We start from the raw sequence: 69,483 nt of genomic DNA, 5'->3' as shown, positions 1-69,483 counted from the left end.
ACGTGCAGGGCTTTCAATCATAAAAGGCTAAGGTCGTGCAATTTGCAAAATACAAGCTGTTATATTCAGAGGGTGTTCTTCTTCGTCGTCGCCAATGCCAACTGAGGTCCTCTGGCAGTCGGTAGCGGGTTATGTAGCTTCAGCGTTGTGAAGTCAGAGCTGAATCCTTTGGCTTTCCATTGGAAGCGTTGGTATACACCTCCCGATTTTTGATGGCGTCTTTGTGTCGCTTGTTTTGCCACGTGCAGGGCTTTCAATCATAAAAGGCTAAGGTCGTGCAATTTGCAAAATACAAGCTGTATATTCAGACGATGTTCTTCTTCGTCGTCGCCAATGCCATGTGAGGGCCTCTGGCAGTCGGTAGAGGGTTATGTAGCTTGAGCGTTGTGAAGTCAGAGCTTAATCCTTTGGCTTTCCGTTGGAAGCGTTCGTATACACCTCCCGGTTTTTGATGGCGTCTTAACGCCGCTTCTTTTGGCACGTGCAGGGCTTTCAATTATAAAAGGCTAAGGTCGTCCAATTTGGAAAATACAAGCTTTATATTTAGAGGGTGTTCTTCTTCGTCGTCGCCAATGCCAAGTGAGGGCCTCCGGCAGTCGGTGGCGGGTTATTTAGCTTCAGCGTTGTGAAGTCAGAGCTGAATCCTTTGGCTTTCCATTGGAAGCGTTGGTATACACCTCGCGGTTTTTGATGGCGTCTTTACGTCGCTTGTTTCGGCACGTTCAGGGTTTTCAATCATAAAAGGCTAAGGTCGTGCAATTTGCAAAATACAAGCTGTATATTCAGACGATGTTCTTCTCCGTCGTCGCCAATGCCAAGTGAGGGCCTCTGGCAGTCGGTGGCGGGTTATGTAGCTTGAGCGTTGTGAAGTCAGAGCTGAATCCTTTGGCTTTCCGTTGGAAGCGTTGGTATACACCTCCCAGTTTTTGATGGCGTCTTTACGTCGCTTGTTTTCGCACGTGCAGGGCTTTCAATCATAAAACGCTAAGGTCGTGCAATTTGAAAAATACAAGCTGTATATTCAGAGGGTGTTCTTCTTCGTCGTCGCCAATGCCAAGTGAGGGCCTCTGGCAGTCGGTAGCGGGTTATGTAGCTTCAGCGTTGTGAAATCAGAGCTGAATCCTTTGGCTCTCCGTTGGGAGCGTTGGTATACTCCTCCCGGTTTTTGATGGCGTCTTAAGGTCGCTTGATTTGGCACGTGCAGGGCTTTCAATCATAAAAGACTAAGGTCGTGCAATTTGCAAAATACAAGCTGTATATTCAGACGATGTTCTTCTTCGTCGTCGCCAATGCCAAGTGAGGGCCTCTGGCAGTCGGTTTCGGGTTATGTAGCTTCAGCGTTGTGAAGTCAGAGCTGAATCCTTTGGCTTTCCGTTGGAAGCGTTAGTATACACCTCCCGATTTTTGATGGCGTCTTTGTGTCGCTTGTTTTGCCAAGTGCAGGGCTTTCAATCATAAAAGGCTAAGGTCGTGCAATTTGCAAAATACAAGCTGTATATTCAGACGATGTTCTTCTTCGTCGTCGCCAATGCCAAGTGAGGGCTTCTGGCAGTCGGTAGAGGGTTATGTAGCGTGAGCGTTGTGAAGTCAGAGCTTAATCCTTTGGCTTTTCGTTGGAAGCGTTCGTATACAGCTCCCGGTTTTTGATGGCGTCTTTACGCCGCTTTTTTTGGCACGTGCAGGGCTTTCAATTATAAAAGGCTAAGGTCGTCCAATTTGGAAAATACAAGCTGTATATTTAGAGGGTGTTCTTCTTCGTCGTCGCCAATGCCAAGTGAGGGCCTCTGGCAGTCGGTAGCGGGCTATGTAGCTTCAGCGTTGTGAAGTCAGAGCTGAATCCTTTGGCTTTCCGTTGGAAGCGTTGGTATACACCTCCCGGTTTTTGATGGCGTCTTTACGTCGCTTGTTTTGGCACGTGCAGGGCTTTCAATCACAAAAGGCTAAGGTCGTGCAATTTGCAAAATACAAGCTGTATATTCAGAGGGTGTTCTTCTTCGTCGTCGCCAATGCCAAGTTAGGGCCTCTGGCAGTCGGTGGCGGGTTATGTAGCTTCAGCGTTGTGAAGTCCGAGCTGAATCCTTTGGCTTTCCGTTGGAAGCGTTGGTATACACCTCCCGGTTTTTGATGGCGTCTTTACGTCGCTTGTTTTGGCACGTGCAGGGCTTTCAATCATAAAAGGCTAAGGTCGGGCAATTTGCAAAATACAAGCTGTATATTCAGAGGGTGTTGTTCTTCGTCGTCGCCAATGCCAAGTGAGGGCCTCTGGCAGTCGGTAGCGGGTTATGTAGCTTCAGCTTTGTGAAGTCAGAGCTGAATCCTTTGGCTTTCCGTTGGGAGCGTTGGTATACACCTCCCGGTTTTTGATGCCGTCTTTACGTCGCTTGTTTTGGCACGTGCCGGGCTTACAATCATAAAAGGCTAAGGTCGTGCAATTTGCAAAATACAAGCTGTATATTCAGACGTCGTTCTTCTTCGTCGTCGCCAATGCCAAGTGAGGGCCTCTGGCAGTCGGTAGCGGGTTAGGTAGCTTCAGCGTTGTGAAGTCAGAGCTGAATCCTTTGGCTTTCCGTTGGAAGCGTTGGTATACACCTCCCGGTTTTTGATGGCGTCCTTACGTCGCTTGTTTTGGCACGTGCAGGGCTTTCAATCATAAAAGGCTAAGGTCGTGCAATTTGCAAATTACAAGCTGTATATTCAGATGTTCTTCTTCGTCGTCGCCAATGCCAAGTGAGGGCCTCTGGCAGTCGGTGGCGGGTTATTTAGCTTCAGCGTTGTGAAGTCAGAGCTGAATCCTTTGGCTTTCCATTGGAAGCGTTGGTATACACCTCGCGGTTTTTGATGGCGTCTTTACGTCGCTTGTTTTGGCACGTGCAGGGCTTTCAATCATAAAAGGCTAAGGTCGTGCAATTTGCAAAATACAAGCTGTATATTCAGAGGGTGTTCTTCTTCGTCGTCGCCAATGCCAACTGAGGTCCTCTGGCAGTCAGTAGCGGGTTAGGTAGCTTCAGCGTTGTGAAGTCAGAGCTGAATCCTTTGGCTTTCCGTTGGAAGCGTTGGTATACACCTCCCGGTTTTTGATGGCGTCCTTACGTCGCTTGTTTTGGCACGTGAAGGGCTTTCAATCACAAAACGCTAAGGTCGTGCAATTTGCAAAATACAAGCTGTATATTCAGAGGGTGTTCTTCTTCGTCGTCGCCAATGCCAAGTGAGGGCCTCTGGCAGTCGGTAGCGGGTTATGTAGCTTCAGCGTTGTGAAGTCAGAGCTGAATCCTTTGGCTCTCCGTTGGGAGCGTTGGTATACACCTCCCGGTTTTTGATGGCGTCTTAAGGTCGCTTCTTTTGGCACGTGCAGGGCTTTCAATCATAAAAGGCTAAGGTTGTGCAATTTGCAAAATACAAGCTTTATATTCAGAGGGTGTTCTTCGTCGTCGCCAATGCCAACTGAGGTCCTCTGGCAGTCGGTAGCGGGTTATGTAGCTTCAGCGTTGTGAAGTCAGAGCTGAATCCTTTGGCTTTCCGTTGGAAGCGTTGGTATACACCTCCCAGTTTTTGATGGCGTCTTTACGTCGCTTGTTTTGGCACGTGCAGGGCTTTCAATCATAAAACGCTAAGGTCGTGCAATTTGCAAAATAGAAGCTGTATATTCAGAGGGTGTTCTTCTTCGTCGTCGCCAATGCCAAGTGAGGGCCTCTGGCAGTCGGTAGCGGGTTATGTAGCTTCAGCGTTGTGAAGTCAGAGCTGAATCCTTTGGCTCTCCGTTGGGAGCGTTGGTATACACCTCCCGGTTTTTGATGGCGTCTTAAGGTCGCTTGATTTGGCACGTGCAGGGCTTTCAATCACAAAAGACTAAGGTCGTGCAATTTGCAAAATACAAGCTGTATATTCAGACGATGTTCTTCTTCGTCGTCGCCAATGCCAAGTGAGGGCCTCTGGCAGTCGGTGGCGGGTTATGTAGCTTCAGCGTTGTGAAGTCAGAGCTGAAACCTTTGGCTTTCCGTTGGAAGCGTTGGTATACACCTCCCGATTTTGATGGCGTCTTTGCGTCGCTTGTTTTGGCACGTGCAGGGCTTTCAATCATAAAAGGCTAAGGTCGTGCAATTTGCAAAATACAAGCTGTATATTCAGAGGGTGTTCTTCTTCGTCGTCGCCAGTGCCAAGTGAGGGCCTCTGGCAGTCGGTAGCGGGTTATGTAGCTTCAGCGTTGTGAAGTCAGAGCTGAATCCTTTGGCTTTCCGTTGGAAGCGTTGGTATACACCTCCCGATTTCGATGGCGTCTTTGCGTCGCTTGTTTTGGCACGTGCAGGGCTTTCAATCATAAAAGGCTAAGGTCGTGCAATTTGCAAAATACAAGCTGTTATATTCAGAGGGTGTTCTTCTTCGTCGTCGCCAATGCCAACTGAGGTCCTCTGGCAGTCGGTAGCGGGTTATGTAGCTTCAGCGTTGTGAAGTCAGAGCTGAATCCTTTGGCTTTCCATTGGAAGCGTTGGTATACACCTCCCGATTTTTGATGGCGTCTTTGTGTCGCTTGTTTTGCCACGTGCAGGGCTTTCAATCATAAAAGGCTAAGGTCGTGCAATTTGCAAAATACAAGCTGTATATTCAGACGATGTTCTTCTTCGTCGTCGCCAATGCCATGTGAGGGCCTCTGGCAGTCGGTAGAGGGTTATGTAGCTTGAGCGTTGTGAAGTCAGAGCTTAATCCTTTGGCTTTCCGTTGGAAGCGTTCGTATACACCTCCCGGTTTTTGATGGCGTCTTAACGCCGCTTCTTTTGGCACGTGCAGGGCTTTCAATTATAAAAGGCTAAGGTCGTCCAATTTGGAAAATACAAGCTTTATATTTAGAGGGTGTTCTTCTTCGTCGTCGCCAATGCCAAGTGAGGGCCTCTGGCAGTCGGTAGCGGGCTATGTAGCTTCAGCGTTGTGAAGTCAGAGCTGAATCCTTTGGCTTTCCGTTGGAAGCGTTGGTATACACCTCCCGGTGTTTGATGGCGTCTTTACGTCGCGTGTTTTGGCAAGTGCAGGCCTTTCAATCACAAAAGGCTAAGGTCGTGCAATTTGCAAAACACAAGCTGTATATTCAGAGGGTGTTCTTCTTCGTCGTCGCCAATGCCAAGTGAGGGCCTCTGGCAGTCGGTGGCGGGTTATGTAGCTTCAGCGTTGTGAAGTCAGAGCTGAATCCTTTGCTTTTCCGTTGGAAGCGTTGGTATACACCTCCCGGTTTTTGATGGCGTCTTTACGTCGTCTGTTTTGGCACGTGCAGGGCTTTCAATCATAAAAGGCTAAGGTCGGGCAATTTGCAAAATACAAGCTGTATATTCAGAGGGTGTTCTTCTTCGTCGTCGCCAATGCCAAGTGAGGGCCTCTGGCAGTCGGTAGCGGGTTATGTAGCTTCAGCTTTGTGAAGTCAGAGCTGAATCCTTTGGCTTTCCGTTGGGAGCGTTGGTATACACCTCCCGGTTTTTGATGCCGTCTTTACGTCGCTTGTTTTGGCACGTGCCGGGCTTACAATCATAAAAGGCTAAGGTCGTGCAATTTGCAAAATACAAGCTGTATATTCAGACGTCGTTCTTCTTCGTCGTCGCCAATGCCAAGTGAGGGCCTCTGGCAGTCGGTAGCGGGTTATGTAGCTTCAGCTTTGTGAAGTCAGAGCTGAATCCTTTGGCTTTCCGTTGGGAGCGTTGGTATACACCTCCCGGTTTTTGATGCCGTCTTTACGTCGCTTGTTTTGGCACGTGCCGGGCTTACAATCATAAAAGGCTAAGGTCGTGCAATTTGCAAAATACAAGCTGTATATTCAGACGTCGTTCTTCTTCGTCGTCGCCAATGCCAAGTGAGGGCCTCTGGCAGTCGGTAGCGGGTTAGGTAGCTTCAGCGTTGTGAAGTCAGAGCTGAATCCTTTGGCTTTCCGTTGGAAGCGTTGGTATACACCTCCCGGTTTTTGATGGCGTCCTTACGTCGCTTGTTTTGGCACGTGCAGGGCTTTCAATCATAAAAGGCTAAGGTCGTGCAATTTGCAAATTACAAGCTGTATATTCAGATGTTCTTCTTCGTCGTCGCCAATGCCAAGTGAGGGCCTCTGGCAGTCGGTGGCGGGTTATTTAGCTTCAGCGTTGTGAAGTCAGAGCTGAATCCTTTGGCTTTCCATTGGAAGCGTTGGTATACACCTCGCGGTTTTTGATGGCGTCTTTACGTCGCTTGTTTTGGCACGTGCAGGGCTTTCAATCATAAAAGGCTAAGGTCGTGCAATTTGCAAAATACAAGCTGTATATTCAGAGGGTGTTCTTCTTCGTCGTCGCCAATGCCAACTGAGGTCCTCTGGCAGTCAGTAGCGGGTTAGGTAGCTTCAGCGTTGTGAAGTCAGAGCTGAATCCTTTGGCTTTCCGTTGGAAGCGTTGGTATACACCTCCCGGTTTTTGATGGCGTCCTTACGTCGCTTGTTTTGGCACGTGAAGGGCTTTCAATCACAAAACGCTAAGGTCGTGCAATTTGCAAAATACAAGCTGTATATTCAGAGGGTGTTCTTCTTCGTCGTCGCCAATGCCAAGTGAGGGCCTCTGGCAGTCGGTAGCGGGTTATGTAGCTTCAGCGTTGTGAAGTCAGAGCTGAATCCTTTGGCTCTCCGTTGGGAGCGTTGGTATACACCTCCCGGTTTTTGATGGCGTCTTAAGGTCGCTTCTTTTGGCACGTGCAGGGCTTTCAATCATAAAAGGCTAAGGTTGTGCAATTTGCAAAATACAAGCTTTATATTCAGAGGGTGTTCTTCGTCGTCGCCAATGCCAACTGAGGTCCTCTGGCAGTCGGTAGCGGGTTATGTAGCTTCAGCGTTGTGAAGTCAGAGCTGAATCCTTTGGCTTTCCGTTGGAAGCGTTGGTATACACCTCCCAGTTTTTGATGGCGTCTTTACGTCGCTTGTTTTGGCACGTGCAGGGCTTTCAATCATAAAACGCTAAGGTCGTGCAATTTGCAAAATAGAAGCTGTATATTCAGAGGGTGTTCTTCTTCGTCGTCGCCAATGCCAAGTGAGGGCCTCTGGCAGTCGGTAGCGGGTTATGTAGCTTCAGCGTTGTGAAGTCAGAGCTGAATCCTTTGGCTCTCCGTTGGGAGCGTTGGTATACACCTCCCGGTTTTTGATGGCGTCTTAAGGTCGCTTGATTTGGCACGTGCAGGGCTTTCAATCACAAAAGACTAAGGTCGTGCAATTTGCAAAATACAAGCTGTATATTCAGACGATGTTCTTCTTCGTCGTCGCCAATGCCAAGTGAGGGCCTCTGGCAGTCGGTGGCGGGTTATGTAGCTTCAGCGTTGTGAAGTCAGAGCTGAAACCTTTGGCTTTCCGTTGGAAGCGTTGGTATACACCTCCCGATTTTGATGGCGTCTTTGCGTCGCTTGTTTTGGCACGTGCAGGGCTTTCAATCATAAAAGGCTAAGGTCGTGCAATTTGCAAAATACAAGCTGTATATTCAGACGGTGTTCTTCTTCGTCGTCGCCAGTGCCAAGTGAGGGCCTCTGGCAGTCGGTAGCGGGTTATGTAGCTTCAGCGTTGTGAAGTCAGAGCTGAATCCTTTGGCTTTCCGTTGGAAGCGTTGGTATACACCTCCCGATTTCGATGGCGTCTTTGCGTCGCTTGTTTTGGCACGTGCAGGGCTTTCAATCATAAAAGGCTAAGGTCGTGCAATTTGCAAAATACAAGCTGTTATATTCAGAGGGTGTTCTTCTTCGTCGTCGCCAATGCCAACTGAGGTCCTCTGGCAGTCGGTAGCGGGTTATGTAGCTTCAGCGTTGTGAAGTCAGAGCTGAATCCTTTGGCTTTCCATTGGAAGCGTTGGTATACACCTCCCGATTTTTGATGGCGTCTTTGTGTCGCTTGTTTTGCCACGTGCAGGGCTTTCAATCATAAAAGGCTAAGGTCGTGCAATTTGCAAAATACAAGCTGTATATTCAGACGATGTTCTTCTTCGTCGTCGCCAATGCCATGTGAGGGCCTCTGGCAGTCGGTAGAGGGTTATGTAGCTTGAGCGTTGTGAAGTCAGAGCTTAATCCTTTGGCTTTCCGTTGGAAGCGTTCGTATACACCTCCCGGTTTTTGATGGCGTCTTAACGCCGCTTCTTTTGGCACGTGCAGGGCTTTCAATTATAAAAGGCTAAGGTCGTCCAATTTGGAAAATACAAGCTTTATATTTAGAGGGTGTTCTTCTTCGTCGTCGCCAATGCCAAGTGAGGGCCTCCGGCAGTCGGTGGCGGGTTATTTAGCTTCAGCGTTGTGAAGTCAGAGCTGAATCCTTTGGCTTTCCATTGGAAGCGTTGGTATACACCTCGCGGTTTTTGATGGCGTCTTTACGTCGCTTGTTTTGGCACGTTCAGGGTTTTCAATCATAAAAGGCTAAGGTCGTGCAATTTGCAAAATACAAGCTGTATATTCAGACGATGTTCTTCTCCGTCGTCGCCAATGCCAAGTGAGGGCCTCTGGCAGTCGGTGGCGGGTTATGTAGCTTGAGCGTTGTGAAGTCAGAGCTGAATCCTTTGGCTTTCCGTTGGAAGCGTTGGTATACACCTCCCAGTTTTTGATGGCGTCTTTACGTCGCTTGTTTTCGCACGTGCAGGGCTTTCAATCATAAAACGCTAAGGTCGTGCAATTTGAAAAATACAAGCTGTATATTCAGAGGGTGTTCTTCTTCGTCGTCGCCAATGCCAAGTGAGGGCCTCTGGCAGTCGGTAGCGGGTTATGTAGCTTCAGCGTTGTGAAATCAGAGCTGAATCCTTTGGCTCTCCGTTGGGAGCGTTGGTATACTCCTCCCGGTTTTTGATGGCGTCTTAAGGTCGCTTGATTTGGCACGTGCAGGGCTTTCAATCATAAAAGACTAAGGTCGTGCAATTTGCAAAATACAAGCTGTATATTCAGACGATGTTCTTCTTCGTCGTCGCCAATGCCAAGTGAGGGCCTCTGGCAGTCGGTTTCGGGTTATGTAGCTTCAGCGTTGTGAAGTCAGAGCTGAATCCTTTGGCTTTCCGTTGGAAGCGTTAGTATACACCTCCCGATTTTTGATGGCGTCTTTGTGTCGCTTGTTTTGCCAAGTGCAGGGCTTTCAATCATAAAAGGCTAAGGTCGTGCAATTTGCAAAATACAAGCTGTATATTCAGACGATGTTCTTCTTCGTCGTCGCCAATGCCAAGTGAGGGCTTCTGGCAGTCGGTAGAGGGTTATGTAGCTTGAGCGTTGTGAAGTCAGAGCTTAATCCTTTGGCTTTTCGTTGGAAGCGTTCGTATACAGCTCCCGGTTTTTGATGGCGTCTTTACGCCGCTTTTTTTGGCACGTGCAGGGCTTTCAATTATAAAAGGCTAAGGTCGTCCAATTTGGAAAATACAAGCTGTATATTTAGAGGGTGTTCTTCTTCGTCGTCGCCAATGCCAAGTGAGGGCCTCTGGCAGTCGGTAGCGGGCTATGTAGCTTCAGCGTTGTGAAGTCAGAGCTGAATCCTTTGGCTTTCCGTTGGAAGCGTTGGTATACACCTCCCGGTTTTTGATGGCGTCTTTACGTCGCTTGTTTTGGCACGTGCAGGGCTTTCAATCACAAAAGGCTAAGGTCGTGCAATTTGCAAAATACAAGCTGTATATTCAGAGGGTGTTCTTCTTCGTCGTCGCCAATGCCAAGTTAGGGCCTCTGGCAGTCGGTGGCGGGTTATGTAGCTTCAGCGTTGTGAAGTCCGAGCTGAATCCTTTGGCTTTCCGTTGGAAGCGTTGGTATACACCTCCCGGTTTTTGATGGCGTCTTTACGTCGCTTGTTTTGGCACGTGCAGGGCTTTCAATCATAAAAGGCTAAGGTCGGGCAATTTGCAAAATACAAGCTGTATATTCAGAGGGTGTTGTTCTTCGTCGTCGCCAATGCCAAGTGAGGGCCTCTGGCAGTCGGTAGCGGGTTATGTAGCTTCAGCTTTGTGAAGTCAGAGCTGAATTTTTTGGCTTTCCGTTGGGAGCGTTGGTATACACCTCCCGGTTTTTGATGCCGTCTTTACGTCGCTTGTTTTGGCACGTGCCGGGCTTACAATCATAAAAGGCTAAGGTCGTGCAATTTGCAAAATACAAGCTGTATATTCAGACGTCGTTCTTCTTCGTCGTCGCCAATGCCAAGTGAGGGCCTCTGGCAGTCGGTAGCGGGTTAGGTAGCTTCAGCGTTGTGAAGTCAGAGCTGAATCCTTTGGCTTTCCGTTGGAAGCGTTGGTATACACCTCCCGGTTTTTGATGGCGTCCTTACGTCGCTTGTTTTGGCACGTGCAGGGCTTTCAATCATAAAAGGCTAAGGTCGTGCAATTTGCAAATTACAAGCTGTATATTCAGATGTTCTTCTTCGTCGTCGCCAATGCCAAGTGAGGGCCTCTGGCAGTCGGTGGCGGGTTATTTAGCTTCAGCGTTGTGAAGTCAGAGCTGAATCCTTTGGCTTTCCATTGGAAGCGTTGGTATACACCTCGCGGTTTTTGATGGCGTCTTTACGTCGCTTGTTTTGGCACGTGCAGGGCTTTCAATCATAAAAGGCTAAGGTCGTGCAATTTGCAAAATACAAGCTGTATATTCAGAGGGTGTTCTTCTTCGTCGTCGCCAATGCCAACTGAGGTCCTCTGGCAGTCAGTAGCGGGTTAGGTAGCTTCAGCGTTGTGAAGTCAGAGCTGAATCCTTTGGCTTTCCGTTGGAAGCGTTGGTATACACCTCCCGGTTTTTGATGGCGTCCTTACGTCGCTTGTTTTGGCACGTGAAGGGCTTTCAATCACAAAACGCTAAGGTCGTGCAATTTGCAAAATACAAGCTGTATATTCAGAGGGTGTTCTTCTTCGTCGTCGCCAATGCCAAGTGAGGGCCTCTGGCAGTCGGTAGCGGGTTATGTAGCTTCAGCGTTGTGAAGTCAGAGCTGAATCCTTTGGCTCTCCGTTGGGAGCGTTGGTATACACCTCCCGGTTTTTGATGGCGTCTTAAGGTCGCTTCTTTTGGCACGTGCAGGGCTTTCAATCATAAAAGGCTAAGGTTGTGCAATTTGCAAAATACAAGCTTTATATTCAGAGGGTGTTCTTCGTCGTCGCCAATGCCAACTGAGGTCCTCTGGCAGTCGGTAGCGGGTTATGTAGCTTCAGCGTTGTGAAGTCAGAGCTGAATCCTTTGGCTTTCCGTTGGAAGCGTTGGTATACACCTCCCAGTTTTTGATGGCGTCTTTACGTCGCTTGTTTTGGCACGTGCAGGGCTTTCAATCATAAAACGCTAAGGTCGTGCAATTTGCAAAATAGAAGCTGTATATTCAGAGGGTGTTCTTCTTCGTCGTCGCCAATGCCAAGTGAGGGCCTCTGGCAGTCGGTAGCGGGTTATGTAGCTTCAGCGTTGTGAAGTCAGAGCTGAATCCTTTGGCTCTCCGTTGGGAGCGTTGGTATACACCTCCCGGTTTTTGATGGCGTCTTAAGGTCGCTTGATTTGGCACGTGCAGGGCTTTCAATCACAAAAGACTAAGGTCGTGCAATTTGCAAAATACAAGCTGTATATTCAGACGATGTTCTTCTTCGTCGTCGCCAATGCCAAGTGAGGGCCTCTGGCAGTCGGTGGCGGGTTATGTAGCTTCAGCGTTGTGAAGTCAGAGCTGAATCCTTTGGCTTTCCGTTGGAAGCGTTGGTATACACCTCCCGATTTCGATGGCGTCTTTGCGTCGCTTGTTTTGGCACGTGCAGGGCTTTCAATCATAAAAGGCTAAGGTCGTGCAATTTGCAAAATACAAGCTGTTATATTCAGAGGGTGTTCTTCTTCGTCGTCGCCAATGCCAACTGAGGTCCTCTGGCAGTCGGTAGCGGGTTATGTAGCTTCAGCGTTGTGAAGTCAGAGCTGAATCCTTTGGCTTTCCATTGGAAGCGTTGGTATACACCTCCCGATTTTTGATGGCGTCTTTGTGTCGCTTGTTTTGCCACGTGCAGGGCTTTCAATCATAAAAGGCTAAGGTCGTGCAATTTGCAAAATACAAGCTGTATATTCAGACGATGTTCTTCTTCGTCGTCGCCAATGCCATGTGAGGGCCTCTGGCAGTCGGTAGAGGGTTATGTAGCTTGAGCGTTGTGAAGTCAGAGCTTAATCCTTTGGCTTTCCGTTGGAAGCGTTCGTATACACCTCCCGGTTTTTGATGGCGTCTTAACGCCGCTTCTTTTGGCACGTGCAGGGCTTTCAATTATAAAAGGCTAAGGTCGTCCAATTTGGAAAATACAAGCTTTATATTTAGAGGGTGTTCTTCTTCGTCGTCGCCAATGCCAAGTGAGGGCCTCTGGCAGTCGGTAGCGGGCTATGTAGCTTCAGCGTTGTGAAGTCAGAGCTGAATCCTTTGGCTTTCCGTTGGAAGCGTTGGTATACACCTCCCGGTGTTTGATGGCGTCTTTACGTCGCGTGTTTTGGCAAGTGCAGGCCTTTCAATCACAAAAGGCTAAGGTCGTGCAATTTGCAAAACACAAGCTGTATATTCAGAGGGTGTTCTTCTTCGTCGTCGCCAATGCCAAGTGAGGGCCTCTGGCAGTCGGTGGCGGGTTATGTAGCTTCAGCGTTGTGAAGTCAGAGCTGAATCCTTTGCTTTTCCGTTGGAAGCGTTGGTATACACCTCCCGGTTTTTGATGGCGTCTTTACGTCGTCTGTTTTGGCACGTGCAGGGCTTTCAATCATAAAAGGCTAAGGTCGGGCAATTTGCAAAATACAAGCTGTATATTCAGAGGGTGTTCTTCTTCGTCGTCGCCAATGCCAAGTGAGGGCCTCTGGCAGTCGGTAGCGGGTTATGTAGCTTCAGCTTTGTGAAGTCAGAGCTGAATCCTTTGGCTTTCCGTTGGGAGCGTTGGTATACACCTCCCGGTTTTTGATGCCGTCTTTACGTCGCTTGTTTTGGCACGTGCCGGGCTTACAATCATAAAAGGCTAAGGTCGTGCAATTTGCAAAATACAAGCTGTATATTCAGACGTCGTTCTTCTTCGTCGTCGCCAATGCCAAGTGAGGGCCTCTGGCAGTCGGTAGCGGGTTATGTAGCTTCAGCTTTGTGAAGTCAGAGCTGAATCCTTTGGCTTTCCGTTGGGAGCGTTGGTATACACCTCCCGGTTTTTGATGCCGTCTTTACGTCGCTTGTTTTGGCACGTGCCGGGCTTACAATCATAAAAGGCTAAGGTCGTGCAATTTGCAAAATACAAGCTGTATATTCAGACGTCGTTCTTCTTCGTCGTCGCCAATGCCAAGTGAGGGCCTCTGGCAGTCGGTAGCGGGTTATGTAGCTTCAGCTTTGTGAAGTCAGAGCTGAATCCTTTGGCTTTCCGTTGGGAGCGTTGGTATACACCTCCCGGTTTTTGATGCCGTCTTTACGTCGCTTGTTTTGGCACGTGCCGGGCTTACAATCATAAAAGGCTAAGGTCGTGCAATTTGCAAAATACAAGCTGTATATTCAGACGTCGTTCTTCTTCGTCGTCGCCAATGCCAAGTGAGGGCCTCTGGCAGTCGGTAGCGGGTTAGGTAGCTTCAGCGTTGTGAAGTCAGAGCTGAATCCTTTGGCTTTCCGTTGGAAGCGTTGGTATACACCTCCCGGTTTTTGATGGCGTCCTTACGTCGCTTGTTTTGGCACGTGCAGGGCTTTCAATCATAAAAGGCTAAGGTCGTGCAATTTGCAAATTACAAGCTGTATATTCAGATGTTCTTCTTCGTCGTCGCCAATGCCAAGAGAGGGCCTCTGGCAGTCGGTGGCGGGTTATTTAGCTTCAGCGTTGTGAAGTCAGAGCTGAATCCTTTGGCTTTCCATTGGAAGCGTTGGTATACACCTCGCGGTTTTTGATGGCGTCTTTACGTCGCTTGTTTTGGCACGTGCAGGGCTTTCAATCATAAAAGGCTAAGGTCGTGCAATTTGCAAAATACAAGCTGTATATTCAGAGGGTGTTCTTCTTCGTCGTCGCCAATGCCAACTGAGGTCCTCTGGCAGTCGGTAGCGGGTTAGGTAGCTTCAGCGTTGTGAAGTCAGAGCTGAATCCTTTGGCTTTCCGTTGGAAGCGTTGGTATACACCTCCCGGTTTTTGATGGCGTCCTTACGTCGCTTGTTTTGGCACGTGAAGGGCTTTCAATCACAAAACGCTAAGGTCGTGCAATTTGCAAAATACAAGCTGTATATTCAGAGGGTGTTCTTCTTCGTCGTCGCCAATGCCAAGTGAGGGCCTCTGGCAGTCGGTAGCGGGTTATGTAGCTTCAGCGTTGTGAAGTCAGAGCTGAATCCTTTGGCTCTCCGTTGGGAGCGTTGGTATACACCTCCCGGTTTTTGATGGCGTCTTAAGGTCGCTTGATTTGGCACGTGCAGGGCTTTCAATCATAAAAGACTAAGGTCGTGCAATTTGCAAAATACAAGCTGTATATTCAGACGATGTTCTTCTTCGTCGTCGCCAATGCCAAGTGAGGGCCTCTGGCAGTCGGTGGCGGTTTATGTAGCTTGAGCGTTGTGAAGTCAGAGCTAAATCCTTTGGCTTTCCGTTGGAAGCGTTGGTATACACCTCCCGGTTTTTGATGGCGTCTTTACGTCGCTTCTTTTGGCACGTGCAGGGCTTTCAATCATAAAAGGCTAAGGTTGTGCAATTTGCAAAATACAAGCTTTATATTCAGAGGGTGTTCTTCGTCGTCGCCAATGCCAACTGAGGTCCTCTGGCAGTCGGTAGCGGGTTATGTAGCTTCAGCGTTGTGAAGTCAGAGCTGAATCCTTTGGCTTTCCGTTGGAAGCGTTGGTATACACTTCCCAGTTTTTGATGGCGTCTTTACGTCGCTTGTTTTGGCACGTGCAGGGCTTTCAATCATAAAACGCTAAGGTCGTGCAATTTGCAAAATACAAGCTGTATATTCAGAGGGTGTTCTTCTTCGTCGTCGCCAATGCCAAGTGAGGGCCTCTGGCAGTCGGTAGCGGGTTATGTAGCTTCAGCGTTGTGAAGTCAGAGCTGAATCCTTTGGCTCTCCGTTGGGAGCGTTGGTATACACCTCCCGGTTTTTGATGGCGTCTTAAGGTCGCTTGATTTGGCACGTGCAGGGCTTTCAATCACAAAAGACTAAGGTCGTGCAATTTGCAAAATACAAGCTGTATATTCAGACGATGTTCTTCTTCGTCGTCGCCAATGCCAAGTGAGGGCCTCTGGCAGTCGGTGGCGGGTTATGTAGCTTCAGCGTTGTGAAGTCAGAGCTGAAACCTTTGGCTTTCCGTTGGAAGCGTTGGTATACACCTCCCGATTTTGATGGCGTCTTTGCGTCGCTTGTTTTGGCACGTGCAGGGCTTTCAATCATAAAAGGCTAAGGTCGTGCAATTTGCAAAATACAAGCTGTATATTCAGAGGGTGTTCTTCTTCGTCGTCGCCAGTGCCAAGTGAGGGCCTCTGGCAGTCGGTAGCGGGTTATGTAGCTTCAGCGTTGTGAAGTCAGAGCTGAATCCTTTGGCTTTCCGTTGGAAGCGTTGGTATACACCTCCCGATTTCGATGGCGTCTTTGCGTCGCTTGTTTTGGCACGTGCAGGGCTTTCAATCATAAAAGGCTAAGGTCGTGCAATTTGCAAAATACAAGCTGTTATATGCAGAGGGTGTTCTTCTTCGTCGTCGCCAATGCCAACTGAGGTCCTCTGGCAGTCGGTAGCGGGTTATGTAGCTTCAGCGTTGTGAAGTCAGAGCTGAATCCTTTGGCTTTCCATTGGAAGCGTTGGTATACACCTCCCGATTTTTGATGGCGTCTTTGTGTCGCTTGTTTTGCCACGTGCAGGGCTTTCAATCATAAAAGGCTAAGGTCGTGCAATTTGCAGAATACAAGCTGTATATTCAGACGATGTTCTTCTTCGTCGTCGCCAATGCCATGTGAGGGCCTCTGGCAGTCGGTAGAGGGTTATGTAGCTTGAGCGTTGTGAAGTCAGAGCTTAATCCTTTGGCTTTCCGTTGGATGCGTTCGTATACACCTCCCGGTTTTTGATGGCGTCTTAACGCCGCTTCTTTTGGCACGTGCAGGGCTTTCAATTATAAAAGGCTAAGGTCGTCCAATTTGGAAAATACAAGCTTTATATTTAGAGGGTGTTCTTCTTCGTCGTCGCCAATGCCAAGTGAGGGCCTCTGGCAGTCGGTAGCGGGCTATGTAGCTTCAGCGTTGTGAAGTCAGAGCTGAATCCTTTGGCTTTCCGTTGGAAGCGTTGGTATACACCTCCCGGTGTTTGATGGCGTCTTTACGTCGCGTGTTTTGGCAAGTGCAGGCCTTTCAATCACAAAAGGCTAAGGTCGTGCAATTTGCAAAACACAAGCTGTATATTCAGAGGGTGTTCTTCTTCGTCGTCGCCAATGCCAAGTGAGGGCCTCTGGCAGTCGGTGGCGGGTTATGTAGCTTCAGCGTTGTGAAGTCAGAGCTGAATCCTTTGCTTTTCCGTTGGAAGCGTTGGTATACACCTCCCGGTTTTTGATGGCGTCTTCACGTCGTCTGTTTTGGCACGTGCAGGGCTTTCAATCATAAAAGGCTAAGGTCGGGCAATTTGCAAAATACAAGCTGTATATTCAGAGGGTGTTCTTCTTCGTCGTCGCCAATGCCAAGTGAGGGCCTCTGGCAGTCGGTAGCGGGTTATGTAGCTTCAGCTTTGTGAAGTCAGAGCTGAATCCTTTGGCTTTCCGTTGGGAGCGTTGGTATACACCTCCCGGTTTTTGATGCCGTCTTTACGTCGCTTGTTTTGGCACGTGCCGGGCTTACAATCATAAAAGGCTAAGGTCGTGCAATTTGCAAAATACAAGCTGTATATTCAGACGTCGTTCTTCTTCGTCGTCGCCAATGCCAAGTGAGGGCCTCTGGCAGTCGGTAGCGGGTTAGGTAGCTTCAGCGTTGTGAAGTCAGAGCTGAATCCTTTGGCTTTCCGTTGGAAGCGTTGGTATACACCTCCCGATTTTTGATGGCGTCCTTACGTCGCTTGTTTTGGCACGTGCAGGGCTTTCAATCATAAAAGGCTAAGGTCGTGCAATTTGCAAAATACAAGCTGTATATTCAGAGGGTGTTCTTCTTCGTCGTCGCCAATGCCAAGTGAGGGCCTCTGGCAGTCGGTAGCGGGTTATGTAGCTTCAGCGTTGTGAAGTCAGAGCTGAATCCTTTGGCTCTCCGTTGGGAGCGTTGGTATACACCTCCCGGTTTTTGATGGCGTCTTAAGGTCGCTTGATTTGGCACGTGCAGGGCTTTCAATCATAAAAGACTAAGGTCGTGCAATTTGCAAAATACAAGCTGTATATTCAGACGATGTTCTTCTTCGTCGTCGCCAATGCCAAGTGAGGGCCTCTGGCAGTCGGTGGCGGTTTATGTAGCTTGAGCGTTGTGAAGTCAGAGCTAAATCCTTTGGCTTTCCGTTGGAAGCGTTGGTATACACCTCCCGGTTTTTGATGGCGTCTTTACGTCGCTTCTTTTGGCACGTGCAGGGCTTTCAATCATAAAAGGCTAAGGTTGTGCAATTTGCAAAATACAAGCTTTATATTCAGAGGGTGTTCTTCGTCGTCGCCAATGCCAACTGAGGTCCTCTGGCAGTCGGTAGCGGGTTATGTAGCTTCAGCGTTGTGAAGTCAGAGCTGAATCCTTTGGCTTTCCGTTGGAAGCGTTGGTATACACTTCCCAGTTTTTGATGGCGTCTTTACGTCGCTTGTTTTGGCACGTGCAGGGCTTTCAATCATAAAAGGCTAAGGTCGTGCAATTTGCAAAATACAAGCTGTATATTCAGAGGGTGTTCTTCTTCGTCGTCGCCAATGCCAACTGAGGTCCTCTGGCAGTCGGTAGCGGGTTATGTAGCTTCAGCGTTGTGAAGTCAGAGCTGAATCCTTTGGCTTTCCGTTGGGAGCGTTGGTATACACCTCCCGGTTTTTGATGCCGTCTTTACGTCGCTTGTTCTGGCACGTGCCGGGCTTACAATCATAAAAGGCTAAGGTCGTGCAATTTGCAAAATACAAGCTGTATATTCAGACGTCGTTCTTCTTCGTCGTCGCCAATGCCAAGTGAAAGCCTCTGGCAGTCGGTAGCGGGCTATGTAGCTTCAGCGTTGTGAAGTCAGAGCTGAATCCTTTGGCTTTCCGTTGGAAGCGTTGGTATACACCTCCCGGTTTTTGATGGCGTCTTTACGTCGCTTGTTTTGGCACGTGCAGGGCTTTCAATGACAAAAGGCTAAGGTCGTGCAATTTGCAAAATACAAGCTGTATATCCAGAGGGTGTTCTTCTTCGTTGTCGCCAATGCCAAGTTAGGGCCTCTGGCCGTCTGTGGCGGGTTATGTAGATTCAGCGTTGTGAAGTCAGAGCTGAGTCCTCTGGCTTTCCGTTGGAAGCGTTGGTATACACCTCCCGGCTTTTGATGGCGTCTTTAGGTCGCTTGATTTCGCACGTGCAGGGCTTTAAATCATAAAAGGCTAAGGTCGTGCAATTTGCTAAATACGAGCTGTATATTCAGACGATGTTCTTCTTCGTCGTCGCCAATGCCAAGTGAGGGCCTCTGGCAGTCGGTGGCGGTTTATGTAGCTTGAGCGTTGTGAAGTCAGAGCTAAATCCTTTGGCTTTCCGTTGGAAGCGTTGGTATACACCTCCCGGTTTTTGATGGCGTCTTTACGTCGCTTCTTTTGGCACGTGCAGGGCTTTCAATCATAAAAGGCTAAGGTTGTGCAATTTGCAAAATACAAGCTTTATATTCAGAGGGTGTTCTTCGTCGTCGCCAATGCCAACTGAGGTCCTCTGGCAGTCGGTAGCGGGTTATGTAGCTTCAGCGTTGTGAAGTCAGAGCTGAATCCTTTGGCTTTCCGTTGGAAGCGTTGGTATACACTTCCCAGTTTTTGATGGCGTCTTTACGTCGCTTGTTTTGGCACGTGCAGGGCTTTCAATCATAAAACGCTAAGGTCGTGCAATTTGCAAAATACAAGCTGTATATTCAGAGGGTGTTCTTCTTCGTCGTCGCCAATGCCAAGTGAGGGCCTCTGGCAGTCGGTAGCGGGTTATGTAGCTTCAGCGTTGTGAAGTCAGAGCTGAATCCTTTGGCTCTCCGTTGGGAGCGTTGGTATACACCTCCCGGTTTTTGATGGCGTCTTAAGGTCGCTTGATTTGGCACGTGCAGGGCTTTCAATCACAAAAGACTAAGGTCGTGCAATTTGCAAAATACAAGCTGTATATTCAGACGATGTTCTTCTTCGTCGTCGCCAATGCCAAGTGAGGGCCTCTGGCAGTCGGTGGCGGGTTATGTAGCTTCAGCGTTGTGAAGTCAGAGCTGAAACCTTTGGCTTTCCGTTGGAAGCGTTGGTATACACCTCCCGATTTTGATGGCGTCTTTGCGTCGCTTGTTTTGGCACGTGCAGGGCTTTCAATCATAAAAGGCTAAGGTCGTGCAATTTGCAAAATACAAGCTGTATATTCAGAGGGTGTTCTTCTTCGTCGTCGCCAGTGCCAAGTGAGGGCCTCTGGCAGTCGGTAGCGGGTTATGTAGCTTCAGCGTTGTGAAGTCAGAGCTGAATCCTTTGGCTTTCCGTTGGAAGCGTTGGTATACACCTCCCGATTTCGATGGCGTCTTTGCGTCGCTTGTTTTGGCACGTGCAGGGCTTTCAATCATAAAAGGCTAAGGTCGTGCAATTTGCAAAATACAAGCTGTTATATGCAGAGGGTGTTCTTCTTCGTCGTCGCCAATGCCAACTGAGGTCCTCTGGCAGTCGGTAGCGGGTTATGTAGCTTCAGCGTTGTGAAGTCAGAGCTGAATCCTTTGGCTTTCCATTGGAAGCGTTGGTATACACCTCCCGATTTTTGATGGCGTCTTTGTGTCGCTTGTTTTGCCACGTGCAGGGCTTTCAATCATAAAAGGCTAAGGTCGTGCAATTTGCAGAATACAAGCTGTATATTCAGACGATGTTCTTCTTCGTCGTCGCCAATGCCATGTGAGGGCCTCTGGCAGTCGGTAGAGGGTTATGTAGCTTGAGCGTTGTGAAGTCAGAGCTTAATCCTTTGGCTTTCCGTTGGATGCGTTCGTATACACCTCCCGGTTTTTGATGGCGTCTTAACGCCGCTTCTTTTGGCACGTGCAGGGCTTTCAATTATAAAAGGCTAAGGTCGTCCAATTTGGAAAATACAAGCTTTATATTTAGAGGGTGTTCTTCTTCGTCGTCGCCAATGCCAAGTGAGGGCCTCTGGCAGTCGGTAGCGGGCTATGTAGCTTCAGCGTTGTGAAGTCAGAGCTGAATCCTTTGGCTTTCCGTTGGAAGCGTTGGTATACACCTCCCGGTGTTTGATGGCGTCTTTACGTCGCGTGTTTTGGCAAGTGCAGGCCTTTCAATCACAAAAGGCTAAGGTCGTGCAATTTGCAAAACACAAGCTGTATATTCAGAGGGTGTTCTTCTTCGTCGTCGCCAATGCCAAGTGAGGGCCTCTGGCAGTCGGTGGCGGGTTATGTAGCTTCAGCGTTGTGAAGTCAGAGCTGAATCCTTTGCTTTTCCGTTGGAAGCGTTGGTATACACCTCCCGGTTTTTGATGGCGTCTTCACGTCGTCTGTTTTGGCACGTGCAGGGCTTTCAATCATAAAAGGCTAAGGTCGGGCAATTTGCAAAATACAAGCTGTATATTCAGAGGGTGTTCTTCTTCGTCGTCGCCAATGCCAAGTGAGGGCCTCTGGCAGTCGGTAGCGGGTTATGTAGCTTCAGCTTTGTGAAGTCAGAGCTGAATCCTTTGGCTTTCCGTTGGGAGCGTTGGTATACACCTCCCGGTTTTTGATGCCGTCTTTACGTCGCTTGTTTTGGCACGTGCCGGGCTTACAATCATAAAAGGCTAAGGTCGTGCAATTTGCAAAATACAAGCTGTATATTCAGACGTCGTTCTTCTTCGTCGTCGCCAATGCCAAGTGAGGGCCTCTGGCAGTCGGTAGCGGGTTAGGTAGCTTCAGCGTTGTGAAGTCAGAGCTGAATCCTTTGGCTTTCCGTTGGAAGCGTTGGTATACACCTCCCGATTTTTGATGGCGTCCTTACGTCGCTTGTTTTGGCACGTGCAGGGCTTTCAATCATAAAAGGCTAAGGTCGTGCAATTTGCAAAATACAAGCTGTATATTCAGAGGGTGTTCTTCTTCGTCGTCGCCAATGCCAAGTGAGGGCCTCTGGCAGTCGGTAGCGGGTTATGTAGCTTCAGCGTTGTGAAGTCAGAGCTGAATCCTTTGGCTCTCCGTTGGGAGCGTTGGTATACACCTCCCGGTTTTTGATGGCGTCTTAAGGTCGCTTGATTTGGCACGTGCAGGGCTTTCAATCATAAAAGACTAAGGTCGTGCAATTTGCAAAATACAAGCTGTATATTCAGACGATGTTCTTCTTCGTCGTCGCCAATGCCAAGTGAGGGCCTCTGGCAGTCGGTGGCGGTTTATGTAGCTTGAGCGTTGTGAAGTCAGAGCTAAATCCTTTGGCTTTCCGTTGGAAGCGTTGGTATACACCTCCCGGTTTTTGATGGCGTCTTTACGTCGCTTCTTTTGGCACGTGCAGGGCTTTCAATCATAAAAGGCTAAGGTTGTGCAATTTGCAAAATACAAGCTTTATATTCAGAGGGTGTTCTTCGTCGTCGCCAATGCCAACTGAGGTCCTCTGGCAGTCGGTAGCGGGTTATGTAGCTTCAGCGTTGTGAAGTCAGAGCTGAATCCTTTGGCTTTCCGTTGGAAGCGTTGGTATACACTTCCCAGTTTTTGATGGCGTCTTTACGTCGCTTGTTTTGGCACGTGCAGGGCTTTCAATCATAAAAGGCTAAGGTCGTGCAATTTGCAAAATACAAGCTGTATATTCAGAGGGTGTTCTTCTTCGTCGTCGCCAATGCCAACTGAGGTCCTCTGGCAGTCGGTAGCGGGTTATGTAGCTTCAGCGTTGTGAAGTCAGAGCTGAATCCTTTGGCTTTCCGTTGGGAGCGTTGGTATACACCTCCCGGTTTTTGATGCCGTCTTTACGTCGCTTGTTCTGGCACGTGCCGGGCTTACAATCATAAAAGGCTAAGGTCGTGCAATTTGCAAAATACAAGCTGTATATTCAGACGTCGTTCTTCTTCGTCGTCGCCAATGCCAAGTGAAAGCCTCTGGCAGTCGGTAGCGGGCTATGTAGCTTCAGCGTTGTGAAGTCAGAGCTGAATCCTTTGGCTTTCCGTTGGAAGCGTTGGTATACACCTCCCGGTTTTTGATGGCGTCTTTACGTCGCTTGTTTTGGCACGTGCAGGGCTTTCAATGACAAAAGGCTAAGGTCGTGCAATTTGCAAAATACAAGCTGTATATCCAGAGGGTGTTCTTCTTCGTTGTCGCCAATGCCAAGTTAGGGCCTCTGGCCGTCTGTGGCGGGTTATGTAGATTCAGCGTTGTGAAGTCAGAGCTGAGTCCTCTGGCTTTCCGTTGGAAGCGTTGGTATACACCTCCCGGCTTTTGATGGCGTCTTTAGGTCGCTTGATTTCGCACGTGCAGGGCTTTAAATCATAAAAGGCTAAGGTCGTGCAATTTGCTAAATACGAGCTGTATATTCAGACGATGTTCTTCTTCGTCGTCGCCAGTGCCAAGTCAGGGCCTCTGGCAGTCGGTGGCGGGTTATGTAGCTTCAGCGTTGCGAAGTCAGAGCTGAATCCTTTGGCTTTCCGTTGGAAGCGTTGCTATACACCTCCCGATTTTGATGGCGTCTTTGCGTCGCTTGTTTTGGCACGTGCAGGGCTTTCAATCATAAAAGGCTAAGGTCGTGCAATTTGCAAAATACAAGCTGTATATTCAGAGGGTGTTCTTCTTCGTCGTCGCCAATGCCAACTGAGGTCCTCTGGCAGTCGGTAGCGGGTTATGTAGCTTCAGCGTTGTGAAGTCAGAGCTGAATCCTTTGGCTTTCCGATGGAAGCGTTGGTATACACCTCCCGATTTTTGATGGCGTCTTTGCGTCGCTTGTTTTGGCACGTGCAGGGCTTTCAATCATAAAAGGCTAAGGTCGTGCAATTTGCAAAATACAAGCTGTATATTCAGACGATGTTCTTCTTCGTCGTCGCCAATGCCAAGTGAGGGCCTCTGGCAGTCGGTAGCGGGTTATGTAGCTTCAGCTTTGTGAAGTCAGAGCTGAATCCTTTGGCTTTCCGTTGGGAGCGTTGGTATACACCTCCCGGTTTTTGATGGCGTCTTTACGTCGCTTGTTTTGGCACGTGCCGGGCTTACAATCATAAAAGGCTAAGGTCGTGCAATTTGCAAAATACAAACTGTATATTCAGACGATGTTCTTCTTCGTCGTCGCCAATGCCAAGTGAGGGCCTCTGGCAGTCGGTGGCGGGTTATGTAGCTTCAGCGTTGTGAAGTCAGAGCTGAATCCTTTGGATTTCCGTTGGAAGCGTTCGTATACACCTCCCGGTTTTTGATGGCGTCTTTACGCCGCTTCTTTTGGCACGTGCAGGGCTTTCAATCATAAAAGGCTAAGGTCGGCCAATTTGGAAAATACAAGCTGTATATTTAGAGGGTGTTCTTCTTCGTCGTCGCCAATGCCAAGTGAGGGCCTCTGGCAGTCGGTAGCGGGCTATGTAGCTTCAGCGTTGTGAAGTCAGAGCTGAATCCTTTGGCTTTCCGTTGGAAGCATTGGTATACACCTCCCGGTTTTTGATGGCGTCTTTACGTCGCTTGTTTTGGCACGTGCAGGGCTTTCAATCACAAAAGGCTAAGGTCGTGCAATTTGCAAAATACAAGCTGTATATTCAGAGGGTGTTCTTCTTCGTCGTCGCCAATGCCAAATTAGGGCCTCTGGCCGTCTGTGGCGGGTTATGTAGATTCAGCGTTGTGAAGTCAGAGCTGAATCCTCTGGCTTTCCGTTGGAAGCGTTGGTATACACCTCCCGGTTTTGATGGCGTCTTTAGGTCGCTTGATTTGGCACGTGCAGGGCTTTCAATCATAAAAGGCTAAGGTCGTGCAATTTGCAAAATACAAGCTGTATATTCAGAGGGTGTTCTTCTTCGTCGTCGCCAATGCCAACTGAGGTCCTCTGGCAGTCGGTAGCGGGTTATGTAGCTTGAGCGTTGTGAAGTCAGAGCTTAATCCTTTGGCTTTCCGTTTTAAGCGTTCGTATACACCTCCCGGTTTTTGATGGCGTCTTAACGCCGCTTCTTTTGGCACGTGCAGGGCTTTCAATTATAAAAGGCTAAGGTCGTCCAATTTGGAAAATACAAGCTTTATATTTAGAGGGTGTTCTTCTTCGTCGTCGCCAATGCCAAGTGAGGGCCTCTGGCAGTCGGTAGCGGGCTATGTAGCTTCAGCGTTGTGAAGTCAGAGCTGAATCCTTTGGCTTTCCGTTGGAAGCGTTGGTATACACCTCCCGGTGTTTGATGGCGTCTTTACGTCGCGTGTTTTGGCAAGTGCAGGCCTTTCAATCACAAAAGGCTAAGGTCGTGCAATTTGCAAAACACAAGCTGTATATTCAGAGGGTGTTCTTCTTCGTCGTCGCCAATGCCAAGTGAGGGCCTCTGGCAGTCGGTGGCGGGTTATGTAGCTTCAGCGTTGTGAAGTCAGAGCTGAATCCTTTGCTTTTCCGTTGGAAGCGTTGGTATACACCTCCCGGTTTTTGATGGCGTCTTTACGTCGCCTGTTTTGGCACGTGCAGGGCTTTCAATCATAAAAGGCTAAGGTCGGGCAATTTGCAAAATACAAGCTGTATATTCAGAGGGTGTTCTTCTTCGTCGTCGCCAATGCCAAGTGAGGGCCTCTGGCAGTCGGTAGCGGGTTATGTAGCTTCAGCTTTGTGAAGTCAGAGCTGAATCCTTTGGCTTTCCGTTGGGAGCGTTGGTATACACCTCCCGGTTTTTGATGCCGTCTTTACGTCGCTTGTTTTGGCACGTGCCGGGCTTACAATCATAAAAGGCTAAGGTCGTGCAATTTGCAAAATACAAGCTGTATATTCAGACGTCGTTCTTCTTCGTCGTCGCCAATGCCAAGTGAGGGCCTCTGGCAGTCGGTAGCGGGTTAGGTAGCTTCAGCGTTGTGAAGTCAGAGCTGAATCCTTTGGCTTTCCGTTGGAAGCGTTGGTATACACCTCCCGATTTTTGATGGCGTCCTTACGTCGCTTGTTTTGGCACGTGCAGGGCTTTCAATCATAAAAGGCTAAGGTCGTGCAATTTGCAAATTACAAGCTGTATATTCAGAAGATGTTCTTCTTCGTCGTCGCCAATGTCAAGTGAGGGCCTCTGGCAGTCGGTGGCGGGTTATTTAGCTTCAGCGTTGTGAAGTCAGAGCAGAATCCTTTGGCTTTCCATTGGAAGCGTTGGTATACACCTCGCGGTTTTTGATGGCGTCTTTACGTCGCTTGTTTTGGCACGTGCAAGGCTTTCAATCATAAAAGGCTAAGGTCGTGCAATTTGCAAAATACAAGCTGTATATTCAGAGGGTGTTCTTCTTCGTCGTCGCCAATGCCAACTGAGGTCCTCTGGCAGTCGGTAGCGGGTTATGTAGCTTCAGCGCTGTGAAGTCAGAGCTGAATCCTTTGGCTTTCCGTTGGGAGCGTTGGTATACACCTCCCGGTTTTTGATGCCGTCTTTACGTCGCTTGTTCTGGCACGTGCCGGGCTTACAATCATAAAAGGCTAAGGTCGTGCAATTTGCAAAATACAAGCTGTATATTCAGACGTCGTTCTTCTTCGTCGTCGCCAATGCCAAGTGAGGGCCTCTGGCAGCCTTTAGCGGGCTATGTAGCTTCAGCGTTGTGAGGTCAGAGCTGAATCCTTTGGCTTTCCGTTGGAAGCGTTGGTATACACCTCCCGGTTTTTGATGGCGTCTTTACGTCGCTTGTTTTGGCACGTGCAGGGCTTTCAATGACAAAAGGCTAAGGTCGTGCAATTTGCAAAATACAAGCTGTATATCCAGAGGGTGTTCTTCTTCGTTGTCGCCAATGCCAAGGTAGGGCCTCTGGCCGTCTGTGGCGGGTTATGTAGATTCAGCGTTGTGAAGTCAGAGCTGAATCCTCTGGCTTTCCGTTGGAAGCGTTGGTATACACCTCCCGGCTTTTGATGGCGTCTTTAGGTCGCTTGATTTCGCACGTGCAGGGCTTTAAATCATAAAAGGCTAAGGTCGTGCAATTTGCAAAATACGAGCTGTATATTCAGACGATGTTCTTCTTCGTCGTCGCCAGTGCCAAGTCAGGGCCTCTGGCAGTCGGTGGCGGGTTATGTAGCTTCAGTGTTGCGAAGTCAGAGCTGAATCCTTTGGCTTTCCGTTGGAAGCGTTGGTATACACCTCCCGATTTTGATGGCGTCTTTGCGTCGCTTGTTTTGGCACGTGCAGGGCTTTCAATCATAAAAGGCTAAGGTCGTGCAATTTGCAAAATACAAGCTGTATATTCAGAGGGTGTTCTTCTTCGTCGTCGCCAATGCCAACTGAGGTCCTCTGGCAGTCGGTAGCGGGTTATGTAGCTTCAGCGTTGTGAAGTCAGAGCTGAATCCTTTGGCTTTCCGATGGAAGCGTTAGTATACACCTCCCGATTTTTGATGGCGTCTTTGCGTCGCTTGTTTTGGCACGTGCAGGGCTTTCAATCATAAAAGGCTAAGGTCGTGCAATTTGCAAAATACAAGCTGTATATTCAGACGATGTTCTTCTTCGTCGTCGCCAATGCCAAGTGAGGGCCTCTGGCAGTCGGTAGCGGTTTATGTAGCTTCAGCTTTGTGAAGTCAGAGCTGAATCCTTTGGCTTTCCGTTGGGAGCGTTGGTATACACCTCCCGGTTTTTGATGGCGTCTTTACGTCGCTTGTTTTGGCACGTGCCGGGCTTACAATCATAAAAGGCTAAGGTCGTGCAATTTGCAAAATACAAACTGTATATTCAGACGATGTTCTTCTTCGTCGTCGCCAATGCCAAGTGAGGGCCTCTGGCAGTCGGTGGCGGGTTATGTAGCTTCAGCGTTGTGAAGTCAGAGCTGAATCCTTTGGATTTCCGTTGGAAGCGTTCGTATACACCTCCCGGTTTTTGATGGCGTCTTTACGCCGCTTCTTTTGGCACGTGCAGGGCTTTCAATCATAAAAGGCTAAGGTCGCCCAATTTGGAAAATACAAGCTGTATATTTAGAGGGTGTTCTTCTTCGTCGTCGTCAATGCCAAGTGAGGGCCTCTGGCAGTCGGTAGCGGGCTATGTAGCTTCAGCGTTGTGAAGTCAGAGCTGAATCCTTTGGCTTTCCGTTGGAAGCATTGGTATACACCTCCCGGTTTTTGATGGCGTCTTTACGTCGCTTGTTTTGGCACGTGCAGGGCTTTCAATCACAAAAGGCTAAGGTCGTGCAATTTGCAAAATACAAGCTGTATATTCAGAGGGTGTTCTTCTTCGTCGTCGCCAATGCCAAATTAGGGCCTCTGGCCGTCTGTGGCGGGTTATGTAGATTCAGCGTTGTGAAGTCAGAGCTGAATCCTCTGGCTTTCCGTTGGAAGCGTTGGTATACACCTCCCGGTTTTTGATGGCGTCTTTAGGTCGCTTGATTTGGCACGTGCAGGGCTTTCAATCACAAAAGACTAAGGTCGTGCAATTTGCAAAATACAAGCTGTATATTCAGACGATGTTCTTCTTCGTCGTCGCCAATGCCAAGTGAGGGCCTCTGGCAGTCGGTGGCGGGTTATGTAGCTTCAGCGTTGTGAAGTCAGAGCTGAAACCTTTGGCTTTCCGTTGGAAGCGTTGGTATACACCTCCCGATTTTGATGGCGTCTTTGCGTCGCTTGTTTTGGCACGTGCAGGGCTTTCAATCATAAAAGGCTAAGGTCGTGCAATTTGCAAAATACAAGCTGTATATTCAGAGGGTGTTCTTCTTCGTCGTCGCCAGTGCCAAGTGAGGGCCTCTGGCAGTCGGTAGCGGGTTATGTAGCTTCAGCGTTGTGAAGTCAGAGCTGAATCCTTTGGCTTTCCGTTGGAAGCGTTGGTATACACCTCCCGATTTCGATGGCGTCTTTGCGTCGCTTGTTTTGGCACGTGCAGGGCTTTCAATCATAAAAGGCTAAGGTCGTGCAATTTGCAAAATACAAGCTGTTATATTCAGAGGGTGTTCTTCTTCGTCGTCGCCAATGCCAACTGAGGTCCTCTGGCAGTCGGTAGCGGGTTATGTAGCTTCAGCGTTGTGAAGTCAGAGCTGAATCCTTTGGCTTTCCATTGGAAGCGTTGGTATACACCTCCCGATTTTTGATGGCGTCTTTGTGTCGCTTGTTTTGCCACGTGCAGGGCTTTCAATCATAAAAGGCTAAGGTCGTGCAATTTGCAAAATACAAGCTGTATATTCAGACGATGTTCTTCTTCGTCGTCGCCAATGCCATGTGAGGGCCTCTGGCAGTCGGTAGAGGGTTATGTAGCTTGAGCGTTGTGAAGTCAGAGCTTAATCCTTTGGCTTTCCGTTGGAAGCGTTCGTATACACCTCCCGGTTTTTGATGGCGTCTTAACGCCGCTTCTTTTGGCACGTGCAGGGCTTTCAATTATAAAAGGCTAAGGTCGTCCAATTTGGAAAATACAAGCTTTATATTTAGAGGGTGTTCTTCTTCGTCGTCGCCAATGCCAAGTGAGGGCCTCTGGCAGTCGGTAGCGGGCTATGTAGCTTCAGCGTTGTGAAGTCAGAGCTGAATCCTTTGGCTTTCCGTTGGAAGCGTTGGTATACACCTCCCGGTGTTTGATGGCGTCTTTACGTCGCGTGTTTTGGCAAGTGCAGGCCTTTCAATCACAAAAGGCTAAGGTCGTGCAATTTGCAAAACACAAGCTGTATATTCAGAGGGTGTTCTTCTTCGTCGTCGCCAATGCCAAGTGAGGGCCTCTGGCAGTCGGTGGCGGGTTATGTAGCTTCAGCGTTGTGAAGTCAGAGCTGAATCCTTTGCTTTTCCGTTGGAAGCGTTGGTATACACCTCCCGGTTTTTGATGGCGTCTTTACGTCGTCTGTTTTGGCACGTGCAGGGCTTTCAATCATAAAAGGCTAAGGTCGGGCAATTTGCAAAATACAAGCTGTATATTCAGAGGGTGTTCTTCTTCGTCGTCGCCAATGCCAAGTGAGGGCCTCTGGCAGTCGGTAGCGGGTTATGTAGCTTCAGCTTTGTGAAGTCAGAGCTGAATCCTTTGGCTTTCCGTTGGGAGCGTTGGTATACACCTCCCGGTTTTTGATGCCGTCTTTACGTCGCTTGTTTTGGCACGTGCCGGGCTTACAATCATAAAAGGCTAAGGTCGTGCAATTTGCAAAATACAAGCTGTATATTCAGACGTCGTTCTTCTTCGTCGTCGCCAATGCCAAGTGAGGGCCTCTGGCAGTCGGTAGCGGGTTATGTAGCTTCAGCTTTGTGAAGTCAGAGCTGAATCCTTTGGCTTTCCGTTGGGAGCGTTGGTATACACCTCCCGGTTTTTGATGCCGTCTTTACGTCGCTTGTTTTGGCACGTGCCGGGCTTACAATCATAAAAGGCTAAGGTCGTGCAATTTGCAAAATACAAGCTGTATATTCAGACGTCGTTCTTCTTCGTCGTCGCCAATGCCAAGTGAGGGCCTCTGGCAGTCGGTAGCGGGTTAGGTAGCTTCAGCGTTGTGAAGTCAGAGCTGAATCCTTTGGCTTTCCGTTGGAAGCGTTGGTATACACCTCCCGGTTTTTGATGGCGTCCTTACGTCGCTTGTTTTGGCACGTGCAGGGCTTTCAATCATAAAAGGCTAAGGTCGTGCAATTTGCAAATTACAAGCTGTATATTCAGATGTTCTTCTTCGTCGTCGCCAATGCCAAGAGAGGGCCTCTGGCAGTCGGTGGCGGGTTATTTAGCTTCAGCGTTGTGAAGTCAGAGCTGAATCCTTTGGCTTTCCATTGGAAGCGTTGGTATACACCTCGCGGTTTTTGATGGCGTCTTTACGTCGCTTGTTTTGGCACGTGCAGGGCTTTCAATCATAAAAGGCTAAGGTCGTGCAATTTGCAAAATACAAGCTGTATATTCAGAGGGTGTTCTTCTTCGTCGTCGCCAATGCCAACTGAGGTCCTCTGGCAGTCGGTAGCGGGTTAGGTAGCTTCAGCGTTGTGAAGTCAGAGCTGAATCCTTTGGCTTTCCGTTGGAAGCGTTGGTATACACCTCCCGGTTTTTGATGGCGTCCTTACGTCGCTTGTTTTGGCACGTGAAGGGCTTTCAATCACAAAACGCTAAGGTCGTGCAATTTGCAAAATACAAGCTGTATATTCAGAGGGTGTTCTTCTTCGTCGTCGCCAATGCCAAGTGAGGGCCTCTGGCAGTCGGTAGCGGGTTATGTAGCTTCAGCGTTGTGAAGTCAGAGCTGAATCCTTTGGCTCTCCGTTGGGAGCGTTGGTATACACCTCCCGGTTTTTGATGGCGTCTTAAGGTCGCTTGATTTGGCACGTGCAGGGCTTTCAATCATAAAAGACTAAGGTCGTGCAATTTGCAAAATACAAGCTGTATATTCAGACGATGTTCTTCTTCGTCGTCGCCAATGCCAAGTGAGGGCCTCTGGCAGTCGGTGGCGGTTTATGTAGCTTGAGCGTTGTGAAGTCAGAGCTAAATCCTTTGGCTTTCCGTTGGAAGCGTTGGTATACACCTCCCGGTTTTTGATGGCGTCTTTACGTCGCTTCTTTTGGCACGTGCAGGGCTTTCAATCATAAAAGGCTAAGGTTGTGCAATTTGCAAAATACAAGCTTTATATTCAGAGGGTGTTCTTCGTCGTCGCCAATGCCAACTGAGGTCCTCTGGCAGTCGGTAGCGGGTTATGTAGCTTCAGCGTTGTGAAGTCAGAGCTGAATCCTTTGGCTTTCCGTTGGAAGCGTTGGTATACACTTCCCAGTTTTTGATGGCGTCTTTACGTCGCTTGTTTTGGCACGTGCAGGGCTTTCAATCATAAAACGCTAAGGTCGTGCAATTTGCAAAATACAAGCTGTATATTCAGAGGGTGTTCTTCTTCGTCGTCGCCAATGCCAAGTGAGGGCCTCTGGCAGTCGGTAGCGGGTTATGTAGCTTCAGCGTTGTGAAGTCAGAGCTGAATCCTTTGGCTCTCCGTTGGGAGCGTTGGTATACACCTCCCGGTTTTTGATGGCGTCTTAAGGTCGCTTGATTTGGCACGTGCAGGGCTTTCAATCACAAAAGACTAAGGTCGTGCAATTTGCAAAATACAAGCTGTATATTCAGACGATGTTCTTCTTCGTCGTCGCCAATGCCAAGTGAGGGCCTCTGGCAGTCGGTGGCGGGTTATGTAGCTTCAGCGTTGTGAAGTCAGAGCTGAAACCTTTGGCTTTCCGTTGGAAGCGTTGGTATACACCTCCCGATTTTGATGGCGTCTTTGCGTCGCTTGTTTTGGCACGTGCAGGGCTTTCAATCATAAAAGGCTAAGGTCGTGCAATTTGCAAAATACAAGCTGTATATTCAGAGGGTGTTCTTCTTCGTCGTCGCCAGTGCCAAGTGAGGGCCTCTGGCAGTCGGTAGCGGGTTATGTAGCTTCAGCGTTGTGAAGTCAGAGCTGAATCCTTTGGCTTTCCGTTGGAAGCGTTGGTATACACCTCCCGATTTCGATGGCGTCTTTGCGTCGCTTGTTTTGGCACGTGCAGGGCTTTCAATCATAAAAGGCTAAGGTCGTGCAATTTGCAAAATACAAGCTGTTATATGCAGAGGGTGTTCTTCTTCGTCGTCGCCAATGCCAACTGAGGTCCTCTGGCAGTCGGTAGCGGGTTATGTAGCTTCAGCGTTGTGAAGTCAGAGCTGAATCCTTTGGCTTTCCATTGGAAGCGTTGGTATACACCTCCCGATTTTTGATGGCGTCTTTGTGTCGCTTGTTTTGCCACGTGCAGGGCTTTCAATCATAAAAGGCTAAGGTCGTGCAATTTGCAGAATACAAGCTGTATATTCAGACGATGTTCTTCTTCGTCGTCGCCAATGCCATGTGAGGGCCTCTGGCAGTCGGTAGAGGGTTATGTAGCTTGAGCGTTGTGAAGTCAGAGCTTAATCCTTTGGCTTTCCGTTGGAAGCGTTCGTATACACCTCCCGGTTTTTGATGGCGTCTTAACGCCGCTTCTTTTGGCACGTGCAGGGCTTTCAATTATAAAAGGCTAAGGTCGTCCAATTTGGAAAATACAAGCTTTATATTTAGAGGGTGTTCTTCTTCGTCGTCGCCAATGCCAAGTGAGGGCCTCTGGCAGTCGGTAGCGGGCTATGTAGCTTCAGCGTTGTGAAGTCAGAGCTGAATCCTTTGGCTTTCCGTTGGAAGCGTTGGTATACACCTCCCGGTGTTTGATGGCGTCTTTACGTCGCGTGTTTTGGCAAGTGCAGGCCTTTCAATCACAAAAGGCTAAGGTCGTGCAATTTGCAAAACACAAGCTGTATATTCAGAGGGTGTTCTTCTTCGTCGTCGCCAATGCCAAGTGAGGGCCTCTGGCAGTCGGTGGCGGGTTATGTAGCTTCAGCGTTGTGAAGTCAGAGCTGAATCCTTTGCTTTTCCGTTGGAAGCGTTGGTATACACCTCCCGGTTTTTGATGGCGTCTTCACGTCGTCTGTTTTGGCACGTGCAGGGCTTTCAATCATAAAAGGCTAAGGTCGGGCAATTTGCAAAATACAAGCTGTATATTCAGAGGGTGTTCTTCTTCGTCGTCGCCAATGCCAAGTGAGGGCCTCTGGCAGTCGGTAGCGGGTTATGTAGCTTCAGCTTTGTGAAGTCAGAGCTGAATCCTTTGGCTTTCCGTTGGGAGCGTTGGTATACACCTCCCGGTTTTTGATGCCGTCTTTACGTCGCTTGTTTTGGCACGTGCCGGGCTTACAATCATAAAAGGCTAAGGTCGTGCAATTTGCAAAATACAAGCTGTATATTCAGACGTCGTTCTTCTTCGTCGTCGCCAATGCCAAGTGAGGGCCTCTGGCAGTCGGTAGCGGGTTAGGTAGCTTCAGCGTTGTGAAGTCAGAGCTGAATCCTTTGGCTTTCCGTTGGAAGCGTTGGTATACACCTCCCGATTTTTGATGGCGTCCTTACGTCGCTTGTTTTGGCACGTGCAGGGCTTTCAATCATAAAAGGCTAAGGTCGTGCAATTTGCAAAATACAAGCTGTATATTCAGAGGGTGTTCTTCTTCGTCGTCGCCAATGCCAAGTGAGGGCCTCTGGCAGTCGGTAGCGGGTTATGTAGCTTCAGCGTTGTGAAGTCAGAGCTGAATCCTTTGGCTCTCCGTTGGGAGCGTTGGTATACACCTCCCGGTTTTTGATGGCGTCTTAAGGTCGCTTGATTTGGCACGTGCAGGGCTTTCAATCATAAAAGACTAAGGTCGTGCAATTTGCAAAATACAAGCTGTATATTCAGACGATGTTCTTCTTCGTCGTCGCCAATGCCAAGTGAGGGCCTCTGGCAGTCGGTGGCGGTTTATGTAGCTTGAGCGTTGTGAAGTCGGAGCTAAATCCTTTGGCTTTCCGTTGGAAGCGTTGGTATACACCTCCCGGTTTTTGATGGCGTCTTTACGTCGCTTCTTTTGGCACGTGCAGGGCTTTCAATCATAAAAGGCTAAGGTTGTGCAATTTGCAAAATACAAGCTTTATATTCAGAGGGTGTTCTTCGTCGTCGCCAATGCCAACTGAGGTCCTCTGGCAGTCGGTAGCGGGTTATGTAGCTTCAGCGTTGTGAAGTCAGAGCTGAATCCTTTGGCTTTCCGTTGGAAGCGTTGGTATACACTTCCCAGTTTTTGATGGCGTCTTTACGTCGCTTGTTTTGGCACGTGCAGGGCTTTCAATCATAAAAGGCTAAGGTCGTGCAATTTGCAAAATACAAGCTGTATATTCAGAGGGTGTTCTTCTTCGTCGTCGCCAATGCCAACTGAGGTCCTCTGGCAGTCGGTAGCGGGTTATGTAGCTTCAGCGTTGTGAAGTCAGAGCTGAATCCTTTGGCTTTCCGTTGGGAGCGTTGGTATACACCTCCCGGTTTTTGATGCCGTCTTTACGTCGCTTGTTCTGGCACGTGCCGGGCTTACAATCATAAAAGGCTAAGGTCGTGCAATTTGCAAAATACAAGCTGTATATTCAGACGTCATTCTTCTTCGTCGTCGCCAATGCCAAGTGAAAGCCTCTGGCAGTCGGTAGCGGGCTATGTAGCTTCAGCGTTGTGAAGTCAGAGCTGAATCCTTTGGCTTTCCGTTGGAAGCGTTGGTATACACCTCCCGGTTTTTGATGGCGTCTTTACGTCGCTTGTTTTGGCACGTGCAGGGCTTTCAATGACAAAAGGCTAAGGTCGTGCAATTTGCAAAATACAAGCTGTATATCCAGAGGGTGTTCTTCTTCGTTGTCGCCAATGCCAAGTTAGGGCCTCTGGCCGTCTGTGGCGGGTTATGTAGATTCAGCGTTGTGAAGTCAGAGCTGAGTCCTCTGGCTTTCCGTTGGAAGCGTTGGTATACACCTCCCGGCTTTTGATGGCGTCTTTAGGTCGCTTGATTTCGCACGTGCAGGGCTTTAAATCATAAAAGGCTAAGGTCGTGCAATTTGCTAAATACGAGCTGTATATTCAGACGATGTTCTTCTTCGTCGTCGCCAGTGCCAAGTCAGGGCCTCTGGCAGTCGGTGGCGGGTTATGTAGCTTCAGCGTTGCGAAGTCAGAGCTGAATCCTTTGGCTTTCCGTTGGAAGCGTTGCTATACACCTCCCGATTTTGATGGCGTCTTTGCGTCGCTTGTTTTGGCACGTGCAGGGCTTTCAATCATAAAAGGCTAAGGTCGTGCAATTTGCAAAATACAAGCTGTTATATGCAGAGGGTGTTCTTCTTCGTCGTCGCCAATGCCAACTGAGGTCCTCTGGCAGTCGGTAGCGGGTTATGTAGCTTCAGCGTTGTGAAGTCAGAGCTGAATCCTTTGGCTTTCCATTGGAAGCGTTGGTATACACCTCCCGATTTTTGATGGCGTCTTTGTGTCGCTTGTTTTGCCACGTGCAGGGCTTTCAATCATAAAAGGCTAAGGTCGTGCAATTTGCAGAATACAAGCTGTATATTCAGACGATGTTCTTCTTCGTCGTCGCCAATGCCATGTGAGGGCCTCTGGCAGTCGGTAGAGGGTTATGTAGCTTGAGCGTTGTGAAGTCAGAGCTTAATCCTTTGGCTTTCCGTTGGAAGCGTTCGTATACACCTCCCGGTTTTTGATGGCGTCTTAACGCCGCTTCTTTTGGCACGTGCAGGGCTTTCAATCATAAAAGGCTAAGGTCGTGCAATTTGCAAAATACAAGCTGTATATTCAGAGGGTGTTCTTCTTCGTCGTCGCCAATGCCAAGTGAGGGCCTCTGGCAGTCGGTAGCGGGTTATGTAGCTTCAGCGTTGTGAAGTCAGAGCTGAATCCTTTGGCTCTCCGTTGGGAGCGTTGGTATACACCTCCCGGTTTTTGATGGCGTCTTAAGGTCGCTTGATTTGGCACGTGCAGGGCTTTCAATCATAAAAGACTAAGGTCGTGCAATTTGCAAAATACAAGCTGTATATTCAGACGATGTTCTTCTTCGTCGTCGCCAATGCCAAGTGAGGGCCTCTGGCAGTCGGTGGCGGTTTATGTAGCTTGAGCGTTGTGAAGTCGGAGCTAAATCCTTTGGCTTTCCGTTGGAAGCGTTGGTATACACCTCCCGGTTTTTGATGGCGTCTTTACGTCGCTTCTTTTGGCACGTGCAGGGCTTTCAATCATAAAAGGCTAAGGTTGTGCAATTTGCAAAATACAAGCTTTATATTCAGAGGGTGTTCTTCGTCGTCGCCAATGCCAACTGAGGTCCTCTGGCAGTCGGTAGCGGGTTATGTAGCTTCAGCGTTGTGAAGTCAGAGCTGAATCCTTTGGCTTTCCGTTGGAAGCGTTGGTATACACTTCCCAGTTTTTGATGGCGTCTTTACGTCGCTTGTTTTGGCACGTGCAGGGCTTTCAATCATAAAAGGCTAAGGTCGTGCAATTTGCAAAATACAAGCTGTATATTCAGAGGGTGTTCTTCTTCGTCGTCGCCAATGCCAACTGAGGTCCTCTGGCAGTCGGTAGCGGGTTATGTAGCTTCAGCGTTGTGAAGTCAGAGCTGAATCCTTTGGCTTTCCGTTGGGAGCGTTGGTATACACCTCCCGGTTTTTGATGCCGTCTTTACGTCGCTTGTTCTGGCACGTGCCGGGCTTACAATCATAAAAGGCTAAGGTCGTGCAATTTGCAAAATACAAGCTGTATATTCAGACGTCATTCTTCTTCGTCGTCGCCAATGCCAAGTGAAAGCCTCTGGCAGTCGGTAGCGGGCTATGTAGCTTCAGCGTTGTGAAGTCAGAGCTGAATCCTTTGGCTTTCCGTTGGAAGCGTTGGTATACACCTCCCGGTTTTTGATGGCGTCTTTACGTCGCTTGTTTTGGCACGTGCAGGGCTTTCAATGACAAAAGGCTAAGGTCGTGCAATTTGCAAAATACAAGCTGTATATCCAGAGGGTGTTCTTCTTCGTTGTCGCCAATGCCAAGTTAGGGCCTCTGGCCGTCTGTGGCGGGTTATGTAGATTCAGCGTTGTGAAGTCAGAGCTGAGTCCTCTGGCTTTCCGTTGGAAGCGTTGGTATACACCTCCCGGCTTTTGATGGCGTCTTTAGGTCGCTTGATTTCGCACGTGCAGGGCTTTAAATCATAAAAGGCTAAGGTCGTGCAATTTGCTAAATACGAGCTGTATATTCAGACGATGTTCTTCTTCGTCGTCGCCAGTGCCAAGTCAGGGCCTCTGGCAGTCGGTGGCGGGTTATGTAGCTTCAGCGTTGCGAAGTCAGAGCTGAATCCTTTGGCTTTCCGTTGGAAGCGTTGCTATACACCTCCCGATTTTGATGGCGTCTTTGCGTCGCTTGTTTTGGCACGTGCAGGGCTTTCAATCATAAAAGGCTAAGGTCGTGCAATTTGCAAAATACAAGCTGTATATTCAGAGGGTGTTCTTCTTCGTCGTCGCCAATGCCAACTGAGGTCCTCTGGCAGTCGGTAGCGGGTTATGTAGCTTCAGCGTTGTGAAGTCAGAGCTGAATCCTTTGGCTTTCCGATGGAAGCGTTGGTATACACCTCCCGATTTTTGATGGCGTCTTTGCGTCGCTTGTTTTGGCACGTGCAGGGCTTTCAATCATAAAAGGCTAAGGTCGTGCAATTTGCAAAATACAAGCTGTATATTCAGACGATGTTCTTCTTCGTCGTCGCCAATGCCAAGTGAGGGCCTCTGGCAGTCGGTAGCGGGTTATGTAGCTTCAGCTTTGTGAAGTCAGAGCTGAATCCTTTGGCTTTCCGTTGGGAGCGTTGGTATACACCTCCCGGTTTTTGATGGCGTCTTTACGTCGCTTGTTTTGGCACGTGCCGGGCTTACAATCATAAAAGGCTAAGGTCGTGCAATTTGCAAAATACAAACTGTATATTCAGACGATGTTCTTCTTCGTCGTCGCCAATGCCAAGTGAGGGCCTCTGGCAGTCGGTGGCGGGTTATGTAGCTTCAGCGTTGTGAAGTCAGAGCTGAATCCTTTGGATTTCCGTTGGAAGCGTTCGTATACACCTCCCGGTTTTTGATGGCGTCTTTACGCCGCTTCTTTTGGCACGTGCAGGGCTTTCAATCATAAAAGGCTAAGGTCGGCCAATTTGGAAAATACAAGCTGTATATTTAGAGGGTGTTCTTCTTCGTCGTCGCCAATGCCAAGTGAGGGCCTCTGGCAGTCGGTAGCGGGCTATGTAGCTTCAGCGTTGTGAAGTCAGAGCTGAATCCTTTGGCTTTCCGTTGGAAGCATTGGTATACACCTCCCGGTTTTTGATGGCGTCTTTACGTCGCTTGTTTTGGCACGTGCAGGGCTTTCAATCACAAAAGGCTAAGGTCGTGCAATTTGCAAAATACAAGCTGTATATTCAGAGGGTGTTCTTCTTCGTCGTCGCCAATGCCAAATTAGGGCCTCTGGCCGTCTGTGGCGGGTTATGTAGATTCAGCGTTGTGAAGTCAGAGCTGAATCCTCTGGCTTTCCGTTGGAAGCGTTGGTATACACCTCCCGGTTTTTGATGGCGTCTTTAGGTCGCTTGATTTGGCACGTGCAGGGCTTTCAATCATAAAAGGCTAAGGTCGTGCAATTTGCAAAATACAAGCTGTATATTCAGAGGGTGTTCTTCTTCGTCGTCGCCAATGCCAACTGAGGTCCTCTGGCAGTCGGTAGCGGGTTATGTAGCTTGAGCGTTGTGAAGTCAGAGCTTAATCCTTTGGCTTTCCGTTTTAAGCGTTCGTATACACCTCCCGGTTTTTGATGGCGTCTTAACGCCGCTTCTTTTGGCACGTGCAGGGCTTTCAATTATAAAAGGCTAAGGTCGTCCAATTTGGAAAATACAAGCTTTATATTTAGAGGGTGTTCTTCTTCGTCGTCGCCAATGCCAAGTGAGGGCCTCTGGCAGTCGGTAGTGGGCTATGTAGCTTCAGCGTTGTGAAGTCAGAGCTGAATCCTTTGGCTTTCCGTTGGAAGCGTTGGTATACACCTCCCGGTGTTTGATGGCGTCTTTACGTCGCGTGTTTTGGCAAGTGCAGGCCTTTCAATCACAAAAGGCTAAGGTCGTGCAATTTGCAAAACACAAGCTGTATATTCAGAGGGTGTTCTTCTTCGTCGTCGCCAATGCCAAGTGAGGGCCTCTGGCAGTCGGTGGCGGGTTATGTAGCTTCAGCGTTGTGAAGTCAGAGCTGAATCCTTTGCTTTTCCGTTGGAAGCGTTGGTATACACCTCCCGGTTTTTGATGGCGTTTTTACGTCGCCTGTTTTGGCACGTGCAGGGCTTTCAATCATAAAAGGCTAAGGTCGGGCAATTTGCAAAATACAAGCTGTATATTCAGAGGGTGTTCTTCTTCGTCGTCGCCAATGCCAAGTGAGGGCCTCTGGCAGTCGGTAGCGGGTTATGTAGCTTCAGCTTTGTGAAGTCAGAGCTGAATCCTTTGGCTTTCCGTTGGGAGCGTTGGTATACACCTCCCGGTTTTTGATGCCGTCTTTACGTCGCTTGTTTTGGCACGTGCCGGGCTTACAATCATAAAAGGCTAAGGTCGTGCAATTTGCAAAATACAAGCTGTATATTCAGACGTCGTTCTTCTTCGTCGTCGCCAATGCCAAGTGAGGGCCTCTGGCAGTCGGTAGCGGGTTAGGTAGCTTCAGCGTTGTGAAGTCAGAGCTGAATCCTTTGGCTTTCCGTTGGAAGCGTTGGTATACACCTCCCGATTTTTGATGGCGTCCTTACGTCGCTTGTTTTGGCACGTGCAGGGCTTTCAATCATAAAAGGCTAAGGTCGTGCAATTTGCAAATTACAAGCTGTATATTCAGAAGATGTTCTTCTTCGTCGTCGCCAATGTCAAGTGAGGGCCTCTGGCAGTCGGTGGCGGGTTATTTAGCTTCAGCGTTGTGAAGTCAGAGCAGAATCCTTTGGCTTTCCATTGGAAGCGTTGGTATACACCTCGCGGTTTTTGATGGCGTCTTTACGTCGCTTGTTTTGGCACGTGCAGGGCTTTCAATCATAAAAGGCTAAGGTCGTGCAATTTGCAAAATACAAGCTGTATATTCAGAGGGTGTTCTTCTTCGTCGTCGCCAATGCCAACTGAGGTCCTCTGGCAGTCGGTAGCGGGTTATGTAGCTTCAGCGTTGTGAAGTCAGAGCTGAATCCTTTGGCTTTCCGTTGGGAGCGTTGGTATACACCTCCCGGTTTTTGATGCCGTCTTTACGTCGCTTGTTCTGGCACGTGCCGGGCTTACAATCATAAAAGGCTAAGGTCGTGCAATTTGCAAAATACAAGCTGTATATTCAGACGTCGTTCTTTCTTCTTCGTCGTCGCCAATGCCAAGTGAGGGCCTCTGGCAGTCTTTAGCGGGCTATGTAGCTTCAGCGTTGTGAAGTCAGAGCTGAATCCTTTGGCTTTCCGTTGGAAGCGTTGGTATACACCTCCGGTTTTTGATGGCGTCTTTACGTCGCTTGTTTTGGCACGTGCAGGGCTTTCAATGACAAAAGGCTAAGGTCGTGCAATTTGCAAATACAAGCTGTATATCCAGAGGGTGTTCTTCTTCGTTGTCGCCAATGCCAAGGTAGGGCCTCTGGCCGTCTGTGGCGGGTTATGTAGATTCAGCGTTGTGAAGTCAGAGCTGAATCCTCTGGCTTTCCGTTGGAAGCGTTGGTATACACCTCCCGGCTTTTGATGGCGTCTTTAGGTCGCTTGATTTCGCACGTGCAGGGCTTTAAATCATAAAAGGCTAAGGTCGTGCAATTTGCAAAATACGAGCTGTATATTCAGACGATGTTCTTCTTCGTCGTCGCCAGTGCCAAGTCAGGGGCCTCTGGCAGTCGGTGGCGGGTTATGTAGCTTCAGTGTTGCGAAGTCAGAGCTGAATCCTTTGGCTTTCCGTTGGAAGCGTTGGTATACACCTCCCGATTTTGATGGCGTCTTTGCGTCGCTTGTTTTGGCACGTGCAGGGCTTTCAATCATAAAAGGCTAAGGTCGTGCAATTTGCAAAATACAAGCTGTATATTCAGAGGGTGTTCTTCTTCGTCGTCGCCAATGCCAACTGAGGTCCTCTGGCAGTCGGTAGCGGGTTATGTAGCTTCAGCGTTGTGAAGTCAGAGCTGAATCCTTTGGCTTTCCGATGGAAGCGTTAGTATACACCTCCCGATTTTTGATGGCGTCTTTGCGTCGCTTGTTTTGGCACGTGCAGGGCTTTCAATCATAAAAGGCTAAGGTCGTGCAATTTGCAAAATACAAGCTGTATATTCAGACGATGTTCTTCTTCGTCGTCGCCAATGCCAAGTGAGGGCCTCTGGCAGTCGGTAGCGGTTTATGTAGCTTCAGCTTTGTGAAGTCAGAGCTGAATCCTTTGGCTTTCCGTTGGGAGCGTTGGTATACACCTCCCGGTTTTTGATGGCGTCTTTACGTCGCTTGTTTTGGCACGTGCCGGGCTTACAATCATAAAAGGCTAAGGTCTTGCAATTTGCAAAATACAAACTGTATATTCAGACGATGTTCTTCTTCGTCGTCGCCAATGCCAAGTGAGGGCCTCTGGCAGTCGGTGGCGGGTTATGTAGCTTCAGCGTTGTGAAGTCAGAGCTGAATCCTTTGGATTTCCGTTGGAAGCGTTCGTATACACCTCCCGGTTTTTGATGGCGTCTTTACGCCGCTTCTTTTGGCACGTGCAGGGCTTTCAATCATAAAAGGCTAAGGTCGCCCAATTTGGAAAATACAAGCTGTATATTTAGAGGGTGTTCTTCTTCGTCGTCGTCAATGCCAAGTGAGGGCCTCTGGCAGTCGGTAGCGGGCTATGTAGCTTCAGCGTTGTGAAGTCAGAGCTGAATCCTTTGGCTTTCGTTGGAAGCATTGGTATACACCTCCCGGTTTTTGATGGCGTCTTTACGTCGCTTGTTTTGGCACGTGCAGGGCTTTCAATCACAAAAGGCTAAGGTCGTGCAATTTGCAAAATACAAGCTGTATATTCAGAGGGTGTTCTTCTTCGTCGTCGCCAATGCCAAATTAGGGCCTCTGGCCGTCTGTGGCGGGTTATGTAGATTCAGCGTTGTGAAGTCAGAGCTGAATCCTCTGGCTTTCCGTTGGAAGCGTTGGTATACACCTCCCGGTTTTTGATGGCGTCTTTAGGTCGCTTGATTTGGCACGCGCAGGGCTTTCAATCATAAAAGGCTAAGGTCGTGCAATTGCAAAATACAAGCTGTATATTCAGACGATGTTCTTCTTCGTCGTCGCCAATGCCAAGTGAGGGCCTCTGGCAGTCGGTAGCGGGCTATGTAGCTTCAGCGTTGTGAAGTCAGAGCTGAATCCTTTGGCCTTCCATTGGAAGCGTTTGGTACACACCTCCCAGTTTCGGATGGCGTCTTTCCGTCGCATGTTTTGGCACGTGCAGGGCTTTTATTCGTAAAAGGTTAAGGTCGTGCAAATGGTAAAATACAAACTGTATATTCAGACGATGTTCTTCTTCGTCGTCGCCAATGCCAAGTGAGGGCCTCTGGCAGTCGGTGGCGGGTTATGTAGCTTCAGCGTTGTGAAGTCAGAGCTGAATCCTTTGGCTTTCCGTTGGAAGCGTTGGTATACACCTTCCGGTTTTTGATGGCGTCTTTACGTCGCTTGTTTTGGCACGTGCAGGGCTTTCAATCATAAAAGGCTAAGGTCGGGCAATTTGCAAAATACAAGCTGTATATTCAGAGGGTGTTCTTCTTCGTCGTCGCCAATGCCAAGTGAGGGCCTCTGGCAGTCGGTAGCGGGTTATGTAGCTTCAGCTTTGTGAAGTCAGAGCTGAATCCTTTGGCTTTCCGTTGGGAGCGTTGGTATACACCTCCCGGTTTTTGATGGCGTCTCTACGTAGCTTGTTTTGGCACGTGCCGGGCTTACAATCATAAAAGGCTAAGGTCGTGCAATTTGCAAAATACAAGCTGTATATTCAGACGTCGTTCTTCTTCGTCGTCGCCAATGCCAAGTGAGGGCCTCTGGCAGTCGGTAGCGGGTTATGTAGCTTCAGCTTTGTGAAGTCAGAGCTGAATCCTTTGGCTTTCCGTTGGGAGCGTTGGTATACACCTCCCGGTTTTTGATGGCGTCTTTACGTCGCTTGTTTTGGCACGTGCCGGGCTTACAATCATAAAAGGCTAAGGTCGTGCAATTTGCAAAATACAAACTGTATATTCAGACGATGTTCTTCTTCGTCGTCGCCAATGCCAAGTGAGGGCCTCTGGCAGTCGGTGTCGGGTTATGTAGCTTCAGCGTTGTGAAGTCAGAGCTGAATCCTTTGGCTTTCCGTTGGAAGCGTTGGTATACACCTCCCGATTTTTGATGGCGTCTTTGCGTCGCTTGTTTTGGCACGTGCAGGGCTTTCAATCATAAAAGGCTAAGGTCGTGCAATTTGCAAAATACAAGCTGTATATTCAGACGATGTTCTTCTTCGTCGTCGCCAATGCCAAGTGAGGGCCTCTGGCAGTCGGTAGAGGGTTATGTAGATTGAGCGTTGTGAAGTCAGAGCTTAATCCTTTGGATTTCCGTTGGAAGCGTTCGTATACACCTCCCGGTTTTTGATGGCGTCTTTACGCCGCTTCTTTTGGCACGTGCAGGGCTTTCAATCATAAAAGGCTAAGGTCGGCCAATTTGGAAAATACAAGCTGTATATTTAGAGGGTGTTCTTCTTCGTCGTCGCCAATGCCAAGTGAGGGCCTCTGGCAGTCGGTAGCGGGCTATGTAGCTTCAGCGTTGTGAAGTCAGAGCTGAATCCTTTGGCTTTCCGTTGGAAGCATTGGTATACACATCCCGGTTTTTCATGGCGTCTTTACGTCGCTTGTTTTGGCACGTGCAGGGCTTTCAATCACAAAAGGCTAAGGTCGTGCAATTTGCAAAATACAAGCTGTATATTCAGAGGGTGTTCTTCTTCGTCGTCGCCAATGCCAAATTAGGGCCTCTGGCCGTCTGTGGCGGGTTATGTAGATTCAGCGTTGTGAAGTCAGAGCTGAATCCTCTGGCTTTCCGTTAGAAGCGTTGGTATACACCTCCCGGTTTTTGATGGCGTCTTTAGGTCGCTTGATTTGGCACGTGCAGGGCTTTCAATCATAAAAGGCTAAGGTCGTGCAATTTGCAAAATACAAGCTGTATATTCAGAGGGTGTTCTTCTTCGTCGTCGGCAATGCCAACTGAGGTCCTCTGGCAGTCGGTAGCGGGTTATGTAGCTTCAGCGTTGTCAAGTCAGAGCTGAATCCTTTGGCTTTCCGATGGAAGCGTTGGTATACACCTTCCGATTTTTTATGCCGTCTTTGCGTCGCTTGTTTTGGCACGTGCAGGGCTTTCAATCATAAAAGGCTAAGGTCGTGCAATTTGCAAAATACAAGCTGTATATTCAGACGATGTTCTTCTTCGTCGTCGCCAATGCCAAGTGAGGGCCTCTGGCAGTCGGTAGCGGGCTATGTAGCTTCAGCGTTGTGAAGTCAGAGCTGAATCCTTTGGCCTTCCATTGGAAGCGTTGGTACACACCTCCCAGTTTCGGATGGCGTCTTTCCGTCGCATGTTTTGGCACGTGCAGGGCTTTTATTCGTAAAAGGTTAAGGTCGTGCAAATGGTAAAATACAAACTGTGTATTCAGACGATGTTCTTCTTCGTCGTCGCCAATGCCAAGTGAGGGCCTCTGGCAGTCGGTGGCGGGTTATGTAGCTTCAGCGTTGTGAAGTCAGAGCTGAATCCTTTGGCTTTCCGTTGGAAGCGTTGGTATACACCTTCCGGTTTTTGATGGCGTCTTTACGTCGCTTGTTTTGGCACGTGCAGGGCTTTCAATCATAAAAGGCTAAGGTCGGGCAATTTGCAAAATACAAGCTGTATATTCAGAGGGTGTTCTTCTTCGTCGTCGCCAATGCCAAGTGAGGGCCTCTGGCAGTCGGTAGCGGGTTATGTAGCTTCAGCTTTGTGAAGTCAGAGCTGAATCCTTTGGCTTTCCGTTGGGAGCGTTGGTATACAGCTCCCGGTTTTTGATGGCGTCTTTACGTAGCTTGTTTTGGCACGTGCCGGGCTTACAATCATAAAAGGCTAAGGTCGTGCAATTTGCAAAATACAAGCTGTATATTCAGACGTCGTTCTTCGTCGTCGCCAATGCCAAGTGAGGGCCTCTGGCAGTCGGTAGCGGGTTAGGTAGCTTCAGCGTTGTGAAGTCAGAGCTGAATCCTTTGGCTTTCCGTTGGAAGCGTTGGTATACACCTCCCGGTTTTTGATGGCGTCCTTACGTCGCTTGTTTTGGCACGTGCAGGGTTTTCAATCATAAAAGGCTAAGGTCGTGCAATTTGCAAATTACAAGCTGTATATTCAGAAGATGTTCTTCTTCGTCGTCGCCAATGCCAAGTGAGGGCCTCTGGCAGTCGGTAGAGGGTTATGTAGCTTGAGCGTTGTGAAGTCAGAGCTGAATCCTTTGGCTTTCCGTTGGAAGCGTTGGTATACACCTCCCGGTTTTTGATGGCGTCTTTACGTCGCTTGTTTTGGCACGTGCAGGGCTTTCAATCACAAAAGGCTAAGGTCGTGCAATTTGCAAAATACAAGCTGTATATTCAGAGGGTGTTCTTCTTCTTCGTCGCCAATGCCAAGTTAGGGCCTTTGGCCGTCTGTGGCGGGTTATGTAGATTCAGCGTTGTGAAGTCAGAGCTGAATCCTCTGGCTTTCCGTTGGAAGCGTTGGTTTACACCTCCCGGTTTTGGATGGCGTCTTTACGTCGCTTGATTGGCACGTGCAGGGCTTTCAATCATAAAAGGCTAAGGTCGTGCAATTTGCAAAATACAAGCTGTATATTCAGACGATGTTCTTCTTCGTCGTCGCCAATGCCAAGTGAGGGCCTCTGGCAGTCGGTGGCGGGTTACGTAGCTTCAGCTTTGTGAAGTCAGAGCTGAATCCTTTGGCCTTCCATTGGAAGCATTGGTACACACCTCCCAATTTCGGATGGCGTCTTTCCGTCGCATGTTTTGGCACGTGCAGGGCTTTTATTCGTAAAAGGTTAAGGTCGTGCAAATGGTAAAATACAAAGTGTATATTCAGACGATGTTCTTCTTCGTCGTCGCCAATGCCAAGTGAAGGCCTCTGGCAGTCGGTGGCGGGTTATGTAGCTTCAGCGTTGTGAAGTCAGAGCTTAATCCTTTGGCTTTCCGTTGGAAGCGTTCGTATACACCTCCCGGTTTTTGATGGCGTCTTTACGCCGCTTCTTTTGGCACGTGCAGGGCTTTCAATCATAAAAGGCTAAGGTCGTCCAATTTGGAAAATACAAGCTGTATATTTAGAGGGTGTTCTTCTTCGTCGTCGCCAATGCCAAGTGAGGGCCTCTGGCAGTCGGTAGCGGGCTATGTAGCTTCAGCGTTGTGAAGTCAGAGCTGAATCCTTTGTCTTTCCGTTGGAAGCGTTGGTATACACCTCCCGGTTTTTGATGGCGTCTTTACGTCGCTTGTTTTGGCACGTGCAGGGCTTTCAATCACAAAAGGCTAAGGTCGTGCAATTTGCAAAATACAAGCTGTATATTCAGAGGGTGTTCTTCTTCTTCGTCGCCAATGCCAAGTTAGGGCCTTTGGCCGTCTGTGGCGGGTTATGTAGATTCAGCGTTGTGAAGTCAGAGCTGAATCCTTTGGCTTTCCGTTGGAAGCGTTGGTATACGCCTCCCGGTTTTTGATGGCGTCTTTACGTCGCATGTTTTGGCACGTGCAGGGCTTTCAATCATAAAAGGCTAAAGTCGGGCAATTTGCAAAATACAAGCTGTATATTCAGAGGGTGTTCTTCTTCTTCGTCGCCAATGCCAAGTTAGGGCCTTTGGCCGTCTGTGGCGGGTTATGTAGATTCAGCGTTGTGAAGTCAGAGCTGAATCCTCTGGCTTTCCGTTGGAAGCGTTGGTTTACACCTCCCGGTTTTGGATGGCGTCTTTACGTCGCTTGATTGGCACGTGCAGGGCTTTCAATCATAAAAGGCTAAGGTCGTGCAATTTGCAAAATACAAGCTGTATATTCAGACGATGTTCTTCTTCGTCGTCGCCAATGCCAAGTGAGGGCCTCTGGCAGTCGGTGGCGGGTTATGTAGCTTCAGCTTTGTGAAGTCAGAGCTGAATCCTTTGGCCTTCCATTGGAAGCGTTGGTACACACCTCCCAATTTCGGATGGCGTCTTTCCGTCGCATGTTTTGGCACGTGCAGGGCTTTTATTCGTAAAAGGTTAAGGTCGTGCAAATGGTAAAATACAAAGTGTATATTCAGACGATGTTCTTCTTCGTCGTCGCCAATGCCAAGTGAGGGCCTCTGGCAGTCGGTGGCGGGTTATGTAGCTTCAGCGTTGTGAAGTCAGAGCTTAATCCTTTGGCTTTCCATTGGAAGCGTTCGTATACACCTCCCGGTTTTTGATGGCGTCTTTACGCCGCTTCTTTTGGCACGTGCAGGGCTTTCAATCATAAAAGGCTAAGGTCGTCCAATTTGGAAAATACAAGCTGTATATTTAGAGGGTGTTCTTCTTCGTCGTCGCCAATGCCAAGTGAGGGCCTCTGGCAGTCGGTAGCGGGCTATGTAGCTTCAGCGTTGTGAAGTCAGAGCTGAATCCTTTGGCTTTCCGTTGGAAGCGTTGGTATACACCTCCCGGTTTTTGATGGCGTCTTTACGTCGCTTGTTTTGGCACGTGCAGGGCTTTCAATCACAAAAGGCTAAGGTCGTGCAATTTGCAAAATACAAGCTGTATATTCAGACGATGTTCTTCTTCGTCGTCGCCAATGCCAAGTAAGGGCCTCTGGCAGTCGGTAGAGGGTTATGTAGCTTGAGCGTTGTGAAGTCAGAGCTTAATCCTTTGGCTTTTCGTTGGGAGCGTTCGTATACACCTCCCGGTTTTTGATGCCGTCTTTACGTCGCTTGTTTTGGCACATGCCGGGCTTACAATCATAAAAGGCTAAGGTCGTGCAATTTGCAAAATACAAGCTGTATATTCAGACGTCGTTCTTCTTCGTCGTCGCCAATGCCAAGTGAGGGCCTCTGGCAGTCGGTAGCGGGTTAGGTAGCTTCAGCGTTGTGAAGTCAGAGCTGAATCCTTTGGCTTTCCGTTGGAAGCGTTGGTATACACCTCCCGGTTTTTGATGGCGTCCTTACGTCGCTTGTTTTGGCACGTGAAGGGCTTTCAATCATAAAACGCTAAGGTCGTGCAATTTGCAAAATACAAGCTGTATATTCAGAGGGTGTTCTTCTTCGTCGTCGCCAATGCCAAGTGAGGGCCTCTGGCAGTCGGTAGCGGGTTATGTAGCTTCAGCGTTGTGAAGTCAGAGCTTAATCCTTTGGCTTTCCGTTGGAAGCGTTCGTATACACCTCCCGGTTTTTGATGGCGTCTTTACGCCGCTTCTTTTGGCACGTGCAGGGCTTTCAATCATAAAAGGCTAAGGTCGTCCAATTTGGAAAATACAAGCTGTATATTTAGAGGGTGTTCTTCTTCGTCGTCGCCAATGCCAAGTGAGGGCCTCTGGCAGTCGGTAGCGGGATATGTAGCTTCAGCGTTGTGAAGTCAGAGCTGAATCCTTTGGCTTTCCGTTGGAAGCGTTGGTATACACCTCCCGGTTTTTGATGGCGTCTTAAGGTCGCTTGATTTGGCACGTGCAGGGCTTTCAATCATAAAAGACTAAGGTCGTGCAATTTGCAAAATACAAGCTGTATATTCAGACGATGTTCTTCTTCGTCGTCGCCAATGCCAAGTGAGGGCCTCTGGCAGTCGGTGGCGGTTTATGTAGCTTGAGCGTTGTGAAGTCAGAGCTGAATCCTTTGGCTTTCCGTTGGAAGCGTTGGTATACACCTCCCGGTTTTTGATGGCGTCTTTACGTCGCTTGTTTTGGCACGTGCAGGGCTTTCAATCATAAAAGGCTAAGGTTGTGCAATTTGCAAAATACAAGCTTTATATTCAGAGGGTGTTCTTCGTCGTCGCCAATGCCAACTGAGGTCCTCTGGCAGTCGGTAGCGGGTTATGTAGCTTCAGCGTTGTGAAGTCAGAGCTGAATCCTTTGGCTTTCCGTTGGAAGCGTTGGTATACCCCTCCCAGTTTTTGATGGCGTCTTTACGTCGCTTGTTTTGGCACGTGCAGGGCTTTCAATCATAAAACGCTAAGGTCGTGCAATTTGCAAAATACAAGCTGTATATTCAGAGGGTGTTCTTCTTCGTCGTCGCCAATGCCAAGTGAGGGCCTCTGGCAGTCGGTAGCGGGTTATGTAGCTTCAGCGTTGTGAAGTCAGAGCTGAATCCTTTGGCTCTCCGTTGGGAGCGTTGGTATACACCTCCCGGTTTTTGATGGCGTCTTAAGGTCGCTTGATTTGGCACGTGCAGGGCTTTCAATCACAAAAGACTAAGGTCGTGCAATTTGCAAAATACAAGCTGTATATTCAGACGATGTTCTTCTTCGTCGTCGCCAATGCCAAGTGAGGGCCTCTGGCAGTCGGTGGCGGGTTATGTAGCTTCAGCGTTGTGAAGTCAGAGCTGAATCCTTTGGCTTTCCTTTGGAAGCGTTGGTATACACCTCCCGATTTTGATGGCGTCTTTGCGTCGCTTGTTTTGGCACATGCAGGGCTTTCAATCATAAAAGGCTAAGGTCGTGCAATTTGCAAAATACAAGCTGTATATTCAGAGGGTGTTCTTCTTCGTCATCGCCAGTGCCAAGTGAGGGCCTCTGGCAGTCGGTAGCGGGTTATGTAGCTTCAGCGTTGTGAAGTCAGAGCTGAATCCTTTGGCTTTCCGTTGGAAGCGTTGGTATACACCTCCCGATTTTGATGGCGTCTTTGCGTCGCTTGTTTTGGCACGTGCAGGGCTTTCAATCATAAAAGGCTAAGGTCGTGCAATTTGCGAAATACAAGCTGTTATATTCAGAGGGTGTTCTTCTTCGTCGTCGCCAATGCCAACTGAGGTCCTCTGGCAGTCGGTAGCGGGTTATGTAGCTTCAGCGTTGTGAAGTCAGAGCTGAATCCTTTGGCTTTCCGTTGGAAGCGTTGGTATACACCTCCCGATTTTTGATGGCGTCTTTGTGTCGCTTGTTTTGCCACGTGCAGGGCTTTCAGTCATAAAAGGCTAAGGTCGTGCAATTTGCAAAATACAAGCTGTATATTCAGACGATGTTCTTCTTCGTCGTCGCCAATGCCATGTGAGGGCCTCTGGCAGTCGGTAGAGGGTTATGTAGCTTGAGCGTTGTGAAGTCAGAGCTTAATCCTTTGGCTTTCCGTTGGAAGCGTTCGTATACACCTCCCGGTTTTTGATGGCGTCTTTACGCCGCTTCTTTTGGCACGTGCAGGGCTTTCAATCATAAAAGGCTAAGGTCGTGCAATTTGCAAAATACAAGCTGTATATTCAGAGGGTGTTCTTCTTCGTCGTCGCCAATGCCAAGTGAGGGCCTCTGGCAGTCGGTGGCGGGTTATGTAGCTTCAGCGTTGTGAAGTCAGAGCTGAATCCTTTGGTTTTCCGTTGGAAGCGTTGGTATACACCTCCCGGTTTTTGATGGCGTCTTTACGTCGCCTGTTTTGGCACGTGCAGGGCTTTCAATCATAAAAGGCTAAGGTCGGGCAATTTGCAAAATACAAGCTGTATATTCAGAGGGTGTTCTTCTTCGTCGTCGCCAATGCCAAGTGAGGGCCTCTGGCAGTCGGTAGCGGGTTATGTAGCTTCAGCTTTGTGAAGTCAGAGCTGAATCCTTTGGCTTTCCGTTGGGAGCGTTGGTATACACCTCCCGGTTTTTGATGCCGTCTTTACGTCGCTTGTTTTGGCACGTGCCGGGCTTACAATCATAAAAGGCTAAGGTCGTGCAATTTGCAAAATACAAGCTGTATATTCAGACGTCGTTCTTCTTCGTCGTCGCCAATGCCAAGTGAGGGCCTCTGGCAGTCGGTAGCGGGTTAGGTAGCTTCAGCGTTGTGAAGTCAGAGCTGAATCCTTTTGGCTTTCCGTTGGAAGCGTTGGTATACACCTCCCGGTTTTTGATGGCGTCCTTACGTCGCTTGTTTTGGCACGTGCAGGGCTTTCAATCATAAAAGGCTAAGGTCGTGCAATTTGCAAAATACAAGCTGTATATTCAGACGATGTTCTTCTTCGTCGTCGCCAATGCCATGTGAGGGCCTCTGGCAGTCGGTAGAGGGTTATGTAGCTTGAGCGTTGTGAAGTCAGAGCTTAATCCTTTGGCTTTCCGTTGGAAGCGTTCGTATACACCTCCCGGCTTTTGATGGCGTCTTTAGGTCGCTTGATTTCGCACGTGCAGGGCTTTAAATCATAAAAGGCTAAGGTCGTGCAATTTGCAAAATACGAGCTGTATATTCAGACGATGTTCTTCTTCGTCGTCGCCAGTGCCAAGTCAGGGCCTCTGGCAGTCGGTGGCGGGTTATGTAGCTTCAGCGTTGCGAAGTCACAGCTGAATCCTTTGGCTTTCTGTTGGAAGCGTTGGTATACACCTCCCGATTTTGATGGCGTCTTTGCGTCGCTTGTTTTGGCACGTGCAGGGCTTTCAATCATAAAAGGCTAAGGTCGTGCAATTTGCAAAATACAAGCTGTATATTCAGAGGGTGTTCTTCTTCGTCGTCGCCAATGCCAACTGAGATCCTCTGGCAGTCGGTAGCGGGTTATGTAGCTTCAGCGTTGTCAAGTCAGAGCTGAATCCTTTGGCTTTCCGATGGAAGCGTTGGTATACACCTCCCGATTTTTGATGGCGTCTTTGCGTCGCTTGTTTTGGCACGTGCAAGGCTTTCAATCATAAAAGGCTAAGGTCGTGCAATTTGCAAAATACAAGCTGTATATTCAGACGATGTTCTTCTTCGTCGTCGCCAATGCCTAGTGAGGGCCTCTGGCAGTCGGTGGCGGGTTATGTAGCTTCAGCGTTGTGAAGTCAGAGCTGAGTCCTTTGGCTTTCCGTTGGAAGCGTTGGTATACACCTCCCGGTTTTTGATGGCGTCTTTACGTCGCTTGTTTTGGCACGTGCAGGGCTTTCAATCATAAAAGGCTAAGGTCGGGCAATTTGCAAAATACAAGCTGTATATTCAGAGGGTGTTCTTCGTCGTCGCCAATGCCAAGTGAGGGCCTCTGGCAGTCGGTAGCGGGTTATGTAGCTTCAGCTTTGTGAAGTCAGAGCTGAATCCTTTGTCTTTCCGTTGGGAGCGTTGGTATACACCTCCCGGTTTTGGATGGCGTCTTTACGTCGCTTGATTGGCACGTCCAGGGCTTTCAATCATAAAAGGCTAAGGTCGTGCAATTTGCAAAATACAAGCTGTATATTCAGACGATGTTCTTCTTCGTCGTCGCCAATGCCAAGTGAGGGCCTCTGGCAGTCGGTGGCGGGTTATGTAGCTTCAGCTTTGTGAAGTCAGAGCTGAATCCTTTGGCCTTCCATTGGAAGCGTTGGTACACCCCTCCCAGTTTCGGATGGCGTCTTTCCGTCGCATGTTTTGGCACGTGCAGGGCTTTCAATCATAAGAGGTTAAGGTCGTGCAATTTGCAAAATACAAGCTGTATATTCAGACGATGTTCTTCGTCGTCGCCAATGCCAAGTGAGGGCCTCTGGCAGTCGGTAGAGGGTTATGTAGCTTGAGCGTTGTGAAGTGAGAGCTTAATCCTTTGGCTTTCCGTTGGAAGCGTTCGTATACACCTCCCGGTTTTTGATGGCGTCTTTACGCCGCTTCTTTTGGCACGTGCATAGCTTTCAATCATAAAAGGCTAAGGTCGTCCAATTTGGAAAATACAAGCTGTATATTTAGTGGGTGTTCTTCTTCGTCGTCGCCATTGCCAAGTGAGGGCCTCTGGCAGTCGGTAGCGGGCTATGTAGCTTCAGCGTTGTGAAGTCAGAGCTGAATCCTTTGGCTTTCCGTTGGAAGCGTTGGTATACACCTTCCGGTTTTTGATGGCGTCTTTACGTCGCATGTTTTGGCACGTGCAGGGCTTTCAATCACAAAAGGCTAAGGTCGTGCAATTTGCAAAATACAAGCTGTATATCCAGAGGGTGTTCTTCTTCGTCGTCGCCAATGCCAAGTGAGGGCCTCTGGCAGTCGGTAGCGGGCTGTGTAGCTTCAGCGTTGTGAAGTCAGAGCTGAATCCTTTGGCTTTCCGTTGGAAGCGTTGGTATACACCTCCCGGTTTTTGATGGCGTCTTTACGTCGCATGTTTTGGCACGTGCAGGGCTTTCAATCACAAAAGGCTAAGGTCGTGCAATTTGCAAAATACAAGCTGTATATCCAGAGGGTGTTCTTCTTCGTCGTCGCCAATGCCAAGTTAGGGCCTTTGGCCGTCTGTGGCGGGTTATGTAGATTCAGCGTTGTGAAGTCAGAGCTGAATCCTTTGGCTTTGCGTTGGAAGCGTTGGTATACGCCTCCCGGTTTTTGATGGCGTCTTTACGTCGCATGTTTTGGCACGTGCAGGGCTTTCAATCATAAAAGGCTAAAGTCGGGCAATTTGCAAAATACAAGCTGTATATTCAGAGGGTGTTCTTCTTCTTCGTCGCCAATGCCAAGTTAGGGCCTTTGGCCGTCTGTGGCGGGTTATGTAGATTCAGCGTTGTGAAGTCAGAGCTGAATCCTCTGGCTTTCCGTTGGAAGCGTTGGTTTACACCTCCCGGTTTTGGATGGCGTCTTTACGTCGCTTGATTGGCACGTGCAGGGCTTTCAATCATAAAAGGCTAAGGTCGTGCAATTTGCAAAATACAAGCTGTATATTCAGACGATGTTCTTCTTCGTCGTCGCCAATGCCAAGTGAGGGCCTCTGGCAGTCGGTGGCGGGTTATGTAGCTTCAGCTTTGTGAAGTCAGAGCTGAATCCTTTGGCCTTCCATTGGAAGCGTTGGTACACACCTCCCAATTTCGGATGGCGTCTTTCCGTCGCATGTTTTGGCACGTGCAGGGCTTTCAATCACAAAAGGCTAAGGTCGTGCAATTTGCAAAATACAAGCTGTATATTCAGAGGGTGTTCTTCTTCTTCGTCGCCAATGCCAAGTTAGGGCCTTTGGCCGTCTGTGGCGGGTTATGTAGATTCAGCGTTGTGAAGTATGAGCTTAATCCTTTGGCTTTCCGTTGGAAGCGTTGGTATACGCCTCCCGGTTTTTGATGGCGTCTTTACGTCGCATGTTTTGGCACGTGCAGGGCTTTCAATCATAAAAGGCTAAAGTCGGGCAATTTGCAAAATACAAGCTGTATATTCAGAGGGTGTTCTTCTTCGTCGTCGCCAATGCCAAGTGAGGGCCTCTGGCAGTCGGTAGCGGGTTAGGTAGCTTCAGCGTTGTGAAGTCAGAGCTGAATCCTTTGGCTTTCCGTTGGAAGCGTTGGTATACACCTCCCGGTTTTTGATGGCGTCCTTACGTCGCTTGTTTTGGCACGTGAAGGGCTTTCAATCATAAAAGGCTAAGGTCGTGCAATTTGCAAATTACAAGCTGTATGTTCAGAAGATGTTCTTCTTCGTCGTCGCCAATGCTAAGTGAGGGCCTCCGGCAGTCGGTGGCGGGTTATTTAGCTTCAGCGTTGTGAAGTCAGAGCTGAATCCTTTGGCTTTCCATTGGAAGCGTTGGTATACACCTCGCGGTTTTTGATGGCGTCTTTACGTCGCTTGTTTTGGCACGTTCAGGGTTTTCAATTATAAAAGGCTAAGGTCGTGCAATTTGCAAAATACAAGCTGTATATTCAGACGATGTTCTTCTTCGTCGTCGCCAATGCCAAGTAAGGGCCTCTGGCAGTCGGTAGAGGGTTATGTAGCTTGAGCGTTGTGAAGTCAGAGCTTAATCCTTTGGCTTTTCGTTGGGAGCGTTCGTATACACCTCCCGGTTTTTGATGGCGTCTTTACGCCGCTTCTTTTGGCACGTGCAGGGCTTTCAATTATAAAAGGCTAAGGTCGTCCAGTTTGGAAAATACAAGCTGTATATTTAGAGGGTGTTCTTCTTCGTCGTCGCCAATGCCAAGTGAGGGCCTCTGGCAGTCGGTAGCGGGCTATGTAGCTTCAGCGTTGTGAAGTCAGAGCTGAATCCTTTGGCTTTCCGTTGGAAGCGTTGGTATACACCTCCCGGTTTTTGATGCCGTCTTTACGTCGCTTGTTTTGGCACATGCCGGGCTTACAATCATAAAAGGCTAAGGTCGTGCAATTTGCAAAATACAAGCTGTATATTCAGACGTCGTTCTTCTTCGTCGTCGCCAATGCCAAGTGAGGGCCTCTGGCAGTCGGTAGCGGGTTAGGTAGCTTCAGCGTTGTGAAGTCAGAGCTGAATCCTTTGGCTTTCCGTTGGAAGCGTTGGTATACACCTCCCGGTTTTTGATGGCGTCCTTACGTCGCTTGTTTTGGCACGTGAAGGGCTTTCAATCATAAAACGCTAAGATCGTGCAATTTGCAAAATACAAGCTGTATATTCAGAGGGTGTTCTTCTTCGTCGTCGCCAATGCCAAGTGAGGGCCTCTGGCAGTCGGTAGCGGGTTATGTAGCTTCAGCGTTGTGAAGTCAGAGCTTAATCCTTTGGCTTTCCGTTGGAAGCGTTCGTATACACCTCCCGGTTTTTGATGGCGTCTTTACGCCGCTTCTTTTGGCACGTGCAGGGCTTTCAATCATAAAAGGCTAAGGTCGTCCAATTTGGAAAATACAAGCTGTATATTTAGAGGGTGTTCTTCTTCGTCGTCGCCAATGCCAAGTGAGGGCCTCTGGCAGTCGGTAGCGGGATATGTAGCTTCAGCGTTGTGAAGTCAGAGCTGAATCCTTTGGCTTTCCGTTGGAAGCGTTGGTATACACCTCCCGGTTTTTGATGGCGTCTTAAGGTCGCTTGATTTGGCACGTGCAGGGCTTTCAATCATAAAAGACTAAGGTCGTGCAATTTGCAAAATACAAGCTGTATATTCAGACGATGTTCTTCTTCGTCGTCGCCAATGCCAAGTGAGGGCCTCTGGCAGTCGGTGGCGGTTTATGTAGCTTGAGCGTTGTGAAGTCAGAGCTGAATCCTTTGGCTTTCCGTTGGAAGCGTTGGTATACACCTCCCGGTTTTTGATGGCGTCTTTACGTCGCTTGTTTTGGCACGTGCAGGGCTTTCAATCATAAAAGGCTAAGGTTGTGCAATTTGCAAAATACAAGCTTTATATTCAGAGGGTGTTCTTCGTCGTCGCCAATGCCAACTGAGGTCCTCTGGCAGTCGGTAGCGGGTTATGTAGCTTCAGCGTTGTGAAGTCAGAGCTGAATCCTTTGGCTTTCCGTTGGAAGCGTTGGTATACACCTCCCAGTTTTTGATGGCGTCTTTACGTCGCTTGTTTTGGCACGTGCAGGGCTTTCAATCATAAAACGCTAAGGTCGTGCAATTTGCAAAATACAAGCTGTATATTCAGAGGGTGTTCTTCTTCGTCGTCGCCAATGCCAAGTGAGGGCCTCTGGCAGTCGGTAGCGGGTTATGTAGCTTCAGCGTTGTGAAGTCAGAGCTGAATCCTTTGGCTCTCCGTTGGGAGCGTTGGTATACACCTCCCGGTTTTTGATGGCGTCTTAAGGTCGCTTGATTTGGCACGTGCAGGGCTTTCAATCACAAAAGACTAAGGTCGTGCAATTTGCAAAATACAAGCTGTATATTCAGACGATGTTCTTCTTCGTCGTCGCCAATGCCAAGTGAGGGCCTCTGGCAGTCGGTGGCGGGTTATGTAGCTTCAGCGTTGTGAAGTCAGAGCTGAATCCTTTGGCTTTCCTTTGGAAGCGTTGGTATACACCTCCCGATTTTGATGGCGTCTTTGCGTCGCTTGTTTTGGCACATGCAGGGCTTTCAATCATAAAAGGCTAAGGTCGTGCAATTTGCAAAATACAAGCTGTATATTCAGAGGGTGTTCTTCTTCGTCATCGCCAGTGCCAAGTGAGGGCCTCTGGCAGTCGGTAGCGGGTTATGTAGCTTCAGCGTTGTGAAGTCAGAGCTGAATCCTTTGGCTTTCCGTTGGAAGCGTTGGTATACACCTCCCGATTTTGATGGCGTCTTTGCGTCGCTTGTTTTGGCACGTGCAGGGCTTTCAATCATAAAAGGCTAAGGTCGTGCAATTTGCGAAATACAAGCTGTTATATTCAGAGGGTGTTCTTCTTCGTCGTCGCCAATGCCAACTGAGGTCCTCTGGCAGTCGGTAGCGGGTTATGTAGCTTCAGCGTTGTGAAGTCAGAGCTGAATCCTTTGGCTTTCCGTTGGAAGCGTTGGTATACACCTCCCGATTTTTGATGGCGTCTTTGTGTCGCTTGTTTTGCCACGTGCAGGGCTTTCAGTCATAAAAGGCTAAGGTCGTGCAATTTGCAAAATACAAGCTGTATATTCAGACGATGTTCTTCTTCGTCGTCGCCAATGCCATGTGAGGGCCTCTGGCAGTCGGTAGAGGGTTATGTAGCTTGAGCGTTGTGAAGTCAGAGCTTAATCCTTTGGCTTTCCGTTGGAAGCGTTCGTATACACCTCCCGGTTTTTGATGGCGTCTTTACGCCGCTTCTTTTGGCACGTGCAGGGCTTTCAATTATCAAAGGCTAAGGTCGTCCAATTTGGAAAATACAAGCTGTATATTTAGAGGGTGTTCTTCTTCGTCGTCGCCAATGCCATGTGAGGGCCTCTGGCAGTCGGTAGCGGGATATGTAGCTTCAGCGTTGTGAAGTCAGAGCTGAATCCTTTGGCTTTCCGTTGGAAGCGTTGGTATACACCTCCCGGTGTTTGATGGCGTCTTTACGTCGCGTGTTTTGGCACGTGCAGGCCTTTCAATCACAAATGGCTAAGGTCGTGCAATTTGCAAAATACAAGCTGTATATTCATAGGGTGTTCTTCTTCGTCGTCGCCAATGCCAAGTGAGGGCCTCTGGCAGTCGGTGGCGGGTTATGTAGCTTCAGCGTTGTGAGGTCAGAGCTGAATCCTTTGGTTTTCCGTTGGAAGCGTTGGTATACACCTCCCGGTTTTTGATGGCGTCTTTACGTCGCCTGTTTTGGCACGTGCAGGGCTTTCAATCATAAAAGGCTAAGGTCGGGCAATTTGCAAAATACAAGCTGTATATTCAGAGGGTGTTCTTCTTCGTCGTCGCCAATGCCAAGTGAGGGCCTCTGGCAGTCGGTAGCGGGTTATGTAGCTTCAGCTTTGTGAAGTCAGAGCTGAATCCTTTGGCTTTCCGTTGGGAGCGTTGGTATACACCTCCCGGTTTTTGATGCCGTCTTTACGTCGCTTGTTTTGGCACGTGCCGGGCTTACAATCATAAAAGGCTAAGGTCGTGCAATTTGCAAAATACAAGCTGTATATTCAGACGTCGTTCTTCTTCGTCGTCGCCAATGCCAAGTGAGGGCCTCTGGCAGTCGGTAGCGGGTTAGGTAGCTTCAGCGTTGTGAAGTCAGAGCTGAATCCTTTTGGCTTTCCGTTGGAAGCGTTGGTATACACCTCCCGGTTTTTGATGGCGTCCTTACGTCGCTTGTTTTGGCACGTGCAGGGCTTTCAATCATAAAAGGCTAAGGTCGTGCAATTTGCAAAATACAAGCTGTATATTCAGACGATGTTCTTCTTCGTCGTCGCCAATGCCATGTGAGGGCCTCTGGCAGTCGGTAGAGGGTTATGTAGCTTGAGCGTTGTGAAGTCAGAGCTTAATCCTTTGGCTTTCCGTTGGAAGCGTTCGTATACACCTCCCGGCTTTTGATGGCGTCTTTAGGTCGCTTGATTTCGCACGTGCAGGGCTTTCAATCATAAAAGGCTAAGGTCGTGCAATTTGCAAAATACGAGCTGTATATTCAGACGATGTTCTTCTTCGTCGTCGCCAGTGCCAAGTCAGGGCCTCTGGCAGTCGGTGGCGGGTTATGTAGCTTCAGCGTTGCGAAGTCACAGCTGAATCCTTTGGCTTTCCGTTGGAAGCGTTGGTATACACCTCCCGATTTTGATGGCGTCTTTGCGTCGCTTGTTTTGGCACGTGCAGGGCTTTCAATCATAAAAGGCTAAGGTCGTGCAATTTGCAAAATACAAGCTGTATATTCAGAGGGTGTTCTTCTTCGTCGTCGCCAATGCCAACTGAGATCCTCTGGCAGTCGGTAGCGGGTTATGTAGCTTCAGCGTTGTGAAGTCAGAGCTGAATCCTTTGGCTTTCCGATGGAAGCGTTGGTATACACCTCCCGATTTTTGATGGCGTCTTTGCGTCGCTTGTTTTGGCACGTGCAAGGCTTTCAATCATAAAAGGCTAAGGTCGGGCAATTTGCAAAATACAAGCTGTATATTCAGAGGGTGTTCTTCGTCGTCGCCAATGCCAAGTGAGGGCCTCTGGCAGTCGGTAGCGGGTTATGTAGCTTCAGCTTTGTGAAGTCAGAGCTGAATCCTTTGTCTTTCCGTTGGGAGCGTTGGTATACACCTCCCGGTTTTGGATGGCGTCTTTACGTCGCTTGATTGGCACGTCCAGGGCTTTCAATCATAAAAGGCTAAGGTCGTGCAATTTGCAAAATACAAGCTGTATATTCAGACGATGTTCTTCTTCGTCGTCGCCAATGCCAAGTGAGGGCCTCTGGCAGTCGGTGGCGGGTTATGTAGCTTCAGCTTTGTGAAGTCAGAGCTGAATCCTTTGGCCTTCCATTGGAAGCGTTGGTACACACCTCCCAGTTTCGGATGGCGTCTTTCCGTCGCATGTTTTGGCACGTGCAGGGCTTTCAATCATAAGAGGTTAAGGTCGTGCAATTTGCAAAATACAAGCTGTATATTCAGACGATGTTCTTCGTCGTCGCCAATGCCAAGTGAGGGCCTCTGGCAGTCGGTAGAGGGTTATGTAGCTTGAGCGTTGTGAAGTCAGAGCTTAATCCTTTGGCTTTCCGTTGGAAGCGTTCGTATACACCTCCCGGTTTTTGATGGCGTCTTTACGCCGCTTCTTTTGGCACGTGCATAGCTTTCAATCATAAAAGGCTAAGGTCGTCCAATTTGGAAAATACAAGCTGTATATTTAGTGGGTGTTCTTCTTCGTCGTCGCCATTGCCAAGTGAGGGCCTCTGGCAGTCGGTAGCGGGCTATGTAGCTTCAGCGTTGTGAAGTCAGAGCTGAATCCTTTGGCTTTCCGTTGGAAGCGTTGGTATACACCTTCCGGTTTTTGATGGCGTCTTTACGTCGCATGTTTTGGCACGTGCAGGGCTTTCAATCACAAAAGGCTAAGGTCGTGCAATTTGCAAAATACAAGCTGTATATCCAGAGGGTGTTCTTCTTCGTCGTCGCCAATGCCAAGTTAGGGCCTCTGGCCGTCTGTGGCGGGTTATGTAGATTCAGCGTTGTGACGTCAGAGCTGAATCCTCTGGCTTTCCGTTGGAAGCGTTGGTATACACCTCCCGGCTTTTGATGGCGTCTTTCCGTCGCATGTTTTGGCACATGCAGGGCTTTCAATCATAAGAGGTTAAGGTCGTGCAATTTGCAAAATACGAGCTGTATATTCAGACGATGTTCTTCTTCGTCGTCGCCAATGCCAAGTGAGGGCCTCTGGCAGTCGGTAGAGGGTTATGTAGCTTGAGCGTTGTGAAGTCAGAGCTTAATCCTTTGGCTTTCCGTTGGAAGCGTTCGTATACACCTCCCGGTTTTTGATGGCGTCTTTACGCCGCTTCTTTTGGCACGTGCAGGGCTTTCAATCATAAAAGGCTAAGGTCGTCCAATTTGGAAAATACAAGCTGTATATTTAGAGGGTGTTCTTCTTCGCCGTCGCCAATGCCAAGTGAGGGCCTCTGGCAGTCGGTAGCGGGCTGTGTAGCTTCAGCGTTGTGAAGTCAGAGCTGAATCCTTTGGCTTTCCTTTGGAAGCGTTGGTATACACCTCCCGGTTTTTGATGGCGTCTTTACGTCGCATGTTTTGGCACGTGCAGGGCTTTCAATCACAAAAGGCTAAGGTCGTGCAATTTGCAAAATACAAGCTGTATATCCAGAGGGTGTTCTTCTTCGTCGTCGCCAATGCCAAGCTAGGGCCTCTGGCCGTCTGTGGCGGGTTATGTAGATTCAGCGTTGTGAAGTCAGAGCTGAATCCTCTGGCTTTCCGTTGGAAGCGTTGGTATACACCTCCCGGCTTTTGATGGCGTCTTTAGGTCGCTTGATTTCGCACGTGCAGGGCTTTAAATCATAAAAGGCTAAGGTCGTGCTATTTGCAACATACGAGCTGTATATTCAGACGATGTTCTTCTTCGTCGTCGCCAATGCCAAGTCAGGGCCTCTGGCAGTCGGTGGCGGGTTATGTAGCTTCAGCGTTGTGAAGTCAGAGCTGAATCCTTTGGCTTTCCGTTGGAAGCGTTGGTATACACCTCCCGATTTTGATGGCGTCTTTGCGTCGCTTGTTTTGGCACGTGTAGGGCTTTCAATCATAAAAGGCCAAGGTCGTGCAATTTGCAAAATACAAGCTGTATATTCAGAGGGTGTTCTTCTTCGTCGTCGCCAATGCCAACTGAGGTCCTCTGGCAGTCGGTAGCGGGTTATGTAGCTTCAGCGTTGTGAAGTCAGAGCTGAATCCTTTGGCTTTCCGATGGAAGCGTTGGTATACACCTCCCGATTTTTGATGGCGTCTTTGCGTCGCTTGTTTTGGCACGTGCAGGGCTTTCAATCATAAAAGGCTAAGGTCGTGCAATTTGCAAAATAGAAGCTGTATATTCAGACGATGTTCTTCTTCGTCGTCGCCAATGCCAAGTGAGGGCCTCTGGCAGTCGGTAGCGGGCTATGTAGCTTCAGCGTTGTGAAGTCAGAGCTGAATCCTTTTGCCTTCCATTGGAAGCGTTGGTACACACCTCCGGGTTTCGGATGGCGTCTTTCCGTCGCATGTTTTGGCACGTGCAGGGCTTTTATTCGTAAAAGGTTAAGGTCGTGCAAATGGTAAAATACAAACTGTATATTCAGACGATGTTCTTCTTCGTCGTCGTCAATGCCAAGTGAGGGCCTCTGGCAGTCGGTGGCGGGTTATGTAGCTTCAGCGTTGTGAAGTCAGAGCTGAATCCTTTGGCTTTCCGTTGGAAGCGTTGGTATACACCTCCCGGTTTTTGATGGCGTCTTTACGTCGCTTGTTTTGGCACGTGCAGGGCTTTCAATCATAAAAGGCTAAGGTCGGGCAATTTGCAAAATACAAGCTGTATATTCAGAGGGTGTTCTTCTTCGTCGTCGCCAATGCCAAGTGAGGGCCTCTGGCAGTCGGTAGCGGGTTATGTAGCTTCAGCTTTGTGAAGTCAGAGCTGAATCCTTTGGCTTTCCGTTGGGAGCGTAGGTATACACCTCCCGGTTCTTGATGGCGTCTTTACGTCGCTTGTTTTGGCACGTGCCGGGCTTACAATCATAAAAGGCTAAGGTCGTGCAATTTGCAAAATACAAGCTGTATATTCAGACGTCGTTCTTCTTCGTCGTCGCCAATGCCAAGTGAGGGCCTCTGGCAATCGGTAGCGGGTTAGGTAGCTTCAGCGTTGTGAAGTCAGAGCTTAATCCTTTGGCTTTCCGTTGGAAGCGTTCGTATACACCTCCCGGTTTTTGATGGCGTCTTTACGCCGCTTCTTTTGGCACGTGCAAGGCTTTCAATCATAAAAGGCTAAGGTCGTCCAATTTGGAAAATACAAGCTGTATATTTAGAGGGTGTTCTTCTTCGTCGTCGCCAATGCCAAGTTAGGGCCTCTGGCCGTCTGTGGCGGGTTATGCAGATTCAGCGTTGTGAAGTCAGAGCTGAATCCTCTGGCTTTCCGTTGGAAGCGTTGGTTTACACCTCCCGGTTTTGGATGGCGTCTTTACGTCGCTTGATTGGCACGTCCAGGGCTTTCAATCATAAAAGGCTAAGGTCGTGCAATTTGCAAAATACAAGCTGTATATTCAGACGATGTTCTTCTTCGTCGTCGCCAATGCCAAGTGAGGGCCTCTGCCAGTCGGTGGCGGGTTATGTAGCTTCAGCTTTGTGAAGTCAGAGCTGAATCCTTTGGCCTTCCATTGGAAGCGTTGGTACACACCTCCCAGTTTCGGATGGCGTCTTTCCGTCGCATGTTTTGGCACGTGCAGGGCTTTTATTCGTAAAAGGTTAAGGTCGTGCAAATGGTAAAATACAAACTGTATATTCAGACGATGTTCTTCTTCGTCGTCGCCAATGCCAAGTGAGGGCCTCTGGCAGTCGGTGGCGGGTTATTTAGCTTCAGCGTTGTGAAGTCAGAGCTGAATCCTTTGGCTTTCCATTGGAAGCGTTGGTATACACCTCGCGGGTTTTGATGGCGTCTTTACGTCGCTTGTTTTGGCACGTGCAGGGTTTTCAATCATAAAAGGCTAAGGTCGTGCAATTTGCAAAATACAAGCTGTATATTCAGACGATGTTTTTCTCCGTCGTCGCCAATGCCAAGTGAGGGCCTCTGGCAGTCGGTGGCGGGTTATGTAGCTTGAGCGTTGTGAAGTCAGAGCTGAATCCTTTGGCTTTCCGTTGGAAGCGTTGGTATACACCTCCCGGTTTTTGATGGCGTCTTTACGTCGCTTGTTTTGGCACGTGCAGGGCTTTCAATCATAAAAGGCTAAGGTTGTGCAATTTGCAAAATACAAGCTTTATATTCAGAGGGTGTTCTTCGTCGTCGCCAATGCCAACTGAGGTCCTCTGGCAGTCGGTAGCGGGTTATGTAGCTTCAGCGTTGTGAAGTCAGAGCTGAATCCTTTGGCTTTCCGTTGGAAGCGTTGGTATACACCTCCCGGTGTTTGATGGCGTCTTTACGTCGCGTGTTTTGGCACGTGCAGGCCTTTCAATCACAAATGGCTAAGGTCGTGCAATTTGCAAAATACAAGCTGTATATTCAGAGGGTGTTCTTCTTCGTCGTCGCCAATGCCAAGTGAGGGCCTCTGGCAGTCGGTGGCGGGTTATGTAGCTTCAGCGTTGTGAAGTCAGAGCTGAATCCTTTGGTTTTCCGTTGGAAGCGTTGGTATACACCTCCCGGTTTTTGATGGCGTCTTTACGTCGCCTGTTCTGGCACGTGCAGGGCTTTCAATCATAAAAGGCTAAGGTCTGGCAATTTGCAAAATACAAGCTGTATATTCAGAGGGTGTTCTTCTTCGTCGTCGCCAATGCCAAGTGAGGGCCTCTGGCAGTCGGTAGCGGGTTATGTAGCTTCAGCTTTGTGAAGTCAGAGCTGAATCCTTTGGCTTTCCGTTGGGAGCGTTGGTATACACCTCCCGGTTTTTGATGCCGTCTTTACGTCGCTTGTTTTGGCACGTGCCGGGCTTACAATCATAAAAGGCTAAGGTCGTGCAATTTGCAAAATACAAGCTGTATATTCAGACGTCGTTCTTCTTCGTCGTCGCCAATGCCAAGTGAGGGCCTCTGGCAGTCGGTATTGGTTTAGGTAGCTTCAGCGTTGTGAAGTCAGAGCTGAATCCTTTTGGCTTTCCGTTGGAAGCGTTGGTATACATCTCCCGGTTTTTGATGGCGTCCTTACGTCGCTTGTTTTGGCACGTGCAGGGCTTTCAATCATAAAAGGCTAAGGTCGTGCAATTTGCAAAATACAAGCTGTATATTCAGACGATGTTCTTCTTCGTCGTCGCCAATGCCATGTGAGGGCCTCTGGCAGTCGGTAGAGGGTTATGTAGCTTGAGCGTTGTGAAGTCAGAGCTTAATCCTTTGGCTTTCCGTTGGAAGCGTTCGTATACACCTCCCGGCTTTTGATGGCGTCTTTAGGTCGCTTGATTTCGCACGTGCAGGGCTTTAAATCATAAAAGGCTAAGGTCGTGCAATTTGCAAAATACGAGCTGTATATTCAGACGATGTTCTTCTTCGTCGTCGCCAGTGCCAAGTCAGGACCTCTGGCAGTCGGTGGCGGGTTATGTAGCTTCAGCGTTGCGAAGTCACAGCTGAATCCTTTGGCTTTCCGTTGGAAGCGTTGGTATACACCTCCCGATTTTGATGGCGTCTTTGCGTCGCTTGTTTTGGCACGTGCAGGGCTTTCAATCATAAAAGGCTAAGGTCGTGCAATTTGCAAAATACAAGCTGTATATTCAGAGGGTGTTCTTCTTCGTCGTCGCCAATGCCAACTGAGATCCTCTGGCAGTCGGTAGCGGGTTATGTAGCTTCAGCGTTGTGAAGTCAGAGCTGAATCCTTTGGCTTTCCGATGGAAGCGTTGGTATACACCTCCCGATTTTTGATGGCGTCTTTGCGTCGCTTGTTTTGGCACGTGCAAGGCTTTCAATCATAAAAGGCTAAGGTCGTGCAATTTGCAAAATACAAGCTGTATATTCAGACGATGTTCTTCTTCGTCGTCGCCAATGCCTAGTGAGGGCCTCTGGCAGTCGGTGGCGGGTTATGTAGCTTCAGCGTTGTGAAGTCAGAGCTGAATCCTTTGGCTTTCCGTTGGAAGCGTTGGTATACACCTCCCGGTTTTTGATGGCGTCTTTACGTCGCTTGTTTTGGCACGTGCAGGGCTTTCAATCATAAAAGGCTAAGGTCGGGCAATTTGCAAAATACAAGCTGTATATTCAGAGGGTGTTCTTCGTCGTCGCCAATGCCAAGTGAGGGCCTCTGGCAGTCGGTAGCGGGTTATGTAGCTTCAGCTTTGTGAAGTCAGAGCTGAATCCTTTGTCTTTCCGTTGGGAGCGTTGGTATACACCTCCCGGTTTTGGATGGCGTCTTTACGTCGCTTGATGGGCACGTCCAGGGCTTTCAATCATAAAAGGCTAAGGTCGTGCAATTTGCAAAATACAAGCTGTATATTCAGACGATGTTCTTCTTCGTCGTCGCCAATGCCAAGTGAGGGCCTCTGGCAGTCGGTGGCGGGTTATGTAGCTTCAGCTTTGTGAAGTCAGAGCTGAATCCTTTGGCCTTCCATTGGAAGCGTTGGTACACACCTCCCAGTTTCGGATGGCGTCTTTCCGTCGCATGTTTTGGCACGTGCAGGGCTTTCAATCATAAGAGGTTAAGGTCGTGCAATTTGCAAAATACAAGCTGTATATTCAGACGATGTTCTTCTTCGTCGTCGCCAATGCCAAGTGAGGGCCTCTGGCAGTCGGTAGAGGGTTATGTAGCTTGAGCGTTGTGAAGTCAGAGCTTAATCCTTTGGCTTTCCGTTGGAAGCGTTCGTATACACCTCCCGGTTTTTGATGGCGTCTTTACGCCGCTTCTTTTGGCACGTCCATAGCTTTCAATCATAAAAGGCTAAGGTCGTGCAATTTGCAAAATACAAGCTGTATATTCAGAGGGTGTTCTTCTTCGTCGGCGCCAATGCCAACTGAGGTCCTCTGGCAGTCGGTAGCGGGTTATGTAGCTTCAGCGTTGTGAAGTCAGAGCTGAATCCTTTGGCTTTCCGATGGAAGCGTTGGTATACACCTCCCGATTTTTGATGGCGTCTTTGCGTCGCTTGTTTTGGCACGTGCAGGGCTTTCAATCATAAAAGGCTAAGGTCGTGCAATTTGCAAAATAGAAGCTGTATATTCAGACGATGTTCTTCTTCGTCGTCGCCAATGCCAAGTGAGGGCCTCTGGCAGTCGGTAGCGGGCTATGTAGCTTCAGCGTTCTGAAGTCAGAGCTGAATCCTTTGGCCTTCCATTGGAAGCGTTGGTACACACCTCCGGGTTTCGGATGGCGCCTTTCCGTCGCATGTTTTGGCACGTGCAGGGCTTTTATTCGTAAAAGGTTAAGGTCGTGCAAATGGTAAAATACAAACTGTATAATCAGACGATGTTTTTCTTCGTCGTCGTCAATGCCAAGTGAGGGCCTCTGGCAGTCGGTGGCGGGTTATGTAGCTTCAGCGTTGTGAAGTCAGAGCTGAATCCTTTGGCTTTCCGTTGGAAGCGTTGGTATACACCTCCCGGTTTTTGATGGCGTCTTTACGTCGCTTGTTTTGGCACGTGCAGGGCTTTCAATCATAAAAGGCTAAGGTCGGGCAATTTGCAAAATACAAGCTGTATATTCAGAGGGTGTTCTTCTTCGTCGTCGCCAATGCCAAGTGAGGGCCTCTGGCAGTCGGTAGCGGGTTATGTAGCTTCAGCTTTGTGAAGTCAGAGCTGAATCCTTTGGCTTTCCGTTGGGAGCGTTGGTATACACCTCCCGGTTTTTGATGGCGTCTTTACGTCGCTTGTTTTGGCACGTGCCGGGCTTACAATCATAAAAGGCTAAGGTCGTGCAATTTGCAAAATACAAGCTGTATATTCAGACGTCGTTCTTCTTCGTCGTCGCCAATGCCAAGTGAGGGCCTCTGGCAATCGGTAGCGGGTTAGGTAGCTTCAGCGTTGTGAAGTCAGAGCTTAATCCTTTGGCTTTCCGTTGGAAGCGTTCGTATACACCTCCCGGTTTTTGATGGCGTCTTTACGCCGCTTCTTTTGGCACGTGCAAGGCTTTCAATCATAAAAGGCTAAGGTCGTCCAATTTGGAAAATACAAGCTGTATATTCAGACGATGTTCTTCTTCGTCGTCGCCAATGCCAAGTGAGGGCCTCTGGCAGTCGGTGGCGGGTTATGTAGCTTCAGCGTTGTGAAGTCAGAGCTGAATCCTTTGGCTTTCCGTTGGAAGCGTTGGTATACACCTCCCGGTTTTTGATGGCGTCTTTACGTCGCTTGTTTTGGCACGTGCAGGGTTTTCAATCATAAAAGGCTAAGGTCGTGCAATTTGCAAAATACAAGCTGTATATTCAGACGATGTTTTTCTCCGTCGTCGCCAATGCCAAGTGAGGGCCTCTGGCAGTCGGTGGCGGGTTATGTAGCTTGAGCGTTGTGAAGTCAGAGCTGAATCCTTTGGCTTTCCGTTGGAAGCGTTGGTATACACCTCCCGGTTTTTGATGGCGTCTTTACGTCGCTTGTTTTGGCACGTGCAGGGCTTTCAATCATAAAAGGCTAAGGTTGTGCAATTTGCAAAATACAAGCTTTATATTCAGAGGGTGTTCTTCGTCGTCGCCAATGCCAACTGAGGTCCTCTGGCAGTCGGTAGAGGGTTATGTAGCTTGAGTGTTGTGAAGTCAGAGCTTAATCCTTTGGCTTTCCGTTGGAAGCGTTCGTATACACCTCCCGGTTTTTGATGGCGTCTTTACGCCGCTTCTTTTGGCACGTGCAAGGCTTTCAATCATAAAAGGCTAAGGTCGTCCAATTTGGAAAATACAAGCTGTATATTTAGAGGGTGTTCTTCTTCGTCGTCGCCAATGCCAAGTTAGGGCCTCTGGCCGTCTGTGGCGGGTTATGTAGATTCAGCGTTGTGAAGTCAGAGCTGAATCCTCTGGCTTTCCGTTGGAAGCGTTGGTTTACACCTCTCGGTTTTGGATGGCGTCTTTACGTCGCTTGATTGGCACGTCCAGGGCTTTCAATCATAAAAGGCTAAGGTCGTGCAATTTGCAAAATACAAGCTGTATATTCAGACGATGTTCTTCTTCATCGTCGCCAATGCCACGTGAGGGCCTCTGGCAGTCGGTGGCGGGTTATGTAGCTTCAGCTTTGTGAAGTCAGAGCTGAATCCTTTGGCCTTCCATTGGAAGCGTTGGTACACACCTCCCAGTTTCGGATGGCGTCTTTCCGTCGCATGTTTTGGCACGTGCAAGGCTTTTATTCGTAAAAGGTTAAGGTCGTGCAAATGGTAAAATACAAACTGTATATTCAGACGATGTTCTTCGTCGTCGCCAATGCCAAGTGAGGGCCTCTGGCAGTCGGTGGCGGGTTATTTAGCTTCAGCGTTGTGAAGTCAGAGCTGAATCCTTTGGCTTTCCATTGGAAGCGTTGCTATACACCTCGCGGTTTTTGATGGCGTCTTAAGGTCGCTTGATTTGGCACGTGCAGGGCTTTCAATCATAAAAGGCTAAGGTCGTGCAATTTGCAAAATACAAGCTGTATATTCAGAGGGTGTTCTTCTTCGTCGTCGCCAATGCCAAGTGAGGGCCTCTGGCAGTCGGTAGCGGGTTATGTAGCTTCAGCGTTGTGAAGTCAGAGCTGAATCCTTTGGCTCTCCGTTGGGAGCGTTGGTATACACCTCCCGGTTTTTGATGGCGTCTTTAGGTCGCTTGATTTGGCACGTGCAGGGCTTTCAATCATAAAAGGCTAAGGTCGTGCAATTTGCAAAATACAAGCTGTATATTCAGACGATGTTCTTCTTCGTCGTCGCCAATGCCAAGTGAGGGCCTCTGGCAGTCGGTGGCGGGTTATGTAGCTTCAGCGTTGTGAAGTCAGAGCTGAATCCTTTGGCTTTCCGTTGGAAGCGTTGGTATACACCTCGCGGTTTTTGATGGCGTCTTTACGTCGCTTGTTTTGGCACGTGCAGGGTTTTCAATCATAAAAGGCTAAGGTCGTGCAATTTGCAAAATACAAGCTATATATTCAGACGATGTTCTTCTCCGTCGTCGCCAATGCCAAGTGAGGGCCTCTGGCAGTCGGTGGCGGGTTATGTAGCTTCAGCGTTGTGAAGTCAGAGCTGAATCCTTTGGCTTTCCGTTGGAAGCGTTGGTATACACCTCCCGGTTTTTGATGGCGTCTTTACGTCGCTTGTTTTGGCACGTGCAGGGCTTTCAATCACAAAAGGCTAAGGTCGTGCAATTTGCAAAATACAAGCTGTATATTCAGAGGGTGTTCTTCTTCGTCGTCGCCAATGCCAAGTGAGGGCCTCTGGCAGTCGGTAGCGGGTTATGTAGCTTCAGCTTTGTGAAGTCAGAGCTGAATCCTTTGGCTTTCCGTTGGGAGCGTTGGTATACACCTCCCGGTTATTGATGCCGTCTTTACGTCGCTTGTTTTGGCACGTGCCGGGCTTACAATCATAAAAGGCTAAGGTCGTGCAATTTGCAAAATACAAGCTGTATATTCAGACGTCGTTCTTCTTCGTCGTCGCCAATGCCAAGTGAGGGCCTCTGGCAGTCGGTAGCGGGTTAGGTAGCTTCAGCGTTGTGAAGTCAGAGCTGAATCCTTTGGCTTTCCGTTGGAAGCGTTGGTATACACCTCCCGGTTTTTGATGGCGTCCTTACGTCGCTTGTTTTGGCACGTGCAGGGCTTTCAATCATAAAAGGCTAAGGTCGTGCAATTTGCAAATTACAAGCTGTATATTCAGAAGATGTTCTTCTTCGTCGTCGCCAATGCCAAGTGAGGGCCTCTGGCAGTCGGTGGCGGGTTATTTAGCTTCAGCGTTTTGAAGTCAGAGCTGAATCCTTTGGCTTTCCATTGGAAGCGTTGGTATACACCTCCCGGTTTTTGATGGCGTCCTTACGTCGCTTGTTTTGGCACGTGAAGGGCTTTCAATCATAAAAGGCTAA

This window comes from Amblyomma mixtum, chromosome 6 (genome assembly GCF_055824585.1).
Source record: "Amblyomma mixtum isolate Tamu chromosome 6, ASM5582458v1, whole genome shotgun sequence".
Taxonomy (NCBI): Eukaryota; Metazoa; Arthropoda; class Arachnida; order Ixodida; family Ixodidae; genus Amblyomma; species Amblyomma mixtum.
This window is presented reverse-complemented; position numbering follows the sequence as displayed.